The 72,089-nt window shown below is 35.0% G+C and overlaps 4 protein-coding genes and 2 pseudogenes across 4 annotated transcripts in view; 3 read left to right on the top strand and 3 right to left on the bottom strand.

The window, feature by feature from the left end:
• The first annotated feature begins 10,990 nt into the window (after positions 1-10,990).
• On the top strand, positions 10,991-12,316 carry LOC120181927. The gene is made up of 3 exons (XM_039186951.1): positions 10,991-11,428; positions 11,544-11,557; positions 11,716-12,316. Exons 1-3 carry the CDS (start codon positions 10,991-10,993, stop codon positions 12,314-12,316), a joined length of 1,053 nt encoding a protein of 350 aa, XP_039042882.1.
• A 1,395-nt stretch (positions 12,317-13,711) lies between these two features.
• LOC120181926 lies at positions 13,712-14,377 on the bottom strand. The gene has a single exon (XM_039186950.1). The coding sequence runs from the start codon at positions 14,375-14,377 to the stop codon at positions 13,712-13,714; it is 666 nt and encodes a 221-aa protein (XP_039042881.1).
• Positions 14,378-18,202: 3,825 nt separating this feature from the next.
• Positions 18,203-19,517, bottom strand: LOC120181943 (probable rRNA-processing protein EBP2 homolog). Its single transcript, XM_039186969.1, has 2 exons — positions 19,428-19,517; positions 18,203-19,236 (listed from the first exon to the last, which is right to left on the bottom strand). The coding sequence occupies exon 2, from the start codon at positions 19,223-19,225 to the stop codon at positions 18,320-18,322; it is 906 nt and encodes a 301-aa protein (XP_039042900.1). The 5' UTR covers positions 19,226-19,236; positions 19,428-19,517; the 3' UTR covers positions 18,203-18,319.
• A 2,440-nt stretch (positions 19,518-21,957) lies between these two features.
• Positions 21,958-24,492, top strand: LOC120181942 (annotated as a pseudogene).
• Positions 24,493-38,709: 14,217 nt separating this feature from the next.
• LOC120181907 lies at positions 38,710-70,409 on the bottom strand (annotated as a pseudogene).
• A 921-nt stretch (positions 70,410-71,330) lies between these two features.
• LOC120181909 overlaps positions 71,331-72,089 on the top strand; it is an 898-nt gene continuing 139 nt past the window's right edge. The window contains exons 1-3 of the mRNA XM_039186936.1: positions 71,331-71,657; positions 71,731-71,808; positions 71,895-72,035. Coding sequence (XP_039042867.1) covers positions 71,574-71,657; positions 71,731-71,808; positions 71,895-72,035 — 303 coding nt within the window. The 5' untranslated portion in view covers positions 71,331-71,573. The remainder of the gene's footprint in view (positions 71,658-71,730; positions 71,809-71,894; positions 72,036-72,089) is intronic.

Below are 72,089 nucleotides of genomic sequence, written 5' to 3'. Positions count from 1 at the left end.
ATCACCCCCAAACGAATGGGCAAGCTAAAGTGTCCAACTTAGAAATCAAGCAAATCCTCGAGAAGGTGGTGAATCCTTAAAGGAAAGATTGGTCCCCAAAACTCGATGAAGCACTCTGGGCCTACCGGACCGTATTTAAAACACCTTTGGGTGAGTTGTGATGAAGGGAGGCATAGAGCCACAGCGCAGACTAAATCCAATCATGAAGCAAGTTGTGATGAAGGAGATTCTCAAATGGCTTGACGTTGGCGTAATATACCCTATTTCTGATAGTTCTTGTGTGCGTCTCATTCAATGTGTGCCAAAGAAGGGAGGCATGACTGTGGTGACAAGTGAAGAAACGAGTTGATACCTACTCGCACGGTCACCGGGAGGCAGATTTGCATGGACTACCGCAAGCTCAACAAGACCACCAAGAAGGATCACTTCCTTTGCCGTTCATCGATCAAATACTGGATCGACCTGCTGGGAAGGCATTTTATTGTTTCTTGGACGGATACTCGGGGTATAATCAGATTGCCATCGCACCGGAGGACCAAGAGAAGACAACATTCACGTGTCCTTATGGCACGTATACTTTTCGAAGAATGCCTTTTGTACTCTGTAATGCCCAACAACTTTTCAGCGCTGTATGCAAGCCATATTTTCAGACATGGTTGAGGACTTTCTGGAAATTTTTATGGATGATTTTTCAGTTTCTGGAGATGATTTTCAAAAATGCCTCGAAATTTGACGAATGTACTAAAGCAATGCGAGGAGGCCGATCTCGTGCTGAACTGGGAAAAATGCCACTTCATGGTGACCAAGGGAATTGTTCTTGGCCATAAAATTTCTACAAAGGGCATTGAGGTGGACAAAGAAAAATTGAGGTGATTGAGAAGTTACCCCCACCAAATTATGTCAAGGGCATTCGGAGTTTCCTTGGACATACTGGATTTTATCGAAGATTCATCAAGGACTTCTCTATAATATCCAAGCCCTTGTGCACCCTGCTGCAACAGAACCAGCCGTTCTTGTTCGATCATAAGTGACATGGCGCATTCAAAGAGCTGAAGCAAAGACTTACCTCTGAACCGATCGTGGTTCCCTCAGATTGGACGATATCGTTCGAATTGATGTGTGATGCAAGTGATTTTGTCGTGGGAGCTTACTTGGGCAACGTAGAGGTAAAATTTTTCATGTTATATATTATGCTAGCCATACCTTGAATGAGGCACAATTAAACTATACTACCACTGAGAAAGAATTACTTGTCGTGGTATTTGCATTTGACAAGTTTAGGCCATACTGATCACACTGATCACTCAGCTATAAAATATTTAGTGAACAAGAAAGATGCCAAGCCTAGACTTATTAGGTGGATATTACTATTGCATGAATTTGACTTAGAGGTAATAGATAGGAAATGTACTGAGAACCAGGTTGCAGATCATTTATCTAGGCTAGAGAACATTTCAGAATGCCATGACATTTTTTATATTAAAGAAGACTTCACTTATGAGAAAATTTTATATGCCACAGCAATTCTGTGGTACGCTGACCTTGTCAATTTTTTTGTTTGTGGTGTTTTTCCTTATGAACTAAACAGCTATGGCAAGAAAAGTTTCTGCATGATGCCAAGTTCTATTTTTGGGATGAGCCGTACCTGTTCAAGCAATGTGCCGATCAAGTGATTCGACAGTGTGTCCTCGAAGAGGAGCAACGCGATATCTTATATCATTGCCACACCGCAACCTGTGGAGGACATTTTGGAGGTACAAGGACTGTTGTAAAGGTCCTCCAATCAGGCTTCTATTGGCCATCACTATTTAAGGATGCCCATGTATTTTGTAAAGTGTGCGACAGATGCCAGCGCACTGGAAACATTTCCAAACGAAACAAAATGCCGCTGCAAAATATTTTGGAGATAGAACTCTTTGATGTTTGGGGAATTGCTTTCATGAGACCGTTCCCATCTTCTTTTGGAGACTTATACATTTTGCTTGCTATGGATTATGTCTCAAAGTGGGTTGAAGCGATTGCCACACCAAGGAATTACTCTAAGACGGTGCTCAAGTTCCTTCACAAGAATATCTTTACTCGATTTGGAGCACCAAGAGCCATCATATGTGACGAGGGCACCCACTTTGATAACAAGCTAATTGCCAAGGCATTATAAAAGTATAGAGTGCGACATAAGATTGCCACGCATATCACCCCCAAACAAATGGGCAAGCTGAAGTGTCCAACTGAGAAATCAAGCAAATCCTCGAGAAGGTGGTGAATCCTTGAAGGAAAATTGGTCCCCAAAACTCGATGAAGCACTCTGGGCCTACCGGACCCCATTTAAAACACCTTTGGGTGAATTGTGATGAAGGGAGGCATAGAGCCACAGCGCAGACTAAATCCAATCATGAAGCAAGTTGTGATGAAGGAGATTCTAAAATGGCTTGACGTTGGCGAATATACCCTATTTCTGATAATTCTTGGGTGAGTCTCGTTCAATGTGTGCCAAAGAAGGGAGGCATGACCGTGGTGACGAGTGAAGACAACGAGTTGATACCTACTCGCACGGTCACCGGGTGGCGGATTTGCATGGACTACCACAAGCTCAACAAGACCACCAAGAAGGATCACTTCCTTTTGCCGTTCATCGATCAAATACTGGATCGACTTGCTGGCAAGGCATTTTATTATTTCTTGGATGGATACTCGGGGTATAATCAGATTGCCATTGCACCGGAGGACCAAGAGAAGACAACATTCATGTCCTTATGGCACGTATGCTTTTCGAAGAATGCCTTTTGGACTCTGTAATGCCCCAACAACTTTTCAGCGCTGCATGCAAGCCATATTTTCAGACATGGTTGAGGACTTTCTAGAAATTTTTATGGATGATTTTTCAGTTTCTGGAGATGATTTTCAAAAATGCCTCGGCAATTTGACGAAGGTACTAAAGCAATGCGAGGAGGCCGATCTCGTGCTGAACTGGGAAAAATGCCACTTCATGGTGACTGAGGGAATTGTTCTTGGCCATAAAATTTCTACAAAGGGCATTGAGGTGGACAAAGAAAAGATCGAGGTGATTGAGAAGTTACCCCCACCAAATTATGTCAAGGGCATTCGGAGTTTCCTTGGACATACTGGATTTTATTGAAGATTCATCAAGGACTTCTCTATAATATCCAAGCCCTTGTGCACTCTGCTGCAACAGAACTAGCCGTTCGTGTTCGATCATAAATGCCATGGCGCATTCAAAGAGCTGTAGCAAAGACTTACCTCTGCACCGATCGTGGTTCCCTCAGATTGGACGACATCATTCAAATTGATGTGTGATGCAAGTGATTTTGTCGTGGGAGCTGTACTTGGGCAACGTAGAGGTAAAATTTTTCATGTTATATATTATGCTAGCCGTACCTTGAATGAGGCACAATTGAACTATAATACCACTGAGAAAGAATTACTTGTCGTGGTATTTGCATTTGACAAGTTTAGGCCATACTGATCACACTGATCACTCAGCTATAAAATATTTAGTGAACAAGAAAGATGCCAAGCCTAGACTTATTAGGTGGATATTACTATTGCATGAATTTGACTTAGAGGTAATAGATAGGAAAGGTACTGAGAACCAGGTTGCAGATCATTTATCTAGGCTAGAGAACATTTCAGAATGCCATGACATTTTTGATATTAAAGAATAATTCCCTCATGAGAAAATTTTATATGCCACAGCAATTCCGTGGTACGCTGACCTTGTCAATTTTTTTGTTTGTGGTGTTTTTCCTTATGAACTAAACAGCTAGGGCAAGAAGAAGTTTCTGCATGATGCTAAGTTCTATTTTTGGGACGAGTCGTACCTGTTCAAGCAATGTGCCGATCAAATGATTCGACGGTATGTCCCCGAAGAGGAGAAACGCGATATCTTATATCATTGCCACACCGTAACCTGTGGAGGACATTTTGGAGGTGCAAGGACTGCTGCAAAGGTCCTCCAATCAGGCTTCTATTGGCCATCACTATTTAAGGATGCCCATGTATTTTGTAAAGTGTGCGACAGATGCCAGCGCACTGGAAACATTTCCAAACGAAACAAAATGTCGTTGTAAAATATTTTGGAGATAGAACTCTTGATGTTTGGGGAATTGCTTTCATGGGACCGTTCCCATCTTCTTTTGGAGACTTATACATTTTGCTTGATGTGGATTACGTCTCAAAGTGGGTTGAAGCGATTGCCACACCGAGGAATTACTCTAAGACGGTGCTCAAGTTCCTTCACAAGAATATCTTTACTCGATTTGGAGCACCAAGAGCCATCATCAGTGACGAGGGCACCCACTTTGATAACAAGCTAATTGCCAATGCGTTATAAAAGTATGGAGTGCGACATAAGATTGCCACGGCATATCACCCCCAAACGAATGGGCAAGCTGAAGTGTCCAACTGAGAAATCAAGCAAATCCTCGAGAAGGTGGTGAATCCTTGAAGGAAAGATTGGTCCCCAAAACTCGATGAAGCACTCTGGGCCTACCAGACCGCATTTAAAACACCTTTGGGAATATCTCCCTTCAAGATGGTATATGGAAAATCTTACCACCTACTAGTCGAGCTAGAGCATAAGGCATATTGGGCGATAAAGAGGTTAAACTTCGATGCACAAGCAGCTGGGGAGCAACGATTGCTCGATCTGAACGAAATGGAGGAGTTTCGAGCACAAGCATATGAAAATGCCAAGCTTTACAAGGAAAAAACCAAGAAGTGGCATGACAAAATGCTTTTCCCTCGACATTTTCATGTGGGCCAGAAAGTGTTGCTTTTAACTCTAGGCTCAAACTCTTCCCGGGCAAATTAAAGTCACGTTGGTCGGGACCATTCGAAGTCCACCATGTTTACCCGTACGACGCTGTTGATATCAAGAACATGGACGATGGGTCTATCTTTAAAGTCAATGGACAGTGCCTGAAGGCTTACCAAGGAGTCCCACCATTGCGTGACAAGACTGCACTTCTCTTGCATGAAATTGATACTGGCCCAACATCTTAAGGATGCCGTGACATTTTAGTTTTACTCCTGTACATAAATAAATGGTTATTTTGTTACTATTTTTATTCAGTTTCATTTTAGTTTACTATTTTATTTTTCTTTGCAAGGTTAGGGTTCATCCAAATTTTAACCGTACCAGCATTAAATCATGAACAGTCCAGCTCCACACAATTTCAAAAGCGCACACGTCGTACGACCACCGTACCACCACAAGCGTAAAGTCAAGGTACCTTGCATTGCATTGCATGTCATAACATGTAGTTTAATTTTCAATAGTTTTTTTAAGCATTGAGGACAATTCTTCTCTCAAGTTTGGGGGAGGTAGGGTTCTTAAATCATTGCATGATAGTATTAGTAGAATGAATATGCCATGATATTAGTAAGTGGTTGAATGGGTTTTCTGGAATAAATTAATGATGCCCGATGATGATGAACTCTTGATGGATAGGATTGAATGTACATGACTGTTGAGGATTATAGGACCAACTCTAGGACTTGCTTCTTTGAAACCTTTGAATACACGATTGTATATTTTCATACTTAAGGAACTTGAATTTTATTTTATAAGAGAACTCTTGCATGCCTTGGCATAAACGATGAAAACCCCACTTTGTAAAAAAAAGAAAAGAAAAAAAAAGAAAAAAGAAAAAATGAAGCTGTGAATAAATGTTTCGGCATATCTGTAGACGGACACTCCGCTATGCCATGGCTTTTCCTGGAAACTACAAATAAATAAATGGCAACTATGGTATATGAGTGAATGAAAGTAGTCACGGGATGACTCTACCTGACTAGCTCGGGGGTGAAGGTATGCTCCCTTTCACCTAGAGTGTGGGATGGTAGGTGTGATGAGCTGACTCCCCTCGTAGTAGTGTTAAAAAAAGCAAAAAGGAAAAGAAAACAATGTGGGAGTAAAAATTGTAAATGTCGTGAAAAACAAGAAAACTTACGTAGAAAATTTTTAGGTTTGTTAAGCATGGACTGGATACAAACACGCACACACCCACACAAAGAATCTTGCCCTAGGGGACAGTACTTGATTTCTCAAACTAGTCTAACATGTTGAAGCCAAATGTTCTGAGGGCTGAAATTCTATACCATATAACTATTCTGCTTCTGAACTTGCCAGGGTATTTTTATTTTGCTTAATACTATCCATTGCTTGAGGACAAGCAATAACTTAAGTTTGGGGGTGTGATAAATCCGTTAAAAGGTCATATTTGGGACCTTTTCACTTAAGTTATTGATTTTCTAAAAGCCCATTTAGGATCATATAGATGCATTTAGGAGCATATAGTTGCATGTGGTGAAATTTTGTTTGTCGCGGTATTTTATTTTGTAATCAGTGTTGTATTATGGGGAAGGTGTTTTGTTTAATTATGTGTAGGATTTGGGAGCAAGGAAAAGAAAAGGGAAATGCCATGACATAAGGAGACTACTGAGCAAAATGCGATTGCCGCGACATCTCGGACGACATTTCTGGGCAGAAAAAGTCAAAGAATATATTTTTAGTAAGAGCCATCTGTCATGGCATAAAAAGTGCTTTTTGCAATCAGCATTAAAGGGGGGCCAGTTACCATCTTTACACCAACTCTCGCATAAAAGGAATGAACTTTAGGGTGCAAGGGTAATTTTAACACAAAACCCTAGGTTCATTCTCCCCTATAAATAGAAGAAGAAGCCTGACTTTTGAGGGGACTTGGAGAGATTTTTAGACAGCCTCCAAAAGCCTAAAAATTCAGAGAAAAAGTTCTCCGTCAATCCGATTTGCCGTGGCATTCCTCCGTTGACAGGCTAGAAAGAGTGCCGTTCTAGGTGTCCGAGAGGAGCTAGATCGCTAGGACTGTTCGTGGTGTCTGAGGGAAGCTCCGGCTGTGCACGTCGAAGGTTTTTCCTCTTTCCCTTTGCTCTTTGCTTTCGTTATTTATTATTCGGGTTGTAAGGAATGGATTAACTTGCTTTGTGCTTGTTTATTTCAAACCCCACCATGAACTAATCCTATTTGGTGGGAGTTCATTTTGGATATTTAAGTTTTGCTTTAATGAATGATTGTTTTTCTATGTTATTAATTGTTTTTTTATGGATCTTAATGCCTTAAGGTTGTAGGAGCTATGAGAGTAGTCATTCCTTATGAGATTACTAAGTGTTCGAGAGAATATCTAAGTAGCACATCCTTAGTATTCGAGAGAAACTAGGGAGGAACCACATAAGCAAGAGGTTCTAGATAGTAACTAGGTCTAATCCACCTTAGAGATAAGGCTAGGATTTCATTCGACTAAAAGGAGTTGTGCATGAGCGATAGGTTAGATGTTAATGTTGCCGCAAAAAGGTATTGCCGAGACATATCCTGTTATCTGGATAAATAGGGTCCCTGCAATAGCTAACGCCAATCGATTTTGCCAAGGCATCTTCAATCTGTCGAGTCCTTTAACTAGAGATAGCATAAGGCACCCTTAGTAAACTCTGTCGGCAATTAAGACATAGAAGTAAGACCATTCTAAGAAGTAAACTTAGATTTTCCTAAGTGACTCCTATCACTCATTCCCATAGTAGCTTGTTGTGTGAGGAGTCTAAAGTTCTTATAAGCAAATCCAGTATTTACAGTTTATTTTTCCTTTACATTTTTATTTGATCGCACTACACACAATCCATTTTACCACAACATATTCATCTGCTACCACATTGCCATCGTTCCATTTCCATATCATCCATTCATTCTGCCACAGCATCATCATTTATATATATACCATCTCTAACTTTATTTAGGTGACAGAGTAAAGTGTCGTGACAAACTTATTTGATTTCCCCCAATCCCTATGGAGAACGATACTCACTCATCACTTTATTACTTGTTCTATTGTGTATACTTGCACACATATCCGCACCATTTATAGTACTCACAAACAGCGGACAGAACCTTGTTTGCAGAGACTTGATTTCGATCTCTCTCATATACCTGTATGGGTTCATCTCTATAATGTACCTTTGGAATTGTACTCTAGAAGTGGCCTTAGCTATATCTCTAGTGCCCTAGGCAATCCATTATACATGGATTCCAGTACTGCTTCTAGAGGAGATTAGAGTATGCAAAAGTTTGTATTGAAATTTCTGTGGGGTCTGTGATACCAAATGAGGTCTATGTAGTTCTTAAGGATGGATAAATGGTGAGGGTTGGTGTTTTTATCCCATGGTTACCAAGGGCTTGCTTTATTTGTAAAACTTTTGGTCACCTGGCCAGTAGGTGTGTTGCGAGGCAGAATCTTGCACTAAAGCAGGAGGTTCAAGTCTGGAGGAAAAAGGGCACTGCTATTTCTACTCCTTGTGATAAGCAGAAGATGGATTCAGGTTTGAATTTGAGCTCTCCTCATATGAGTTCCATTTTGCCTTTTGGATCCTCAGGTAACGCCATTCTTGTTGTTGATGTTGACTGTTCTAGTCCTGAATTGGTTGTTAGTATGGCTGAGGAAACTTCTGTGTCAGCCTTGTAAGAGGTACACGTTGGCCAAGTTCAGGAGGTTGAAAAATCTAGTACTATCATACAGGACTCTAGTAGGGTGATGTGTGATATTGCTGTGAATTTGGATGTTGTTGTTGTTGATTCTGTTTGTTTGCATAGCTCTATTCTAGCTGAGGAAGTAGTTCATAAAGCTGCTGATGATTTTGATTGTTTGCCTAATTCTACCTTAGTTAAGGAAGTTGCTCATAAAGCTTTACAAGAGGATGTTAGTCCTGATTTTCCCACTCTGCAGGATTCTATGGTCCAAAAAAAAAGGTTAGAGGTAGGAAAAAAGAGAATACTAGCTCATCCAGTAAACTTGATGTGTTGGCTGGTGGAGGTGTTGTTGATGGACAAAGGAAGGCTAGGATGTCTTCTATGGGGGTTACTGTCCTACTCAATAAAATTAAATCTAAGAAGAGAGATTTGGTGGATAAAGCCAAAGGAAGTGTGAATGCGGGGGTTGGGGTTGGAGATAGCCCTGTTGTTAATTGATATTGGTATGCTTTTGAAATGTAAGAGGGATTAATAACCCTCTTAAACAACATAAGGTACTGAGCAGATTGGTTAACCTGGGAGCTGATATTGTGTGTCTTTTAGAAACTAAAATTAGAAGAATCAATGCTGATAAGTTCTATTCTGCTTTTTCTGATGAATGGACTATGATAGATAACTATGCTTATTCTGAGGGAGGTAGAATATAGGTTATGTAGAGGAAACAATGGGCATTCTCTGCCTTGAGGGCTAATGACCAGACTCTAACTATTGTTGGAGTTGTTAATGGCCACAGGACTTTGATCACTGCTGTTTATGGCAGTAACAGTAGGGTTGCCAAGAGAGGGCTTTGGGATCATTTAAAGGATTTGGATAGTGAGGTTGGTTCGTCTCCATGGGTGGTTGGAGGGATTTTAATGTTATCCTTCGAGCTGATGAGAGCTCTGACTTTGAGATTCTCGGTGTTCATAATTCTCCTGATATGGAGGATTTTCAAGGCTGTTTGGAGGACCTGGACCTCTTAGATCACCCATTCTTAGGTTCTTCTTTCACCTGGTCTAATAGGCAGGATGATGGTTTCTTAGCTCGTAAGTTAGGCAGAATTTTGGTCAACCATCCTTGGCTGTCTGTTTACCCTGATTCGTTTGTAGAATTTAAGGCACAGAGTGTTCCTTATCACTGTCCTGGTGTGATTTGGACTCAGAGGGGTGTCTTGGCTAGGAGGCCTAAACCTTTCAAAATTTTCAACTGCTGGCCCTCAAGTGCTGATTTTCTGGGTATTATCAAAGAGTCTTGGATGGAGCAATGTGTGGGAACCCTATGCAAAGGTTATTCCTAAAACTAAAAAGACTAAAGCCTAAATTGAATAATCTCAACAAGGAGCAGTTTTCTGATATTTTAAACAGGGTACTTAGTAAAAGAGCTGACTTGGAAAGAATTCAATTGATCAACCTAAGTCATACTGATCAGAGGAACATTGAGGAGGGGAGGAGGATCCATGCTGAATTGGTTGATTTGGAGGTTGTAGAATCTGAATTCTATAGACAGAGGGCTAAGGTGCATTGGTTAAAAGAATGTGATCTTAACAGTAAGTTTTTTCATCAAAGAATTGAATCAAATAAAAAGAAAAATACTATCAAGGTTTTAGTAACTCAAAATGGACAGTTCTTGGACTCTTTTGATGACATGGCCGATGAGTTGGTGAGCTTCTTCACTAATCTCATTGGTATTGCAGATCCAATGATTAAAAGCCCCCTATGGAGTGTCTGAAGGATTTGTTGAACTTCTCTTTTCCTGATGGTACTGAAGTTATGCTTACTAAGGAGGTGGAGGACAAGGAAATTAAGGAAGCCTTATTCAGACAAGGCAATGGTAAAAGCCCTGGCCCTGATGGGTACTCTTCTTGGTTTTTCAAGGTTGCCTGGGATATGGTGGGTTGTGACTTCTTAGCTGCAATAAGGTTCTTCTTTCTTTCCTCTTCCTTGCTGCCAGCATTTAATGCAACAACTATAGTTTTAGTCCCTAAGGCTCTGAATGCTTGTATGGCCAAGGATTTCAGACCCATTTCTTGTTGCAATGTAGTGTACAAAACCATCACTAGAATCATCACTACTAGATTGTCTCTTATTTTTCCTTGTATGATCTCTCCTAGTCAGACTGCTTTTGTAAAGGGTAGGAACATTGTTGATAATACCTTACTAGCTCAGTAAATAGTCAAAGGTTATTCTAGGAAGAGTCTTTCTCCTAGATGTGCCATTAAGATTGACTTGCAAAAGGCATTTGACTCTGTGGATTGGAATTTTTTTATGGTTGTACTTGAGGCTATTGTTTACCTTTGAAATTATGTTGTTGGATAAGGGCTTGTGTTACTTCATCTTAATTTTTAGTTTCCTTGAATGGTAGTCTTGTGGGTTTCTTTAAGGGAGCTAGGGGGTTAGGCAGGGAGACCCACTATCCCCTTATCTCTTTGTCTTGGTTATGAATGTTCTTTCTTCTTTGTTGGATGCTTCTGCAAAAAAGGGAATTTTTAGATATCACCCTAAGTGTAAGAGGGTTTCTCTTACACATCTATGCTTTGCTGATGACCTTTTGGTGTTCTGCCATGGCTCTTTGGACTCTGTGTTGGGTGTTTTAAGTACTCTAGAGGCTTTCTATGATCTATCTGGTCTTAGGCTTAATGCCCAGAAAACTGAGCTCTTTGCTTGTGGCTTAACTGACCCTGTTCTCCAGCTAATTCAATCTGGTACTGGATTTAAAGTAGGTATGCTTCTTGTTAAGTACCTTGGGGTACCTCTGGTCACTAGAAAGCTTTCTGGTAAGGACTGCTCTGCTCTGTTGACTAAGATTAAAGAGAAACTTGGCAAATGGTCTGATAAGAAGCTGAGCTATGGGGGCAGGCTTCAGCTCATCAAATCTGTCATATTTAGTGTCTTTAGCTACTAGAGTAGGCAACTCATTTTGCCTAAAAGGGTCATAAGAGATGTGGAAAGATTGTGTATGAGATTCTTTTGGAAAGGCTGTGATTCCTCAGCTAGAGATGCCCAGGTCAGCTAGAACCAGATCTGCTCCTTGAAATCTGAGGGAGGTTTGGGGTTGAGAAGTTTGACAAACTGGAGTAAAGCTTGCTGCCTTCTACTTATCAAGAAAATCTTGGCAGGTGATGGTTCTCTCTGGATTGCTTGGATAAATGCCTACTGTTTCAGAACTGTTGATTTATGGAATGTTGAATACAAGGCACATTTTAGCTGGATCATAGCAAGGTTGCTTAAGATGAGGAATGAAGCTGCGAGCCTATTCTGCTCCAATAGTAATTGGGATCAAATCAAAGCCAGCTGGATATGGGATAGGATTCGAATTAGGGGTGAAAAGGTTTGCTGGCATTGCCTTGTATGGTTCCCTGGTCTCGTTCCAAAATTTTCACTGATTACATGGATGGCAATCTTGGATAGATTGCCTACAAATGACAGATTAGCTAGATTTGGTATAGCTACAGATGGTGTTTGTGGACTGTGTAGTTCTGGTCTGGAAACCCGTAATCATATATTCTCTGAGTGTACTTTTGCAAATGAAACTTGGTGTGCTATATTGCTTCTATGTGGCCTTAACCAGACGTCTCTTGGATGGAATGATCTTTTGCAATGGTTGTTGCTGAATCTTAAAGGCAAATCCTTAATGGTGCATATGCTCATGTTGGCCTGGATTGGTTTTATCTATTGTATTTGGGAGGAGCGGAATCGTAGGCAGTTTAGAGGGGTGTATTGCTCGGTTGAAACTATTGTTAGTTGTGTTAAAGAATCTGTGTGAATTAAATTGTATAGGAGCCCCATGAATAGAATTGATATTGTAAATAGGTAATGTATAGATTGGGGACTGATATAGTGTCTTGTTTTTGTTTGTAGCAGCTTGGCTGTATTCTTTTGGATAAATGAAATTCTACTTATCCAAAAAAATAAGTAAATTTGCTTGTAAATCATTTTTTATTATTTTTAATAAACTATCTAATAAATACATCAAAGTTTAAATAGAAAACATAAAAAAATTATTAAACACATAACTAATCACGCAAAACAAGTATGGCTCTTTTTCTAAGAGGGACCAAGTTTGATTTCAACATTTTACAACTTGTAAAAAAAAATAGTAAGTAAAAGAATAATTTAAAAATATCAAATCAGTATCGCTGTTAATTTTGTAATGATCGACAATAAAAAAGAAATAAAATATAACGTTAAGTGTAATATTTTAAAATGAATAATTAGATTAAAATAATAATAGGTAAATGATTAAATAGATAATTTATCATTTTTAATTATGTATGGACTTTATAATTTTGGGCCATAGGCACGAGGAGATCTTGGGCAGGTATCCTTTTGTCCACACTCAACTATTGATTTGACGAAAACATATTATCAATATAAAAAATTACAAAATAATTTAAAATATATAATAATTTGAAATTTTTAATATCTTATTTCATTCCATTTCGGTCCATCCCTAAAAATAAAGTTTTTTTATGATCCTAAACTATTTTCGTTTTCTAGATTTGGCACTTCGAACTTTTATTTTAATTTATTTTGGCACTCTTTGCAACGAACTCATCCATACAATTGAATGGTAATCATGTTCGAATTTACAGTCTTTAAATTATTGTGTGATATTAATAATGTCAATTGAATTTAAAAATAATCAATAAACGTCAGTAATCATAATAATTAAACTAATTTATAAGTTAATGAGTCTGGCTTCATTGGTTTGGTTCTGATGGCAACAACAAACAAAATATGTCTATGTTTAAAACAAGAGGAGTAATTTCACATGGTTATGTATACAAGTAACAAGTGAAAGATCATGCGGCTGAAATTTCCCATCCAATTCATGCCATTTACATACATCTAATACTATCATACAATAAACAGATCAATGGTCTAGAATTTATCCTTAACTTGAACTCTGCAAACCGCTTTCGAACAACACCTTGGCTGTCATTTCCCTTTCGAATCTCCAAATATAATTCAAACCCACCAGCAACTCAGTAATGGCAGCTTCAGTCTTCTGTTTATTCGCAAAGAAAAGTGTTTGTAGAAGCAGAACATTTGTTCTGGGCAACCAATTCTGGTGCTCCAAGCTCCTTTCACTTTGCCATTTGATCATGTTGTGTGCCAATGGCGACAACCAGCTCAATATCCTTCCCACAGCCACTCTCTATTCACCTGCAAGCACCGGATCATTCGCCGTGAACCCAACTCCTTTCAGCCTCGCCCTCAACGATGACCGGATACTGCTCGGAAGCATCGAATAAAGATTATCTATTGCTTCGATGCCAACCAACTTGGGTGACTTTATCATTCTCTCTAACACGATTATTAGATTTGCATAATGTAACGATAATGCCGATGTGCCTAATGTACTCGGAGGAGGCTTTAGGAACTTCGAATTTGACTTGAAAAAAATAATTTTGCGACCACCCTTCAGGGGTCCTGATACGAAGTTGTAAGTGTTCGGGTTTACAGTGGGGTAAACAGTTGCAGAAGCCGAAAGGCTTCGAGGCAAAGACGATGAAAAATAGCCATGGCGGAGCCCGAGGCCAAAAACAAGCTTGACCCTTTGCAGAATAGTGAAAACCGATCTGACCAGCATGGAAGCAACCATGTCAAAGCTTTTGTTCCATAAGGAATTCTCTTTCAAACATTTAACCTCTTGTTTTTGCCATAAGAGCTTTTGCAGTAGATCGATAAGCTTTTGCTCTTTGATCGAATCACAACAGTACTTTCTCAAGCTGTTCTCCGTTATGGACAATTCCTCCATTTGTTTACACGGACATGCAGTAACGGTGATCAGCTTTTTCATCTTCTTGTTCCTAGCTTCCATGTCTTACTCAAAACCCAGCATTGAAAATCGTGAGTCGGCGAACTCGTCAAACCACCGATCGAAACATCGGAGCTTGGTGTCGTGGCACCGGCTGCTTATCCTGGAAACAGACTTGGCTGCCAGCCTGACGTTTTCTGCAATTTCGGCACAGGCTAACCCCAGTAAGAAAGACTCGTCGTCGGAGACGATCTTGGCGATTCCTTCGACCGATATCGATTCGTTTCGGAGGCGAATTATGGTCTCGTCTGAAAGTGAGTTTCATAGATGGAGAAGCTTTGACATGAGGCCGGCGATTTCAAAGGATAAAACTCCAACGTTGGATTTATGTCTTGAAGATTTTGCAGCGTCCAGGGTGTTGGATATGGTTTTTCTCACTTTTGTCAGCCATGTTTCAAGCGCCATTTGAAAGGAAAAATGGATAGAATTGAAAGAAATGATAAACAAGATGACCCTTTTGAAGATATTGTTTTAAGAGAGGATTTGCAGAGATGAAGGTTAATGGAGAGAGTGAAAGCTTTGAAATATTTGCAGATCACTGGATGCTGAATCACTTATACAGATAGCAAAACAGGTCTAATTTTTTCTTTAAATAAATTAAAAAATCAAAGAAGAGCTTTAAGCTTAGAGACCAGAAGGGAGTTAATTTACAGCTACAGGCCTTGAGAGCGCGTGATAAATGGTGCGTCTGAGATTTTGTTTGTCTTTTTCGAGTTTAAACTGCAGTGGCTGTAAAAGAGCGTGGAAGATTAATGTTAAAACTAATGATTATTATTATTAAGAAAATCTAAATGATAAATTATACACGATTTAATTAATTAATTATATTTTGGAGTTTGGAAATATTAAGAATGGACAAAAAGACACGTGATGTTTTGTTTGTTTGTTTCCAGGGATAACTCTTTCGAGGATTGTTGGGAACAGCAGCCTCCCCATTTTTATCATTTAACATATTCACATTTGTCACTCTATCAGTGGCTAAATCCCAACATTTAGATCCATCCAAATTAACCCAAGTTTATTTTAAATTCGATCCATTTTGTCCTCATTAGAAATAATATTAATTTAATCTATCAAGGGATTGTAGATTCGAATATATTTATACTCAATTATTTTAGATTAAAATATAATTATATAATATCAAATAATCGTCTTATTAAACATAATGTTAAGAATTTATAAACAAAAATGTAAATATATGATATCATCGTTAGTAAGACATAAAAATTTAATATGATATAATTTTGTCTATCTTCATGAACAAAAGAAATAACAATTACAAATCGCACAAATACATGAAATTCACTTTGTATTCCAGAACCCGATGTATAAAAAAAAACTCATTCAAAGAACATACAAAAACATCTCGGCAACGGGCACCACAAAAGTCCATGAAATCACAAAAAACATCATATCTCTCCAAAATAATTCACTCTTGTAACTTTAAATTCTAAATAGAAAACAAATTTGATCACCAAGAATTGTTGTCTTAATCGCTAAATAATTTTTTTCTAATTTCAAAACTAAGAGATCTTATAAATAATTGGACCCAAATCATTCAATATAACAAAACTCGATTTTTATTTAAAAAAAATAAAAGTATAAAGGACTTAAAATGAATTTAAACCAAAAAGTTTTAGGACCTTATTCCTTTTACTCATAAGATAGCTGTGCAGTGAACCAAATACTTAGGTGTCGAAAGTGTAGGAATTAGATTTTAGATTGCAAATGTTAATGGGACAATGCATCATTTATTTAATAGACCAATATCTAGCCAGCTCTACGATCCATGGGTTCATGGTCAACTCCGTCTCTTTGACTTTGTATCATATAGTATATAATATATTGTTTAGAGTGAGTCTTTTCTTGTAAATGAAGGGTACATCATCTTTACAGCCTAAAAATCTACATAAAAAGACGTGGATGATAGTACACACAATCGTACATATGTTAATGTTTTTAATTGACATCCGGTTCGATATACTTTTGCCCTCAAGATTGCTTTCACTAGAGAAATGAACTCCTGCTCGAAACATAAGAAGAGAATTCGAGGGCGATTGATGCTCGTCGTTGTAAGATTGGTATGTGTTTAAATCTGAAACGTTCTATATAATTGTGCTTCTGTAATATAAAAATGTAATATATTCAGTTCAGTGAGAGATATGAAAAGAGTGAAAATGATAGCTAGTCGTTCTATTTATACTCTTGCATGTAATTATTGTTTGTGTAATCATATGAACAAAATCAACAATGTATATATAATATTCTCTTCATTTTTCCAGCTTCGTGATTAATTATTTTAATAATATAATTTTTCAAATTCGAATATAGATTCTTTCTTGAAAATTACATTGTGTTTTACCATTGAAAATTTAAACTAAATTATTATATTAATATATAAATACATTGTGTTTTATCATTGGAAGTTCACTATTTATTATATTAATAAACAAAATATAAAAGAAATTGAAATTATTTTAGATTTGAATATTTCTTTGGGGCGAATTTCGCACCTCATATGAATCACTGTTAATACCGGTATGCCCTAGTAACATATCCAGTTTCTTTTTTGTTGATGGTATTGTTACGGGTGATTGATATGCTTTTGCTGTGATTGTTATTAGAATGTTACAATGAAGGTGATGTCTCTTTCTCGCCAAGGAGCTCAAGCTATCTGCATCCTCTCTACAAACGGAACGATTTCAAATGTAACACTTCGTCATCCTACTTCATCCGGCGGTACTCTGACATACTATGTCCATTAACATCTAGCTTTTCCATCTTCTTCCTGTCGTATAATAATCTCGCTTCCGTATTTTCTTGTCCAGGGATGTTTTGAGATCCTTTCCATGTCCAGTTTGTTTATGCCTACTAGCAACGGTGTAACGAAGACCAGATCTTGTGGGATGAGTATTTCATTAGCAGACCCTGATGGTCACGTTCTCGGAGGGGGACTTGCTGGTCCTGTACAGGTGATTAAATGGTTAAAAACTTTACATTAGACACAAGGCTTCCATGTGCGGACGATGTAGAATGCTGCCACCTGACCTGTTGGGCAATAGTGGCATGTGTTCAAGGATTACTGTCATTGTCTAATACTGTCTTTCTCGATCGGTTACAAATGAACAGGTCGTTGTCGGCACTCGGCAGTTTCCTACCAGGTTACCAGCAGGAACAGAACCACAAGAAACAGAGAGCCAAACCTGCAGCAGCAATTGAGTCCTACCTCTTTGCCAACAATGCCTGCAGAGGTTAAGGTGTCCTATGGTGGAGTCATGCCAATTCTCACCTCGCCGGAGGCAGTTTGGGTACTTCGAAGTTTGAACCCTATCCAGGGCTATACAAATTCTGCTATTGACAAGAAGTCATCTTCAACCGAAGATGAATCACAAGGCTATAGTATGTCACAGTAAGGTTTCCAGTTGATAGCATACGTATATGGACAAGCTGTCCAAAACCAATATAACTATCTTCTTACCGAGGAGAAACCGGAAAATAGGTTTAGATCATACAGGTTTCCATCCCCTAATTGTACATCTTGTAAGGTTTAGATAGGATTTCTAATCATTACTCCTTCGCAGTGTATGGTGTATTTTCTCATGCTGTCTTTCTTACATTCCTCTGATTAAGTGCCCTGTATACGAATGATTCAAAGTTCTAAATGATATTTTGATTTATGGAAAAATCAAACTCAGATTGACTAGCCAATGGTAGCTAGTGCAGTGTATGACTTATGTTACTCAAGTCGTTGATCTCGGTTTTTGGTTAATATCGTATTGAATTCCAGCATCAAGATAACAAATTAATGTAGCCATTACACAAACAATGTATAAGAAAACAGCTTAAAGATGCATCAAAAACATAATTAAAGATGAAACAACTTAAAATTTAAACAAATGCATAACAAAATTGCCCTGAAGAAGTGAGAATAAGTCCTACGTAAAATCACCTTTTCCTTTTCTTGTTTCCTGCAACACTGCCTTTATTTAAGGTTCGAAAATCGTTTGTTGTTTCTGCAGTGTTTTGCTTCTTCATACCTTTCCTTCCTCCGAACCCGAACTTTGAATCCCGGAACTCCCTGTTTTTCTTATTCTTATTGTTACCCTTTCCACCACCTTGCTTTGCCTTCCCTCCAGATCGATCACCCGGAGACACACCAGGCCTTTTCTTGCTCGACCTCTCGAATGCTTTACCTTCTCCGAAACCCAAGTCCTTCATACTATCTTTTCCGTCTTTGAAGCCACTCTGCTGCCTTTGCTTCCTCCACTTCTTAACTTCCTCAATCTCTTGTTTCTTCTGCTTAGCTCTTTCTTTCAACTTCTCAGCTTGAACCTCTTTAGCAATCCTCTTGGCTTCTCTTGCTTTCCTCCTCTCTTCGGCCTCTTCAATCTGTCTCTTCTGCGCCAAGAGCTTGCCCTTGACCTTCTGCATATGAGCATCCGTCTTAACCATCTCTGCATAATAGTCCGGTGGCCTAAGGAATGGCAGCCCCATTGACTGAAACTTGTCGAATGCCAGCCTCGTCCCCTCCAACGCCTGCGTGTAGAAAGCAAGCTCTCTCGCTAAGTCATCGTTCACATCCACCTCTTTCACTTGATCGACATCGAGGGAAAGCTTGTGCATCCAGTCGACATTTTCCGGCCAGCTGATGTCTTCGAGTTTCTCGACAAGGCCTTCTTGATTGTATACAGCCGTCTTCGACGGCTCCATCAACTTCACGTCTTCCTGCTCCGATTCTGACTCGGATTCAGACTCTTCTTCCTCACTGTGAGGATCCATTTCATCGTCAACATCATCGTCCGCTGCATTCTCGGGTTGTAAGAAGCTTAAATCTTTGATTCGCAGCCCCATAGCGCACAAATCTGTCATAAAAAACAGGGGCAAAATCAAAACGTCGTAACTCGTAATGATGCAAATAGAATTGGGATTTTTTTCCCAAAGAAACAACAATATTTTTATTCCCATACGAAGCAAATAAAAAATTCAAAATCATATGAGCAACAAAGTCAAACAAAATACTCAGAACTTGGAGCAAAAAGCAACATAAATCTACCTGAAAAAAAAAGATACTTGAAGCACAAAACGAGTTGATTAGAGAAGAAAACACCAGCCGCTTGTTCTCAAAACCCTAGCAGCTCTAAATTCTGAGTCTCGGAAATTTTGAATTCGTTTAATGGTTCCCTTCCTCTTGTAGGTTGGATTCGGCTCTTTTGGTTGGGTGGGCTTTGGGTTTAGAAAATTAGACAGCCTCTATGATCCAATTCAATTTTTAAAAACCCAAAAATTAATTGTTGGGTCCTTCCATCCGTTTATTGTCAAATTAGAGGTTAAATATCAATTTTAATTTTAATAAATAATCGGTTAGTTATTAAATCTTAGATTTGATTTCTATTTTGATATTAATATTTAAAATGTTTTAATATAAGTATTGAATTATTATATTGGGTCAAATCGATTACTTTTCATCTACGTTTGGATATGATTCTATTTTTTTTAAGAATCAACCCCAATTTTAAGAAAAGTAATCTTATAAAATTAATTTAATATCTCATCAAATTTGAATCTTATTTAGAACCCAAAGAGTGGACTTGTTTTATTTACCGCTTTCCATTAGATTTGTCAAGGTTGTAAATGAGATAAGATGTACATGAGCAACTCGAGATCGATTCGGTTAAAGTTCAGTCAATTTTTGAATTAAATGGATTTGATTCGAGCTTGAGGTCGATTCGATTTCTTAACGAACGGAAGTGAGCTATTTAATACCCGACTCGAAAAGCTAGCAAATAACTCAAAAAATAATATATTAAATTTTTAGATTTTTTAAATTAAATTATTAATAATATTAACATTTATATTTGTTATTTTTTAACTATATATATATAGGACTTTCAGGTACTTAAGGTTCATGTTTGAGTTCGAGTTCAAGTTTTTGAGCTTCAATCGAGCTAAGGCTAAAAATATTTCAAATTTAAATTTTTTTAAACTCGAATCAAACTTCAATTTTTTTTATTTTAAATTGAACTTAAAACTTTAAACTCGCCGAACTTTAAAATCAAGTCAAACTTGAACTTTTATTAAGCTATAAGTTTTCAAATCAGAAATAGACTCAATTCTTTTGGGCATGGTTTCAGAATCGGACCGGTTAGTGAACCGGTCATGCTATCGGTTTACTAGTTTAATCGGTCGAATCGATCCGACCGATCGGAAGAATCGAACGACGTCATAATTATTTAAAAAATTAAACAAAAATACTAAAAATATTTAATAAAAAATAATTTTTTATATCACAAGTCATATTCAAAGCAAATCATAACATATATAAGTTAAAAACCATAAAATCAAGTGAAACAAAATTATTCAAATTAACTACAACATAATATTTAAGGTAAAACATATTAAATAATAAATATAATTATAAAACTATAATTAAAAAATAAATTTTGGGTTAAAAAAATATAATAAAATGATATTGTTTGGTTTAATTTTTTTTAAACAATCCCACATAGCTAAGAAACATAGAAGAGCATCCCAAAAGTCTAAAGAGAAAAATATGAGAACAAAACAATCTCACATTGCTAAGAAACATAGAAGCGCATCACAACTAACTTCTATAAATAATAGAGGTAATTTGGCATTCAAAATCATGGAGCCTCAATCAAGCTCGAATTTTAGGCTTCAATCGAGCTTCTAAATTTTTTGTGAGTTCAAGCCTTTTTGAGTTCAAGTTTCAATATTATATTTCGAGTTTGAGTTGAACTTGATAATTTTTAACTTGTGAGTTTGAGTTGAGTTGAGCTTACTTTTAAAGTTTTCAAGTTCGAGTCGAGCTCAGCAATACTCGAGTTCGACTTGGCTCGTTTAACAAACGACGTTGTTTGGTTTAATTTTTTTTTAAAAAAACAAAAATCCCGGTTTTTCCATATTTTTTTCGGTTTTCTATATTTTTCGGTTTTTTCCAGTTTTCAGCCGGTCCGGTTCGAACGGTTCAACGGTTCTGACCGGTTTACTAATACGGTTCAACCGATTTAGATTGAACCAGATTAAACAACGATTCCCGATTAAACCGACCGGTCTAATTTTCAAAACAGAGCTTTTGGGGCCTCTTTATCCCCTTTTTTCCTATTTTTCAAACTTAAATAACGTAGAGATTAAGGCAGTCCAAAGTACTATTTAATATAATGAAATATCAGATCCAGTGGTTGGATTTTCACCATACAAAAAGGAATTTGATCAAACAAAAAACATGTGCATATATAAACACATTAATTAATGATTCTTCCACCCTTGATAATGAAAAACCACGTGGAAAAAAGTACTTTTGGTTCACCATCCTCACTTTGCGCAACACAAAGGACAAAAGACATATAATTTTAGAAACAAAGTGCGTAAAAATATAAAATAATGATTTGATGAATGGTTTGACATCAGAACTAAAATCATAGGCACAGACCCTCTCATTTCCTCTTAATTTCTGCATATATACCCCTTCGTTTCTGTCCTTCTTCAGCCATGTCTTCACTTTCCACCACCACCTTTAACTGACACCAATACACCACCTTATCATATATATATATAACTCTCCCATGGCTTCCACTATCTCTCTGCCTCCAACTGACCCTTCATCTTCTTCCACGGAAGAACCAGCTGCCAAAGCTCTCAACAAACGATACCAAGGCCTCGTCACGGTTCGAACCAAGGCCACCAAGGGCAAGGGAGCTTGGTACTGGGCTCACCTCGAACCGATCCTCGTTCGGAACCCGGAGAGCAGCATCCCCAAAGCCGTTAACTCAGGTGTTCCCTCTGTGACGCCGTTTTCTCCGCCTCGAACCCGTCACGGACCGCTTCCGAGCACTTGAAACGTGGCACCTGCCCCAATTTTAGCTCCGGTCTGGAACCCTGTTCGTCGTTGTCTCCGTTGCCTATTTCTTCGTTGGCTTCCCCTTCTTCTGTTTCGTATCATCATAATCATCGAAAGCGAAGTCCACCGGCGGCGGCTATCTCTGTTTTACATAACCAAGTTAGTAATAATGGTAACGATGCTAATAATAATAATAGTAATAGCAACTCGTTGGCTATAGTCGAGTCCACTCGTTTTCTGGGTTACTCTAGCCATAGTAATAACAACAACAATGCTGGGTTGAATCAGCATCATTTGGTCTTATCTGGTGGAAGAGAAGATTTGGGTGCCTTGGCAATGTTGGAAGATAGTGTTAAGAAGCTTAAGAGTCCTAAAATTTCTCCAGGACCAGCTTTAAGCAAGGGTCATATAGATTCTGCACTTGATTTATTAGTTGAGTGGTTCTATGAGTCTTGTGGCTCGGTTTCCTTTTCTAGCCTCAAGCATCCAAAGTTTGGGCTTTCCTTAACCAGATTGGGATGCCGGCTATTTCGAGAAGGGACCTTTCGGGCGCTCGGCTCGATAATAAGTTCCACGCGGCGAAGAGCGAATCCGAGGCTAGAATTAGGGATGCAATGTACTTCCAAGTTGCTTCTGATGGGTGGAAAGGTAAAAGTTGTTGTGGTTGCAGTAGTTATACTAGTACTACTAGCAGCTCTGGTTGTGTGGAGAATTTTGTTAAATTTAGTGTTAATCTTCCAAATGGGAGCAGCTTGTACCAGAAGGTGGTCTTTATCGGTGAATTGGTCACTTCCAAGCAGGCTGAGGAGGTCTTGTGGGAGACGGTAATGGGGATATCCGGAAGTGGTATTCAGAAATGTGTAGGGATGGTTTCGGATCATAAGGTGAAGGCGTTGAGGAATTTGGACAACCAGAATCATTGGATGGTTAATGTATCTTGTCAGCTTCAAGGTTTTATTAGTTTGATAAAGGACTTTAGCAAAGAGCTTCCCCTTTTCAGGACCGTCATCGAGAATTCCTTAAAGATAGCGAGTTTTGTTAACAATAACTTGCAAGATAGAAGCAGGTTTCAAAAGTATAGTATGCAGGAGCTTGAGTTTGCTGGGTTGATACGTGTTCCTTTAAACAAATGTCACTGTAGCAGTAATATTGCACATGTTTTTGCAATGATGGAGGACATATTGAGCTGTTCGCAAGTGCTTCAGATGGTCGTATTGGATGATTCTTACAAGGGGATCTGTATTGAAGATCACGTCGCAAGGGAATTTACCGGGATTGTCCAAAATGAAGGGTTTTGGAATGATTTAGGAGCAGTTTATGCGCTGGTGAAGTTGATCAAAGGTATGGCTCATGAGATTGAGATGGAAAGGCCATTGATTGGGCAATGCCTCCCTCTTTGGGAGGAGTTGAGGGTCAAAGTGAAGGAATGGTGTACCAAGTTCAACGTTGCTGAAGCTTCCGTTGAGAAAATTGTTGAAAAGAGATTTAGAAAGAACTACCACCCTGCATGGTCAGCTGCATTTATACTTGATCCACTTTACTTGATACGGGATACCAGCGGAAAATACCTTCCACCCTTCAAGTTTTTGACTCATGAGCAGGAGAAGGATGTTGATGAGCTCATCACTCGTTTGGTTACCAAGGAAGAAGCACATGTTGCACTGATGGAGCTCATGAAATGGAGATCAGAAGGGTTAGAGCCACTATATGCCCAAGCTGTTCAGGTTAAATAGCGAGACTCCGTGACTGGAAAAATGAAAATTGCTAACCCGCAGAGCAGTAGGCTGGTTTGGGAAACATGTCTCAGCGAATACAAATCATTAGGAAAGGTTGCAGTGAGGCTTATCTTCCTGCACGCAACATCAAGCGGGTTTAAACATAACTGGTCTTTGATGAAGTGGATTAGTGTCCACCGACACTCACGGATGGGCCTTGAAAGAGCCCAGAAGATGATATTCTTTGCAGCTCATTCAAAACTTGGCAGGAGGGATTTCTCCAATGAGGAAGAAAAGGATGCAGATATCTTCATGATCAGCCGTGAGGATGACGTCCTCAATGCAGCTTTTGCAGATGCTCCATAAGTGTAATGATTTTCTTTTAACTCTTGTAGAATTAAACTTTAGGATTTGATCGAATTCTTTCTTTATTGTCTTTTCTTTGTCCATCTTTACTTCTGTTTTAATCTTAAACCAGGAAACATGTAGATAGTGATGTAGTAGCCAGAGAATGCTTGTTAGAATTTCATAATTGCATGATCAGAATGAAATATCACATTATTGCTCACCCATACTTTCTTTTTCTTTTGTCCACAGTGTGAAGGCATATTAAACGCATCCATACTTTTTTGATTGCATGTTTTATTTGTAAACTATAAATTGTTACGGAATGAGTTTATCCGAGGCACGTGCATGTCTTTTTCCTCTCATCATTCAATACTTGGACAGTTACCATCCCTAGTGTTGAGCATATTCTGGAAGCTGCCAACTCAGCAAAATTGGTTATCCAGCTCAGCAAGATTAGTTACTAGACTTAACAAACTTAACAAACTCAGCTGAGCTGCTAATGCTAATTCTGTTACTATATAAATACAGTGTAGTGTATTATGAACGATGAATGAAAAAAAAAAGTTTTTTGGTTTACTTCTTCTCTATTCTTTCAATATGGTATCTTTCGCCATTGGTCTTGGAGGCTTCTTCCCTCCGTTGCTTCTCTGGTAGTCGCTGCAAAGTGTTCTTCTTCCTTCACTGGTGTTTCATCCATGGCTGCTGACGAGGGTGTGCATAGCCTTGATCTTGGAGAGTCATCGAGGCACAGTCAATTTTTCACTAACAAGAAAGTCAACATTGTGCTCAATGAAATGAATTACCTGTTGTGGAAACAACAAGTTCTTTTAACAGTAAGAAGCCATCGTCTAGAACGGTTACTCGCTGGAGAACTTAAACCTCCGCCGGCGCAAGTTCAGTCCGATGATGGCACACTGAAAGTCAATGAAGAGTATGAGATTTTTGTAGCACAGGACAGTGCCTTAGCCTCATGGCTGTTGTCAACAATCAGTGATCACATTTTGCCTCAGTTTGTCGGTGCAGAAATAGCCACGGATGTGTGGTCAACGGTTCTCAAGTTTTTTGCCAACCGATCCACAACGACGGTGATGAGCCTTCACTGCAAATTAAGGACGATTAAAAAAGGTGATGAGAGTATGTGATCGTATCTTACACAGATCAAAGAGGTTTGTGATGCACTAGCTACGTGTGGCAGTGCAGTTTCAGATTTGGAACAAATAGCCACTATATTAAATGGCTTACCGTTTGATTATCAGCCGTTTATGGCGGTTATAACAGCGAGTAAAGAAGCTTTCTCTCTTGATGGAGTAAAGTTTGTGCTAGTTGATGCAGAAGCACAACTTAAGAGTTACCAGCTTCAATCTCAAGTTTCCATGAGTGCAAATGTTGCTCGTATGCAGAACAACAATCAAAGTCATGGTCAGTACAACCGACCTTATAGTTCGAGTGGAAGATCTGGTGCACGATCAGGCGCTCATGGTCGAGGACGTACTAGGCTTCAATGCCAACTATGTGGCAAGACAGGTCACTCAGTGGACAGATGTTGGCATCGCTTTGATCAGAATTTTCCAGGAGTGCTAGCTCAAAAAGACGAATCTACTGCTATAGATGTTAACTCGTATGAGGTAACTAATTCATATAGTAACAATGTGCATCCTCAGGTTCATGTGGTCTCTCCAACATCAGACAGATGGATTGTAGACTCGGGAGCCACGCATCATGTCACCCCCGAGGCTTCCAAAGTAATCGATGGCTCGGACTACACTGGTCTAGGTAAGCTGATCGTGGGTAATGGTCAAGCCTTAAACATTAGTAAAACTGGAACTGTGGTTCTCAATGCTAAGAATCGAGCTTTGTTTCTTCATAACTTACTGCATGTTCCATCAGTTACTAAAAACTTACTTTCTGTCTCAAAGTTTGCTAGAGACAATGGTGTCTACTTTGAGTTTCATGCAAAGGAGTGTCTTGTTAAAGATGAAGAAACGGATACTGTTCTGTTGCAAGGATAAGAGAATGGTGGTTTGTATCAATTTGTTGCCACAGTTGATGATCAGCATAGCAGTGCAAATGATTTAGAAGCAAATGTAGTTAATAAAGCTTCAAGTGATGTGAAGAGTTCTTATGTCTTATGGCACATGAGACTTGGGCATCCAGCTCATGCCTCACTTGTAAAAGCTTGTAAACACATTGGAATTGTTTTTCCTACTACTGCGGATATTGTAAATGGTGATATGTGTGTTGCGTGTTAAATGGGAAAAAGCCATAAGATTCCTTTCAATGAATCCTCTACGGTTTACACAAATCCTTTCCATCTTGTATTCTCAGATCTATGGGGGCCCTCGCACATTGTTTCAAACAGTTTTTACTATTATGTTTCGTTTGTTGATGCACACACGAGATATTGCTGGGTATACTTATTGAAAACCAAGAATCAAGCCTTACAGGCTTATCAATCGTTTCATGAAATGGTGAAAACACAGTTTGGTACTGTGATTAAAGAAGTGCAAACGGACTGGGGAGGTGAGTATCGTCCTATATCTTCACTATTGACAAAGCTGGGTGTTCATCATCGGTTGTCTTTCCCACATACTTCAGAATAGAACGGAGTGGTAGAAAGGAAACACCGCCACATCATTGAATTGGCACTTGTCTTGATGGCTCAAGCATCCTTACCGTTTAGATTTTGGTCATATGCAGTCACACTGCAGTTCATCTAATCAATCGCCTTCCCACACGAGTTCTGCAAGGAAAGTCACCGTTTAAGGAGCTGTATAACAAATTACCAGATTATAGTTTTTTAAGAGTATTCGGGTGTAGGTGCTTTCCTCATCTTCGAGCGTATCAAAGCCATAAACTCTGTTTTAGATCACAACTGTGCACCTTCCTTGGATATAGCACACAACATAAAGGATATCAGTGCATGGCGGCTGATGGGAGGATTTACATCTCGAGGCATGTCATTTTTTATGAACAGTTTTTTCTTTTGCAGGTAAACAAGATGTTCAACACAGTGATCACGATTCTACAAAATTGGCCATACAGCTGCCTGTGGTTAATGGAGCAGGTAGAGTTATCATGAGAGTAGGCGTGCCACGTGAAAATCAAGGACAACCACCCATTGTGCATGTGCTACCTAACACGATGTTCCCAGATATGGGACAGCAAACGCCTAGTGCTAGTCCTACCATCAACTCAACTTCAGACAATGTGGGGCACTCGAATGAAGCTGACCAAGAAATTACCAATCAATTACCTAATGACACTAGTCTAACTCAAGGTGAGTTGCAAGGTATGATGCAGAACACGAGTGATGAAGCACAGTCAACTGCTCCCGTTGCTCGACACCCTATGATGACTAGGAGAAAATGTGGGATATTCAAGCCAAAGTTATATTCCATAGCACATGTCGAGGCTGAGAAGGAACCAAGCTCAATCTATGAGGCGTTACAGTTCCCTCAGTGGAAGACAGCAGTTAATGAGGAGTATGAAGCACTAGAGAGGAACAACACGTGGTCTCTTGTTAATTTGCCTAAAGGGCGATCTATAGTGGGGTGCAAGTGGATTTTTCGCGTAAAGAAGAATGCTGATGGATCGGTGCAGAGATACAAGGCCAGACTTGTAGCCAAAGGATTCACACAAGTTCCTGGACAGGATTTTCAGAAACTTTCAGCCCGGTGGTTAAAGCCTCTACCATTAATGTCATGTTAGCACTTGCAATCCAGAACAAATGGGAGATAAGGCAAGTTGATGTGAATAATGCCTTTTTGAATGGTGAGCTTCACGAGGATGTGTTTATGCAGCAGCCTCAAGGCTTTGAGAAGGTTGCTCCAGATGGTTTACAGTTGGTCTGTAAGCTACATAAAGCTTTGTATGGTCTTCGCCAAGCCCCGCGTACCTGGTTTGCAAAATTGAGGAATTATGTGGTCAGCATCGGTTTTAAGAGCTCGCAAGCTGACAACTCACTTTTTATTAAGCAAGAAGAAGGGCGAGTGATGTACATTCTGGTGTATGTTGATGATATAATCATCACTGGCTGCTCGAAGGATGAGATTGAGAAGGTAGTTGTCTTGCTAAGCAAGAAGTTTTTCCTCAAAGACCTTGGTTAGTTGAACTACTTTCTTGGCATTGAAGTTAAGCATACAGGTGGTGTTATCTTCCTTAGCCAAAAGAAATACATCATGGAGTTGCTAACCAATATGCAAATGGATACAGCTACTTCAACTCCTACACCTATGATTTCTTCACTGAAGCTTTTCAAAGATTCAGGTGATGAGTTGAGTGATGCAAAAGAGTATCGAAGCCTGGTGGGATCACTCTTGTATGTGTGTCATACAAGGTCGGATATTGAATTTAGTGTAAACAAGTTGGCTCAATTCATGCATGCACCCCGGGAACAACACTTTGCAGCAGCGAAACGAGTTTTACGGTATCTCCGAGGAACTCTTGATTATGGTCTGGTGTTCTCTCCGAGTAAAGAGATGGTTCAGCTTATAGCTTTTTCAGATGCTGATTGGGGAGGTAGTATAGATGACCGACGCTCAATATCCGGGTGCTGTGTGTATTTAGGTGGGAATCTTGTTATGTGGAGTTCAAGAAAACAAAAAAATGTATCAAGATCCACCACTGAAGCAGAGTATCGAAGCTTAGCTGACGTTACATCGGATGTAACTTGGTTGGATGTGTTGTTAGCAGATATGGGTATTCGAGTACAAGCCTTGCCTGTTGTTTGGTGCGATAACTCAAGTGCAATTGCAATGAGTGAAAATCCTGTGTATCATTCAAAAACCAAACACGTTGAACTTGATGTTCATTTCGTTAGGGAAAAGGTTGCAGCTGGGAAGTTGAAGGTCAATTATGTGCCCACTGAGCGTCAGGTAGCTGATGGACTAACCAAGGCTCTGGCAAAAGACAGGTTTATTGAGTTTCGGCAAAGGCTGGGAGTTTTGTCATTTGAAAGCTTGGAACAGCAGGTAGGATGTTGAAGAATTGAAGCAGCAGGGAGGATGTTGAGCATATTCTGGAAGCTGCCAACTCAGCAAAATTGGTTATCCAGCTCAGCAAGATTAGTTACTAGACTTAACAAACTCAGCTGAGCTGCTAATGCTAATTCTGTTACTATATAAATACAGTGTAGTGTATTATGAACGATGAATGAAAAAAAAAAGTTTTTTGGTTTACTTCTTCTCTATTCTTTCAATACCTAGTTTCATGGAAGAAGCTTTATCTGGAAAAAGAAGAGGTGAGAATTAGGTAGACTATATGAAGATTGTACAATTTAAAAAAAAAATCCCATAAGAAAAATTTTAGCATTAGTTAAAACAAATGAATGACTTGGTATTATATTTTGTCTTCATACTCGATCCGCTCCTAAGGGTGCATCTCTTATTCTGAATGTTCGACCAAGTGAAGTTAATGGTGACTTCAACTAGTTGTATGTTTATATATGGTTTGTCTATGTTTTTGTTGGATTCATTTTATGCCTTGTTATGCACATTGGCTGCGGCCAAAATAGAGTCGATGGAAAAGGTCATGAACTTTCAAGTTCTCGTAAGCCGAAGTGAAATTTGTACAAGGATGACTTAACTAGATTCATATTGTTCCGACAGATCAGTAAGATTCTTTGAAGGATGCTGATCCATTTTATTACCTCTATCTGGAAAACTTAGTATGCCAGTGCCTGGTATAGGAACTAGTAAGAACAGGACCCAATTTGGTGTCTCCATTGTTGTAATGTCGTCATTTCTAATATTGTTTTCCTTCCATATTTTCCCTTTGTGTAATTTAACTCGGGGATCATGTTGTATATCTAATCCGGAAAAGATAAGGAATCACATGGAACCAACTCTTGCTTGGAGAAAATTCATCGATTACGGGAATTAATGTCTGTATATTGACTGTTTGTTGATGGGAATAAGCCACTAGAATGAGTTTGGACTATTCTTACTGCAATAAGAGGCCTTGAAATGCAAATAGAATTTGTCAAGAAACTTACAAGTATTATAGTTGGTGTATATGCCTTTGCTCGGATCAGTTGAGCTTGTGATGAATCAGATTTTAGTTTCCACCCAAAAGGGTCAACCTCGGATGAACTTGGGAGCGTATCTTCATTGCTGGAGGGCACTTCTTGCCAATATGACTAGGGCTGTCTGGTTTTGCCAATGTGTGAACCCCGCTACTAGGGGTGGATGTCTGTCTCGTCTAGTCAAGGAAAAGTAAGAAGCAACGGTCTTTTTCCTCCTCCTCCTTCGTTTCTCTATCAGATCTCTTATTTCTTTTGGATGGCTTAATCCCATCATTACTGGTAGCTTGTCTTTCAAACATTCCAATTATGGTGACATTCTTACTTTCTGGCTGGGCCCTTTTCTTTTTATCTTCAAACTGATTAATATCGAAGCTTTTGCAGGGTTATCGATATATCCGCTACAAAGTTTTGAGCAAAGAAGAAGCAAAGAGGCCTGTTGGTCTTGGGAGGCACACAATGGCTGATAGGGATATCGCAACGAACTTAACCTGATTTTGTAGGCTCTATGTTTCTGTGAGCTCTGTTGATTAACTCTGCAGGTGAGTGGTATTCATATGGTTTCATATATCAAAAGTTTGTTTACTATTTTGGTTGTCATGGGCATGTATCCATGCATATGATACAATCAACTATGAATTTTATTTGGGACAATATTTTACTAGAAGATGAAAATGTCAAAAATTTCAAATTTAACCCGTTCGTAAAAATACATATTATGCGTATAAAAAATATGGTAGGTTTGCTCCACAGTAAACATATGTTTTTCCCTTGTTTATTTTGACAAAAGACAATAGGTGAAAAGGTACATCGAGAATATATAGAAATTAGAAACATGGAAGAACTTATAAAATTTGAGGGGCGAAAATATATTTTCAATAGATAATATAAATAAAATATCCAAAATATATAGAAATTTAAGAGAAATAAATAAATAAATTACAAATAATTTTTCAATACAAATTTCTAGTTTTGATAAAAAAAATTAATAGAAGCATAATTGTATATGAAATTCATATTACAAACAATATTTGTCTTGATAAATCTAAAATTCAAATTTTAATGTACTTTTTTCTTAATTTTTAAGATAATTGGGTTAAACTTAAAATACCAATTTAATTAAATTTTTATTGTATTTCTTTTGTCATTACTTTCTTTTGTTAACAATTTAAATATGCTAATAAAAATGATTTAAATATGATAATAATAACGGACTGTTGTCAATTATTTTGTTATTATTGAAATGTTAATGTTAACTATTTTTTTATCAGGTCATTAAAAATATATAAAAAAAATTAATTTGTATCGTTAATTATTTTATTCCTATTAAAATGCTAACGATAATTATTATATCTTTCTTATATCATCAAAAAAATATTAAAAAGTTTAAAAAGAATTGATGTTGGAATTTTTTTATTTATTAATATGAGGTAAGTATAAAATGTAATAGTTGCTCAAAGAACACTTTTAATTATTTAACATTGAACGCTTATATTTCTGACATTCATGATGCTTAAACTTGAGATCTCAAGAAATAACAAAACGGTGTTAACTTAATGACATCGTTAATGTTCTCTTACATTTAGAACAATTTTATAAAATAAAATTTTAAAAATAAAAAAGTATTTAATAAAAATTTAAGAAGTAGAATGATTAAACTTATTCTATCTTTTTAAAATATCATGAAATCTCTAATTAATATTAGTCCAAAACCTACCAATCCCCCAACTACATTTACCTACTAATAATGATGGTTCATACCCTCATTACAAACAAAATAATTTTTATTCTCCTAGTTTAATGATTACACTTTCTTTTTGCACCCTTCAAAAATGATTTTATATTTTTATTTAAAGTAAATTATAAATTCCTCACTAAACATAATATTATTTTCTATTTTACTTATTATTCTTTTAGTTTTTTCAATTTAATCACTAAACTTTAAAAATTAAATATTTTTAATTACTCTACCGAGTACTCCCTAACCCTCTGTGATGATATGGTATTTTTTTTTATTAATTTTTGAATTAATTAGTATTTAGAGTTTGCTTCATCCTAACAGCTACCACAACTGATCCAACTCCTCTCAAACGTGCTGCTTGTGGCTAACACCACAGCTTCCACGGTCGTGATCCATATGACTCAGCACCCACAACAGCACCGCTATTGTAGAATATCATCCTCACCGTCGTCACTATTCACCACCACCACGGGCAAGCCAACATCTCTGATTAAACTCGAACCACATCTTTTTTTCACCATTTTCTAACCCATGTTTTCTTCTGCTATTGTCTCCAGAAAACAACCGTCGGAGCTTGAAATACTTGATATTAAGACTTTTATTAGTATTGCAGCTAGTTATCTTGGTAGTGATATCGTGTGCGAGGGATATGACACAATCTTGTTGTTCCTCTTCTTGTCTTTCCTTCTCCTTTATTTCTTTCTTCAGTTTTATTTTCGTGGTCTTCAAGTTTCTTAAAAGAATCAAAGGAGCTTATATAAAATGAGAAATCATATAATCACCGTCGGAATCTGCATTTTAGTCACAACAGCAAGGAAAATATTTTTTTGCCAATTTTGTGTTTGAAAACACCCATTGCTAATAATGTTTCAGTTGTTTGAATGATAAAGAAAATGTGAAAACATGACAGTTTTTGCTGACCACCGAGAAAGGGTGGCTTCCACCGTTCTTCCACCGCCATATTTGGAGAAAATGCAACCCATTGTTCAGCTCGAGAAACCAACAGTGACCCAGATTAAGTAAAACAAGTATAGATTAAAATGGTAAAACTTTCCCTCGTCAGAACAAAAGATGAACCATTTTAACCGGAGGGAAAGAGAGGAAAAGACAACAATGGAATTATCATGTTCTTCTTCTTCTTCTTCCCTTATAGGGAGATAAGAAGTTGTTAGATAGAGTAGAAATTTGTTCATTAGTATAAATTTTGTTTCAACCATTTTAAGTTTAAGAACAGTAGTCGATTACAAACCCAAAGAAAAGAGGCGGTGGCTGGAAATTTTATGAGTTTTCGAATATACCTTTCATTTGTTATTGACGTATAAAAATTAAAAAAAATCTTTTAATTTAACCACGTCATAAGGCCGTTACCGAGTTCACAGTGACTAAAAAACCAAATATATAAAATTAATTATTAAATTTATTTTTTTAAAAGTATAGTGAATTAAATTTGAAAGAGATTAAAATATTCAGTTACTAAATTTATAATTTACCCTTTTATTTAAAATATCAAAAGACAGTTTTTCCACATTGGTTCACGTTGCATGGGCCAAAGCCCTTTTTACCGTCACCTGTTAGGTTAAAAACTTCAAAAAGCTTTGATTTCTCGCTTCTGCCGGTTTTTACTGTACCTAATTTGTAATTCCTGCCTACACACCAAATTTTTTCCCCCACCAAATTTTTTCTGGTATAATCGCTTCTTTTTTATTTATTAATCAATTAATTTGAATTAGATATCATATAGGCGATGACGACTACCCCTAACTTTTTTTATAATATAATCATCGATTTTTGATTTATTAATCGATTAACCCGAATTGAATATCGTAAAGATGAGTACGAACTCCAAACTTTAACCCCAACTTTTTTAACACAAAAGAAAGGTATGTTTTTTAATAATAATAAAAAGAAAGGTTTGAGATTGAGTAATATTTATTGGAAATTTAATCTATTTTTATAAGAATCTCCTAACTATAATGATATGCATTTTGTGTGGAATAATTAAATAGGCTAAGCGTTTACCTCGAAAAACCAAACTAGGCCAAATTGGCTCATTACAGCACCCGCATAAATAATTTAGCCATTAGGACATCCAAACATTTAATTTGGGATCAACAGTAAATTGAACAGTTTCATGAGATATAATTTTTAATGGTTGTGTTAGGTAGGCCCCACAGTCTAATTAAAAAAATTCTTGAGGGACTCGTCACGCCCAATAAAAAATAATATTTTTTTGTAATTTTTAAAAGAAAATTAAAAAAATAATATTTTATTCTGAAATTTAAGCAATGTCGGTAGTAACGATACTACCTTGTGAGTATCGATACTTCCATTACCTTTGGTATCAGTAGCCCTTTGGGTATCGGTACCATTTTTGCATTCTAGAATTTGAGCATTTTTTGTAGTATCGATACTACCTTGTTAGTATCGATATTTCCATTTCCTTTGGTATCGGTACCCTTTGGGTATCGATACCATTTTTGCATTCTGGAATTTGAGCAATGCGGGTAGTATCGATACTACCTTGTGAGTATTGATACTTCCATTACTTTTGGTATCGATACCATATTAATAGTATTGGTACTATGTATGAGGTATTGATATTGTCAAAACAATATCGATAGTACGTGTACAAAAATGTATTTTGTGCTCAATTCCAAGTAAAATGAACTTTGAATTATTTTTAAAACTTTGAAAACCTTGAACAAATTCAATTCAAGTCCAAAAACATTATGCCTTAATTGTTATATCAAAATATAGTTCAACATTTTGTAACGTTTATTTTAAAGTCCAGCGTGATATTTTGGAAGATGTAGATAATGTTTTCTGTTATGACCTTCACCTCTGGAGTGGCTACAAAGTTTTGGTTGATCTGGCTCTCTTTGAGGATCATCCATATCGGTATGAATTCGGCAAGATTCAGGTGGACCCCTTAACTTTCTACGCAATCGAGGATTTGGCAACCATTTCTAAAAAATTGTGCATATAGGCCAGTATGCTTTATTTGGGAGGTACTTGAAGTCACAACTATAAATGTTGCGCATAGTGTGCAAGCTATAACAGTTATCAGCATATAAGTATGGGTCAACATTGATGTGCATACATGCAGCAACAGGGTGAATGCATGGGAACCTAAAAGCTTGAAATCGACCACAATCACACGATCTTCTATTCAAATTACCAGTGTATGTTATAGAATTACCTCCCTCATATGGTCGAACTAGAGCTTAGACAACGAAATCAGAATCAAGTCTGGCAAAATGTTGGACAAACATTGATGTCGCATGTGTTTGATTCTTTTGCATTGTCTTCTCTAAATCTGGAGCCCAATTTCTCCCATCACTGATCATGGCATCAATTTGTGCACTTTTGTCTGTCCATACTTTACCCAACCTAAAGTAAGTCTCCCTAACAATACTTACTATCGGGAGATGGCAAGTCCCTTTCAGCATTGAGTTGATACATTCAGCAAGGTTGGTAGTCATATGACCGTAACGTCGACCCTCAACATCATATGCTTGTGACCATATCCCCCTTGGTATTTCAGCTGCGAACTCATACACATCATCTCTGTATCTTCTCAAATTTTCAAGTCGTGCATGGAAGTTTGGTTGGAGTAAAGCATACCCTAAGAAACAATAACTTAAATGTTATTAAAAAAACACTAATGAAGCAGAAATAATTAATGACAAATGTTAAGGTATTTACCCATGTTGATAATCTCCTTTTTGATCTTTTTTTGCTTAAACATCTACATTGTATTCGACGCGATATGACATATACAATATGCAGGATATCCGTGAGGTGGTGTCCATCTATTTTCGGGTCTATCAATTGTGCTTAACAACCCATACGACCGATATGAGATAATGCAAACCCCTTCTTGAGTGACAACATGGGAATGCAAGTTGGAGAGAAAAAAATTCCAAGTTTCCTTCAATTCATTTTTAACAATGGCGAAAGCAATGGGGAAAATATTCTTGTCTCCATCTTGTGCAACGGCTATCATCAAGATGTGTTTGTAGAGCCCATACAGAAAAGAGTCATCGACTTGAATCATTTGTTTGCAAAATCTAAACCCTTCGATAGCTGCCTTAAACGCCTAGAACAAGCCACCAAAAATTCTTTTCCCGAGGATAACGTCTCCCTCAAGCGTGACTGCAGGATGAGTATAGTACCTAACAATGGTTCCAATGATGAAAAATTATATTGCTTGCAGCAGACATGGTAGCTCATTATATGACTGATCCCAATCACCATACAACAAGGTCATTGCTTTCCGTTTAGCCATCCATGCCTTGTAATATGTCGGAATATAACCAAATGTATTCCGAATGGATACCACTAACATAGAAACGTGCATTCTTGGATTTTTTTTTCTACCAATAGCTTCACATAAGAGCATACGACATCCGAATCTAAATGTATGTGGTCTTGTGTCAAGGAGGACATTGTGCATGCGTGCTCTACATTGAACCTTGTGACTTCCCACAACATCTTCCATTGTAGGTATGATGCTTGTATCCTCCATTTACAGCCAACATCATGGTGTATACACCTTACGAAATAAGTTTTTTTTATCTGACTCCACGACATAAAATTGAAGATGAGCTTTCATACAATACTCCTTGATTGCTAGTTGTGCATCTTTTTTGTTTCAAACTAAGATTCAATAGCCAACTCAAATGATCGCTCGTCTGAAGAACCCCAGTGGGCAGCACATAACTCTGGCATATCAAATATTTCAGGATTCCGCATAGCATTGTAGTTAATGTCATGCATTGCAACTGCATGATGATACAGAGGCAAATCATGGTGAGGCATTTGAAGTTGAGGGTTTGTCCTTGCCCAAACATTTGGAGTAGTATACAATCATTGACATCGTGAAACAGCTGTCTCTCATACATCCACCTCAACATCCAAACCTTGTCCCTCTGAAAAAGCCTCAATAATATCGGACTCATCAACTAATGTTATGTCGTCATCGTCTACCAACGGAACAATGTCTTCATCATCCTCGCTAAATTCAATAAGACTTTCACTGAACCGTCCAACAAGGTTCTCATCATCATAACTTCCATGTGCTTGAGAGGGTCCTGCTTCTTTTATTCTTCGAGCTAGTACTGATGAAGTCTGAATATCAGTTGCATTCGTCGTTTCGACGTATATCTCCACCTTATTATTATCTGATGATTGATGAAGTCCAACTATAACAGCAACATCGTCATCATCATCAAGCTGAACTTTTCCATAAGTCATTGGAATTGAAGAGATCAGGTGTCGATAACTTAAGAGAAAATAACCTCAGTGACCGAAAATGCCTTATAATATACGATTTTAACCAACTTTTTTTGGATTTGCCAAAATGACCAACAAAATCGCAACGCGAACTCTAATTTTTCAACTCAGTTTCCAAATTCGCAACGCGATTGTAAGATTCGCAATGAGATTTTGAAAAATGTGTTGCGAGAGTTTGAAAAACGTGTTGTTGCGATAGTGAAAAAGTGTTGCGATATTGAAAAATCCAAAATAAGTTTACATTTTAACTATTCCAAATTCACGTGGAGTTTGAAACAATAAAGAATGTGTTGCGATAGTGTAAAAGATTCCCAAGTGTTTGCAATGCTTAATCCCACATAGTATTGGAAACACTATTGTGAATGGGTATTTAAGGCTTAGATTTCCCACTTCCTTGTTGAGTGGAAGAGAACAAGGGGGACTCTCGCGCACCGCCGCCGTCCCGTCTCGGGTCGGGTTGGGTCGTGGTCGTGGTCATTTTGTTGGTCATTTTGGAAAATCGAAAAAAAGTTGGTCAAAATCGTATATTATAAGGCATTTTCGGTCACTGAGGTTATTTTCTCATAACTTAAACATGAAATAGAAGCTTCAACTTTTCTCCCAATTTTTTGCTTCATTTGGCGATGTGATACATCTACAGGGAACATCATATTGATCGATCTGTCTGACTTAAACACAACACCAACATCAGTTTGTAGAATTTCGCCATTATAATGGACAAATGTGAAGAATTTGTTGTTCATTGTTTGAAATGTTTTTTGTTAGATGAAAGGAGTTTTTTTGCGTGGGAGATTAAAGAAGAAATGAGTGTCTAAAGTAAGAGATTGAAGATGATGTGCACAACTTTAAGGGAAGACATAATTTTTTTCGTTCGAACTCGTTACACCGACGTGACGAGTTCCATTGAATTTTTTTATAAAAAAATCGACTGTTTAACAACGGTCAAAAATTTGAAAATTATATCCGTTGAAACTCGTCACGAATAAAATATTATTTTTAAATTATATTTTTAAAAAATTAAAAAATATATATATATTATTCTTTTATTGGGTCTCGTCTCGTCACGTCGGTGTGACGAGTCCCTCAAGAATTTTTTTTAATAAGGCTATGGGGCCCCCTGACACGGCTATTAAAAAAATTATATCTGGCGTGACGAGTTCCATGGAGACTATTTAATTTGTCGTAGATCTCAAATTAAATGTTTAGATGCCCTAATGGGCTAAATTATTTATGCGGGTTCCATAATGGGCCAATTTGCCCACCAAACTACCCATTTGCCCAAAACTCCAAGACACGAAATGAATTAAGCAAAACGCCACCTGTGACCCACTGCCAAAGGCCAGAAGAATTGATCATTAGGGCCTGCAAAAACTGAACCATAGGTTCATCAAAAGCAAATAATCTTCGACTTACTGCCTCACTGACAAAGTAAACGGACTGTACAACAAAATCTAAACAGAAAGACCAACCTACTAGATCATTTGTCTTGATATTCATCCAAAATTTAGTTGTGCACTAGATGCCTCCATCAGCCCATTTCGGATCTGCTCACTGATATCCCTAACATGACCAGGTCCATGGGGAATAAACACGGTTGTGTTCTTTGAGGAATTGTCGAGGTCCTTGATCGTGTAGAAGTACTGTGTGATCATGATGAGATCCATCACCTCCTTGCCTGAGGTGCCTTCCACCTTGTGAGAGAAGTCCAATATGTTATCCCTCAACCCATCTGTGATTGCCTGACGCTGCCTGGCCACACCAACTCCGCCTAAGTACTTGGATTCGGATTCGGCTTCGTCTTCTTCTCTTTTAACTTGGATAATCTTCTCAGCTTCACCTTTGTACACACTCGCAAGCTTAAGTCTTCGAGCTGTAAAGACAAAATCATTGTCAAGTTGTCTTTTTTCAACTTCAGATGAATGGCTCATGGTCGTTGATTTACTTGGCAACTGTTCTAGTTTGTATCACTTGCATGATTCTCAGAAACTGGAATTTAATTAGCCACGTTTAACAAAGTTTAAAGTAAAAAAGAACCTTTTTTGTATTTTACCTGCATTTATCTCGTTCATTGCCGAGCGAACAGCAGGATCAGGAATAATGTCAACCATCAATATGTGCTCGATGCTATATCCATAATCTCCCATCACCTGATGTATGATTTCAGATTATGTACTTGCAGAAAGCCTTATAAAAGATGGAAAAATAATCGCCATAGTGCAATTAGATAGAAAGTAGTCATAGTTTATCTAGAAACATTCGAAATCTCATATTTCACAAATCAAAATGTTTGCTCCCCTTCCTGACTTGCTCCTTAGGCATTTGTATTCTGGGAAATGCAAGCTAGGAGAATACACCCACAGAACCACTATGTAAAGCTGAGTATGCCAGTATTTCATTAACTATCTAACATCTAGTTTTCGACACACACAAGTTGGCCACTGACATATTACTGAATCTTTTGTTCAAAGAGATCATCCAAATTCATTCTAGGAACTAGAGCTCGAACCACTACCCTCTAGAAATGAAATGTTTAGTACTCAGAAATCAAACGAAAGGGGGGAGAGGTCGAAGGATAACTTATAAATGAATAGCATCAATACTTATAGGCTGACATGCAAACAGAAGTGCAAAGAAAATTACCATCAAAAACATAAGCCCGGATTTGTTCTTCGGGATTCTGCAGCTCATAAAATGCATCATCAGCATGTGCCTTAACCACTTTGTGTTGAATCGAGCAAAGCAATTGCACAAACACATTGTCCTACAAAATGTAACATCTTCATTATCTACGTGTTCTCTTTGTTTAACTTTATGCATAGAAATTGGATACTATTAACATATTGCTATTTGTTTATTTATTGTACTAACTAATCATAATTCATAAACCCTTAAAATCAAAAGATAAATTTACCCTTAAAAGGAAACCAGTGATTTGGAGCTCCAATCTGTTAATATAAAAGTCGAAGTCATAGCTCATTATGTTCATATATGATATAAGAATAAATAGAAAGTATAAACACTTTTATAACATAACACAGTGAAGGCAAAGCTTGATTTGTTTATTCATCATGTTCAGCCTTTTATAGGAAAACTTTGAAACTAAAAATATCTCAAACAATAAGAAAAATAAGAACTAAATGATTTCCTAAATCTGAACTAACAAAGATTACATAATCTTCTAAAACGAATAGAAAATTAAAATTCAATCAACAATCCCTTCTTTAAACTGAAGTTTGAAAAACTGTTGGTTTAAGGATTATTCATAGTATGAACACCAATCATCTTCCTTAACTTCTAAAATGCTGCTAGTTTCAAAGGCTTGGTTAGAATGTTGGTCATCTGGTCTTCACTCTTACAGTAGATGGAATTAATAACAGCTTCATTTGTAAAATCTCTTAAGAAATGAAACCGAACATCTATGTGTTTGCTTCTCCCATGTAAAAAAGGATTTTTAGAGAGGTTGATAGCAGAATTATTGTCACAATAAATTATTGTAGCACCCTCTTGCTTAAAATGAAGTGTAACACCCCCACCCCGTACCCGACCCAGTTACGAGTCTGAGGTGTCACATTGACTTTTCAAACTTTGACTCTTGACCAAAATTCAAAGAAAATTTAAAACTTTCATTAAAATAAAATCGATTTATCTACATAAATTAACCAAAATCGATCAGTGCATATTCAACTCAATCACTTAGTACATGCCAACTATATTCAAATTAACCAAACACATTTAAATCATCTATTTTCTGATCTGAAATTTTGTAAGGGAGATGCTGACCTATTTTTCTCTTCTTTGTTTCTCTTCTCGCTTCTGTAACCTACGTGTGAAACAATCACACGCTAAGTATATGACTTAGTGAGACAAATAAACATGTAATGTAAACTATAACTTGTAATCATGCATGAACTATTACTGTTATCACTCATACCCTTATTCATGTAACAAATCCCTATAACACATATGCAATATATAATTACATGTAAGAACATATATACACCTATACTCATCATTTCCATCATTAGCCTCATTTCATTATCAATATCATTATTATTTATCTCACTTCGTACATATCCTCTTATACCACACATTTTAACCAACATTTTACTCATTTAATCATACAATCCACATATCATCATATAAATCATATAATACAATTCATAGCACAAAAACATACAAGTCACATGTAATATGTTTGTTGTTATTTCTTTATTAGCCCATGTACACATGTGAGAACTATAGATATGTGAGTCTATAGAGATTGTGCACAAATGTTGTCACCACAGCTCGTATAAATACACCGAAGTGCCACGTAGAATTGCACCGAAGTGCCACGTAGAATTGCACCGAAGTACCGCGTAAAATTGTACCGAAGTGCCATATAAAATGTCCCTAAGGACCACGTAGAAAATTCCTTAAGAATCATATACATATACAAAGGATCAAGTATGTGTCTCAAAAGACATCACACATGTTCCAAGGAATACATATATGTCCCGAAGGACCGCGTAGACCCTCGACTCTTGGCATGCCAACTATACCCTTAGCTCGCATGACACATAACATGGGCATTATTATTTATGTCATTTCATATTCACACATTCATAACATTTATCTCTTATCGCATATCTGATCTCTTATAATCATGTAATCACATAGCTCGTGTCATTTCTTGTGAAATCATACATATCATGTAAGAAATATCAGACATGTTCACACAAATCACTTCCATATAATTCACATGATTTATTATCTCGTAGATCATATCACATTTTCATACAATTTCACAAATCCTTGTCATATATGGATATCACATTTGTACTTAATCACATAGATAATGTTATATAGCACTAAAATCCCACAGTTCCTATTTCGTAGCTTATATATTGTTCTTATATCTTTTTATAGACATATAAACAGCTAGATCATAATTCCCCAATTTATTGTACATAATCATATCATCATTTATATTCATAACACCTAGCTCATATTTTGTTCTCTTATGCTTATATAGATCCTATAACATATATTGTAGCATACTAACATATATCACTTATATAAATTCATTTATATATAAATTTCTTATATTCTCTTAATTCAAGTTCACATTACTCTTATAACCTTTTCCTATGACTTCATAGATCTTTACCATGTAATTTCTATATCATAGCTCATCTAAGCACATTAATCTTTCTCATACAGCTTATCTATCATATGATTATCATTATTTATGTACAGATCTCCTAATTGATATTATATTTTCATATTGTCCTATAAATCAATGCTAGTTAGTTTATCTCACTTTTCATTTAATACTATAAGTAAATTATAATAGTTCCCATAAACTTGACTCATGTAATTTATGTTTTGCTATTATATCTTTATCTAAACATATATTTACATGTTCATGATCACTTAACTTTTTTTCTTTCTATGGTTATCACATACAATATTTACTATTATACATGATTCGCGACCTTATAACTTATTTCACATATAGTTACATATTTCGTTTCCATATAACCCATATCATATAAATTTACACCTCATAACATATAATATGAACAAAACATATACACATAATACAAACTTAATCATGATTCTATTCATGCAAACATAAAATATTGGAAACAGACTTATCACAAGTCTAATTTCCATATAATAATATGCACAATCTAATAATATGCACTCACCTTGGCCTCACTAAGTTCCAATCCACTTTTATGATTTCCTCTCTTTCGATCGAATCTTAACTTGATAATCGTTCTGGAACTTGTTCATGTTCTATATCTACATAATCATACATTGATATACTCTAATCTATCCTTTCTTATACCAAAAGAAATGTCTATTTCAATTTCCCCTTGAAGTGCATCGATGCATTCAACAGTGTACCGATGCATCCCTTAACATGTGCATCGATGCACTCCTTATGTATCGATGCATTAATTGCATTCGATGTTTCCATTTTTAAGGAGTGCATCGATGCACTTCCTGTGCATCGATACATACTGAACAATTTCTAGAAATTTACCCTTGATGCATTGGTGCACATTGAATGTGCATCGATGCACAAAGCCCATAATTCATTTTTAAGCCTGAAAATCACTCAAATCAACTCAAATGCTTTATCTTTCATCCCCTTTCTTATTCTTAACTTACATACTCATATTCAAACTCATTTTTATTCATTAATCACCTCTTTAACATCAAAGTCCTATTCTCCATATGTAATTCAAGAATTACACTAAATTTTCAACATGTTCCAAATTCAATTCTATTGCTTCTAACTTCTTAATTGGACCCTTAACAAGTCAAATTTGGTCTGGAAATCCCGTAAATGACTTTCCACTAAGATCTCATTTATTCACTTCCTTCCTTTAACCCTTCCTAACTCCTTTATCTTTTGATTTTAAGATAACTTAAGCTTTCCTTAAGCTTAGTTATCATCTAATAATCAAAACTCAATCTTAAATTTAACCAAAAACTCAATAATCAAAAAACTCACCTTTGGCTCTTGGTTTTTACGCGTGAAGGAAGAAGAAATATGAAGGGAATTCTGGAAACCACTTTGTTTCCTCTTCCCTTCCACGTGTTAATTATATAATCATATTTAAATATTTTCCTTGCAAATGACCCTTTTGCCCTTTAATTCCCTTAATAATTACTAGCAAATTTCAGGAAATATTTCCAGGTAAATCATTGAACTATTCAATTCTTCTACTTTAGTCACCAAGTTTTGAAACTTTACAATTTGCTCACTAACCTAACATTGAGGATGTTACATGAAGATCTTCAAGTATTTTCCTTATTCAAACGTCTTGACAAGCACATTTTGTTGCAACTACAAACTCAGTTTCGGTTGTTGACAAAGTAACAATTGGTTTCTTCTTTGAACATCGTGAGATAGCTGATGAATTCATCATGAATACATAATTAGAAGTACTCTTTATATCGTCAAGATCACCTGCATAATCACTATCAGTGAAACCAAATAAATCTGATTTTTCACATTTCTTGTAGAACAACCCATATTCAATGGTTCCTTACAAGTATCAAAAAATCATTCAGCAGCCTGAAGATGTATTTCTCTAGGACACTCCATATATCTATTAAGACGACTTATTGCATAAATTATATCCAGTCTTGTGGTTGTCAAGTATATCAAACTCCCAACAATTTGCTTGTACATAGTGTTGTTAATCTTTTTTCCTTTAGAATCTTTCATTAGCTTAAAACCTGCTTCAGCTGCTGTGCTAAAAATATTGCAATTATGCATTTGAAATATGTCTAAAATGTCTTGCACGTATTTCTTTTGATAAATGAAAATTCCAGTAATAGATTGTATCACTTCAAAACCAAAAAAATAATGTAACATTCCAAGTTCAGTCATATCAAACGCAACCATCATGGAATTTTTAAATTCATCAAACATGGCAACGACACTCCTAGTAAATATAAGATTGTTGAACTATGTTTTATAATATTTTGATATAAAAAATTAAGGCAAAATGTTTTTGGACTTGATTGAATTTGTTCAAAGTTTTCAAAAATAATTCAAAGTCCATTAAACTAGAATTTGAGCACAAAATAGTTTTCTGGATACATAGTATTGATATTGTTCTTACAGTATCGATACTACGTAAATAGTACCAATATTGTTCATGTGGTATTGACACCAAAGGTAAGAGAAGTATCGATACTCTCTATCTAGTATCGATACTACCAATTATTTTCCAAATTGCTTAAATTCCAGAATGCAAAATAGGAATCGATACTCAAGGGGTATCGATACTATTTTACGCAGTGGTATCGATACCATGAAGCATAGTATTGATACTGGTAAAGCCCAACAGTCTTTAACGGTTAGTTTATTTAAGTATTACAAAGGTAGTATCGATACTCATTAAAGGATTATCGATATTCCATGTCCTGTGTAATTTTATTTTGAAGAAACCCCAATGGCTCCAAAACATCCTCAACGGCTACAAACGACCACAAACTCATTCCAACATATAAAAACAAGTTGATGACACTTGAAGAATGTTACAACACCTATCCAAGCAATCAAACACAAGAGAATAGCTTTTCATTCTTATTTTCCTTTATCTTGTAAATATTAGTGTTTTAGTGAGCTTAATATTTTAAAGATTTTCCTTTAAGAGGTTTTCTTGTTTACATATTTTATTCATTTTGTAAAGGGAATTGGTTCTAGCTTAACCTTTGAAAAGCTAGGGAGTTGTAAAAGTTATCTCTTTGTCCTGAAAAAGAAAGAACAAATTAGTGAATTTGTTAGAAAATCCTAAGTGAGGAGTTTAAGTAGTGGATGCAGACTTGGTTGAGAAGTCATGTAATACCCCAAATATCAGGTCAGAGACTATATTGAAAAGATTTGAAATTTGAAGACTTATTCGAATAAATGGTAAAAGATAATAAATGGTTTAAAATAGTGTTTTGGATTAAATTGTAGCAATAGATGAATATAGAGGGTATTTTAGTCTTTTAAGGATAAATGAATTTAAAATTTATCCTTATTAGGGTTTTTAGAAAGAAAAGGGGAAAGTAGAAACAAACAGAGTTATCTCTTCTCATCTTCTTCTTCTCGTGCAAGGACTACCTTCCATAGCCCATAGGTAAACCTCAATTTAATCACTTTTTCCTTTCGATTATGGGTTATTGTTACTTCCTTAAGTGATATGTAAGCTTTGAATAGGATTAAGAACATATTAGAAAAAGTAGTGTGATCCTTAGAACTGAATGTTCTTGGAAGATTTTAGATGTTTTAAGACAGTAAATGAAGGAAAGTTAGTATGAATAGGTAAAGAAGAGTTTAATAGTATTGTATGGTGTAATTATAACTAAATTTGACTCCATTTATGTAATAATCGGGTTGAAAATTGGAAAAAAACTAGGCAAAGGTATCGGTACTGATAGAACAATACCGATACTATAGGCTAAAATGGGATAAATTAGTTGTGTAGTATCTATACTGATTGAATCAGTATCGATACCGACAAGGTAGTATCGATACCATGGTAAGCGTATCAATACCAGACAACATCGAATCTAAAATTGGTATCGATACCGAAAGGGGGTATCAGTACTATAGTATAGAAGTATCGGTACCAGGGTTAGTATTGATACTATTGAGCTTGGAACGACTAATTAGGTTGAAATTGTTCTAGAAAATATAATAATATGTACTAACAATTAATATTTAAGTATAATTGTTTAAGTATAATGTTTAAGTATAATTGAGCTTGAGTAATGTTTAAGTATAATTGTTAGGAAATATACTAACAATTAATATTGTATGTGTCTTTATAGATGCTTGAGTAGATCGAAATCAAGCTCCCGAGTCAAGCAAAACAAAAGGCAAAGGCAAAGTACCTGATTAATCAACTTTGCGTTTTGGATATAATAGCAAGGCAATTCAGGTGAGTACATTATTGTAATTATTTGAGATGAAGAAGATTTATATTGATTCAAATTAGAATGTTTAAATTAATGTATGTTTTATACTATTGACTACGCTATTTATTATATGTATGGAAAGAATATTATGAATGAGTTTTAGAGTATGAACTGCTCTAAACCGAATACATAAATAAAATGCATGAAATGATGCATTAAGGCATGAAAGAATGCCATAAATAAAATGCATAAAAGAATGCATTAAGGCATGAAAGGATTCCATAAATAAAATGCATCAAAAGATGCATTAAGACATGAAAAGATGCCATAAATAAAATGCATGAAATGATGCATTAAGGCATGAAATGATGCATTAAGGCATGAAAGGATGTCGTAAATAAAATGCATGAAATGATGACATAAATTAAATGCATGAAAGGATGCATTAAGGCATGAAAGTATGTCGTAAATAAAAGCATGAAAGGATGCATTAAGGCATGAATGGATGCCGTAAATAAAATGCATGAAATGATACATTAAGGCATAAAAGGATGCATTAAGGCATGAAAGGATGCCATAAATAAAATGCATGAAAGGATGCATTAAGGCATGAAAGGATGCATTAAGGCATGAAAGGATGCCATAAATAAAATGCATGAAATGATGCATTAAGGAATGAAATGATGCCATAAATAAAATACATGAAAGGATGTATTAAGGCATGAAAGGATGCCATAAATAAAATGCATGAAATGATGTATTAAGGCGTGAAAAGATACCATAAATAAAATGCATGAAATGATTTTTAAGGCATGAAAGGATGTCATAAATAAAATGCATGAAATGATGCATTATGGCATAAAATGATGTCATAAATAAAATGAAATTTAACGAATAATTACTACTGAAAAATGAAAAGAAAAATGTATAAGAAAGAAAGGTATGTTGGGCATACTAAGGATGTTTATATAATAATTATAAAATAAGTTTGGTTTCAATAATAGGGACTTATTTAAATCCTTATAGATGATGTGAATTAGTTCAAAAACTAAGAAATTCATAATACGCTTATGAATTTTCGTATTGGTAGTGGGTGTGCAACCCATGTAAATTATAGAAATGTTTGGGGAATGATTGTTTTGGCACTACAGTGTAAACTATAGAATTTATAAGGAAATTAAATAGTTAATTGATAATATATCTAATTATTAGAGTATGATCTGTTTAAAAGAAAAAGATTAATGGTCTAGTTGTGCATTTGGTAGAAAAGTGTCAATCATGCAAGTTAGATGAAAGGCTAAATGCCATTGGGATAAAAGACTAAAGGAATTATAATGTAGTTTGATATAAATGGTGCATAAGTGGTATGAAAGGATGCTATATATATATATAATGTATATAATGTACATCAATGCATAATTAGTAAGATGGATGTCATAAAGGAAAAAAAATTAAACAGTACATAATGGGCGTGAAATGATGCCCAAAATGAAAATACAAAATGGTGTGTTAACAGTATTTAAGGTGCCACCCATGATGATTATAGAAGATACATGATCAATTGGCACTGTGGTGCAATGCATGTATAGTAATTTCTCATTTAATGTAAAAAAGGCAAATAAAGAATAATGGGGAAAAATATACATAAGGATAAGTATGCTAGGTCTACTAAGAATAATTCTGATAATTGTATGAATGAATTATGGTTTAACTGAGAAAGGTTTATCGGTTACTTATGGTTTATGAAATTTAATTCCTCATTCAATAGTCATAAAATACTTATATATAAATTGTGCTATCTTTATAGTATTATGTCTCACTAAGTAAATACTTAACTTGTGTTGTTTCCACGCGTAGGTAAAAGCGGAGACAAATTAAATAAGGAATGTAGAAGTAGCAATAGATATCATCTGTTAAGGTTGACTCTCATCAGTAACGGTATGACAATCATGTTTATTTTGAACAATTGTTGGCATGTAATCAAATTTTTAAAGAAAAATGCTCTATAAGGTATATAAAGTGGACATTTTGGTAGTATATTTCAATGATTGTTTTATCATTGTGCTAAAATGTTTTAATTTAAATTTTGAAACAAACTTTTAAAGGTTTTCAAAAGACAAAACATGTTTTAAAAGTAAGGTAACATCCAAATATCGTATACGGAAAGTATACGAGAGATGGGTTTTACATTTATTGGTATCATAGCCACAAGTTTAGTCGATTCTCGACCGAAATCGAATGCATTTTAATGTAAAAAGGATTACATGTTATTAAGATTATCAAAGTTACTGATATGGCGTGAATTAGAGGGCGATTGATGTCACTCCTTATTAGTTTTATTGTTATTCTTATGTATGTCCTAATAGATATCAGAAACTAAGGAAAAAGGTAAGAAAGTATATGATATTGAAAAGATGGTCGAAATCAAAATCGACACAAGAGAATCCGATATGATTTTAGTATCATGTCGTAGAAGGGTAGAAGCTGATACGGATTTTCCTCCATTCTGTTGAAGGAATGCTCTAGCGTTTAACAATGTTTCAGCATTGGAGGAATCTATTAAAAAGTTTAAATTTTTTATAAGAGTAAATATGGTTACTGGTGTAATTTTGCCTTAACTGTTATGAGGTTATTGTTACAAAGTTGCCAAGTTTTCTTATTTAATGATGTGGATAATTAGACTTTTATAGTTAAGTGAGAAAATATTTCAATTGCTCGAGAATATTTTAAATGGATCTGGAAAGTTATATGGATTTCCTCAAGAAGGAAATGAAAGATTTTTAAAAGAAAAGTATTCTATTTAAATAAATCTAGAGTGAGATGATAGTAGTAAACCCTAGTGGATCATGGTGCAAAGATGAGTTGGACATGTAGTAAACATTTAATAAAGATTCATGGGGATATGTTCCCGGTGGATCTCATTTGATGATTTAAAATCATATTGAAAATAAGTTGTTTGTCTCCAAAGACGATTAATTCAGAAAGATGCAGAGGGTATGGAAATTATAGTTTTAGTAAGAAAGTAAAATCCTCACTCAAGGTGATATCGATAATGATTGTGAAGGAAAATGATGTCAGAAAGTTATATATATATATATATATAGCTTTTATGGTTAATGTGATAGATACTCAGGTAATTAATGTAGAAATTGTTTGATAATTTCACAAAAACAAATTGGAAATTTATAGATGTCTTTTCAATTAAATTGATTGAGTTACCTCCATATCGAAAGGTGGAATTCAAGGTTAATGGTTATTAAGGTATTGAACATGTTTATATGATTTAGTATTAAATGACTTAAGTAAGTCAAGAGAATTAGAGGCTCAATTATAAGAGTTGATTGATCAAAGTTTTATCAACTCGAGTATTTTATCTTGGGAAGTATGTTTGTTATTAGCGAAAAGAAAGATAAATATATGTGGTTATACATAGATTTTGACAGTTAAATAAAAACTCTTCGAGAGAAGAAATTGTTTGCCAAAATATGAAATTGTTTGCCAAAATATTCAAATGTGAAACTTTGGTTAGAAGAGATGGTTTCTTGTGGCCATGTTGTTTCAGTATAAGGTATAAGAGTATATCTTAAGAAAAACTCAAGTTGTAGTAAATTGGAAACTCCCAAAGAATGATCCTGAAGTTCTGATTTCTTTGGGGCTTACTGTTTACTATCGAAGGTTAGTGAAAAACTTTTCGACGTTAGCTTTGTTGCTAACCAAGTTTTAAGGGAAAATATGTCTTTTTGTAGCACAAAAAAGGGTCAAGAGAGTTTTGAAATACTAAAGAGAATTGTAATAGAGATACCAGCGTTTATACAACTTGAGTTGGGTAAAGATTATGTGGTTTTTACTAATGCATATAGCAACGGTTTAGGAAGTGTGCTTATACACAAAAGTAAGGTTGTGACCTATGCCTCAATAAAGTTAAAAACTCACAATAGGAATTATATGCACATGATTTAGAGTCGGCCGTAGTCGAGTACCTTAAAAGATTTGATGTCATTAATTGTATAGTGAGCATTGCTATAGTTGTGATAATTACAAAAGTCTTATGTTGATCTAAAGAGAAAAGTGATTGAGTAACAAGAAAGTGATAAAGTTTTCTGAAAGCATCGTTTTGGAAGTAAGTATTGTGATTGGGATTGAGTTTGAGAATTATTGAACCTTGATAGATTTTATCAGTTAGCTTTTGTCTTTTGAAGTGTACAATACCTATAATGTTTTCATGTGTCATTCCTTATTAATGACCAATCAAATCCATTGCATGTTCTTACGTTGGGGAAAAATAGAGATTCGATTAAAATTGAATTATGAAAAAGAACCAATACAGATCTGGATTAGAGAAATCCAGAAATCGCATAACCAGAACGATTCCTATAGTTGAAGTATTATGGTAAACGCATAAAGTCTTTAAATTTGAGGACTAATTTTTTTAGGGGGGAGAATTGTAATACCCCAAATATCATGTCAAAGACTATATTGAAATGATTTGAAATTTGAAGACTTATTTGAATAAAAGGTAAAAGATAATAAATGATTTAAAATAGTGTTTTTGATTAAATTGTAGCAATAGATGAATATAGAGGGTATTTCAGTCTTTTAAGGAGAAATGAATTTAAAATTTATCCTTATTAGGGATTTTAGAAAGAAAAGGGGAAAGTAGAAACAAAGAGAGTTATCTCTTCTACTCTTCTTCTTCCCGTCAAGGACCACCCTCCATAGCCCAAAGGTAAACTTCAATTTAATCACTTTTTCCTTTCAATTATAGGCTTTTGTTACTACCTTAATTGATATGTAAGCTAAAGGGAGGGTTAAATAGGATTAAAACAAAGGTATGGATGAAATATTAGATATTTAAGAAAATAGGTTTTGAAATGATATGTTAAAATATGAGTGTTTATGGATGTTTAATGGTAGATTTCACTTGTAAAAGAGGTAAATGAGAGATTTGAAACATTGGATAGGATTAAGAATGTTGAAAACATTTTGATATTTCGATATAACAAATTAAGTTAAATGAATTTTAAGATTTTTCAAATGATTTTCTAAGTATATTCGATAGAATTATTCGAATATCAAAACATTACTCCAAATCTTTCAAAGATCATTTTTAATCCTTACTCAAAGCGCAAAATTAAGTTTTAATCTTAAAACAATTTCAAAATAATTTTACAAAGTATTTCGAACCATTTCAAAGCCAAAAATTCCAGATTGCTCAGAGGGAACCGATTCCCCCCCAAGGGGGTACCGATTCCCCCCTTGTATAACGGTCGAAATATTTGAATTTTACACTTAGGGAACCGATTCCCCATAGGGGGTACCGATTCCCCCCACGCTCCAAACTGTTTTATTAATTGTTTTCACACTAAAACGGCTATATTATTTTCTCTAATCATCCTCAACGTTCAGAAGTGATTCAAGGTGTATTTAAGCAAGCTTAGAAGCCATTTATCAATAACAAGAAACATCAAGCAATTAGAATCAAGAGATAATCAAAGAGAAAGCATCAAACCTCAAGTTTGAGCATTTCAAGCCTATTTTTCATTCAATATTCATTTTGCTTTCAAGAACACTTATTGTGCTCAATTGTATTTATTCTTGAGTGTTCTTTCTTTATTCTAGAATTGTGCAAACATATTTGCCTTGTGATTTTTCTTGTAAGTTTGCAAATTTGTATTTCTCTTTGAGAAAAGAGTGTTCTCAAGAATTGGGGTATATTCTTGAGGGAGTTGTAAGGTTATCTCTTTGGCCTCAAAAGAAAGAACTAATTAGTGAATTTGTTGGAAAATCCTTAGTGTGGATAGCTAAGGTAGTGGACGTAGACTTTGGTTGATAAAGTCGAACCACTCTAAATCGCTGTGCAATTTCTTTCAATTTTCTGCAAAAGCTTCCACCAAAATTTTTATTGCCAATTCACCCCCCTCTTGGCCGATTCAGTCAATCGATTAACTCAACAATTGACATCAGAGCCTCACTCATTTGAAGGTTTAATCGTCTCTTGAGTCGATCCGGGAAGAGTTAAATCGATAAAGATGGCGTCTACTTCCGGTTCATTCTCCATGGAAGAATCCAGACCTATTGACGTGCCTCCACACTTCAATGGAACAAATTATCATCATTGGAAGAGGTGTATGATGATATTCATCAAAGCATTTGATATGGAAGCTTGGATGATAATCAAGAAAGGATATTCCTCTCCTACTAAGAAGGCAAAGAAGTGGAGTGTTCAATAACGGAAGGAAGCTCAACAAAACTCAAAGGCTATGCACATGTTGTGTTGTGCAATTGATCCTAATGTATATAAAGGAGTTTCTTCTTGTTCAAGTGCCAAGGAAATGTGGGATAAGGTTGAGGAGATCTATAGAGACAAGGAAGAAGAAGAACCAATAAAAGTGATGTCTCTATTAGCTCTCACAGAGGTATCTTCTAACTCAAATATATCAAATTCAAAATCTTTTAATGAGTTACAAGATGCTTATGATAAATTATTTTCGGAGTTTGAGACCATGAACTCTAAATACAATAAATTGATTTCTAAATTTATTGCTAAAAATGATATTCTTTTGAAAGCTGAAACAGACTTGGAAAATCAAAATGAAATGTTGAGAAAGGAGTTAGAGCTTTCAAAAATAAAATCTGAAAACTTTGAAAAAGAAATTTTCAAATTAAACAAACTTCTTCTAGAAATGAAAATGGATTTTGAAAATCAAAATGAAATCTTGAAGAAGGATTTAGAACTCTCAAAAATGAAATTTGAAAGTATTGAAAAAGAAAATTTCAATTTGAAAGATAAGCTTGAATGTTTAAAAAGAGAAAAAGAGATCATTCTAAATAATTCATCTAGTTCAATAATGACAATATGTTCACATTGTCATTATCATGGTCATAAGGAACATACTTGTCTTTTAAAGAAAGGAAAATGATTTAAAATTAGACAAGTATGGGTTCCAAAAGGAACAAGAGGCATTGAAACTAATGTTCAAGGATCCAAAACAATTTGGATACCAAAATCTACTTAAATGTCTCTTGTAGGTGTATGAGAGCAATTGTGATAAAGATGATGATATTTAAGATGCTCTAAGCCACACATAAAAATGGAATGGGTAACCTCTAAACTTAATGTTTTTATTATTTGGTTGCTCATTTAGTTTATGCATGCATGAGGTTTTAAAATGTTGAATTATGTTTTATCTCATGTATGTTGAAAAATATTGTATGATGAACATGGTAATTTTTGGTAATGTTTTATAAACTCTAGTTCATCATATTAATTTTTGGTCAAAATTGTTTTTAAAAAGTAATTGATATCTCTTTAACAATTGATATCGATTTTTCAAGAACTTTGGTTTTGCAAAATTTTGACCTGAAATTTTTTCTTAATGTTTATGCATAGATTTTTTGTTTAAATATTATAAAGTTTTAATGCATAATATTTTCAAAAACTTTATGCATGTTCTCTTAATCTCTATAATCAACATTGCATAATGTTTTATATGTAAATGGGTTAAAAGCATAATCTTTTGAAAAATAAATTTGATAAAAGATACAATGTTTTATTTTAAATGATTGCAAAATTGATTAACACTGCATCTATTTTCGATTATGCTTGTTGGTCATAAAATAGGGATATATATATACATGATGCATTTAGATTTTATTAATATGACTATTTTGTGCCTAGTTGCTAGGGATGAGCATGATGATTTGTTATGGCATAGGAGACTAGGACATGCTAGTATGAGTGTTTTTGCAATGGTTAATTCAAGGAGACCTAGTAAGAGGGTTGCCTAAGCTTAAATTTGATAATAATAAAATCTGTGATGCTTGTGCTAAAGGAAAACAAAAGCGAGTTTCTTTTAAATCCATTAATGATGTATCAACTAGTAGAGTTTTACAATTGATCCAATTAGATCTTTTTGGGCCAACTAGAACTACTAGCTTGGGTGGAAAACAATATGCATTTGTCTTGGTAGATGACTATTCTAGATACTTGGGTTCTATTTTTAAGTACTAAAGATGAAGCATTAGAACAATTCATCACGTTTTCAAAAGTAATCCAAAATGAAAAAGGTTACTCTATAACTAGTGTTAGGAGTGATCATGGAACTGAATTTGAAAATCTTGGATTTACTGAATTTTGTAACTCTAACGGTATTAGCCATAATATTTCAGCACCTAGAACCCCTCAACAAAATGGAGTTGTTGAGAGGAAAAATCGAACTTTAGAAGAAATGGCTAGAACCATGCTTCGTAAAAATAATTTACCAAAATATTTTTGGGCGGAAGCCACAAATACCGCTTGTTATATTGTAAATCGAATAATGATTAGGCCAATTTTAAAGAAAACTCCAAATGAAATTTTCAAAAATAAAAAGCCTAACATTAGTTATTTTCATCCTTTTGGATATAAATGTTTTGTTTTAAACAACGGTAAAGAAAATCTTGGCAAATTTGATGCTAAAAGTGATGAAGGAATTTTTCCAGGTTATTCCTTAAATTCTAAAGCTTATCATGTATTTAATAAAAGAACTTTAGTTGTAGAAGAGTCTATACATGTTGTTTTCGATGATAATCCCCTTCCGAGGAAGGATTCATGTGTGAATGATGATGTAGGTGTTATAAATACAAATGGCGTTAGACATGACGTTGGAGAACCATCATCAAAGGAAGAAACGAAAAATGAGGAAACTCATGATCCTCTTGAGAATCCAACCATTGAAGAAAGGGAAGTATCTTATCCAAGAGAGTACAACTATGTCAAGGATGGTGAAATTATAGGTGACCCATCCAAAGGGGTAACTACTCGATCTTCTCTTAGAAATATTTGTAATTATGTTGCATTTATCTCATGCATAGAGCCTAAGAATATTAAAGAAGCATTAAATGATGAACATTGGATTATGGCTATGTAAGAAGAGTTAGATCAATTTGAGAGAAGTAATGTATGGCCATTAGTTGAAAGGCCTAAAATAAATCTACTGTAGGTACTAGATGGGTATTTAGGAATAAGCTTGATGAGAATGGTAATATAGTGAGAAACAAGGCTATACTTGTGGCTCAAGGGTATACTCAAGAAGAGGGCATAGACTATGATGAAACATACGCTCCCGTAGCTAGGATGGAAGCAATTAGAATGTTACTAGCATTTGCATGTTTTCATGAATTTAAATTGTATCAAATGAATGTTAAAAGTGCATTTTTAAATGGTTTTATAAAGGAATAAGTGTATGTGGAACAACCTCTAGGTTTTGAATATTCAAAATTTCCAGACCATGTTCTTAAATTGACAAAAGCTCTTTATGGCTTAAAACAAGCTCCTAGAGCTTGGTATGAAAGATTGTCAAATTTTTTAATTGAAAAAGGTTTTTCAAAAGGGAAGGTTAACACTACATTGTTTCTAAAGCATAAAGGTAAAGATTTATTAGTAGTTCAAATTTATGTTGATGATATAATATTTGGTTCTACTAATGATGAACTTTGCCAAGAATTTTCTAAGCTAATGAAAAGTGAATTCAAAATGAGCATGATGGGGGAGCTCTCATTTTTCTTGGGACTCCAAATCAAGCAAAGAAAAGATGGCATCTTCATCAATCAAGCTAAGTACGTCAAAGATATGCTCAAGAAGTTTGGACTGGAAAATGGGAAACCTCATGACACTCCAATGAGCTCTTCAACAAAGCTTGACTTAGATGAAGGAGGTAAATGTGTAGATGTTAAATTATATAGGTCAATGATTGGATCTCTACTTTATCTAACTGCAAGTAGACCGGATATTATGTTTAGTGTTTGCTTATGTGCTAGATTTCAATCATGTCCTAAGGAATCACATTTACTAGCTGTTAAGAGAATCTTTAGATACCTTAAAGACACTCCTAGTTTAGGACTTTGGTATCCTAGAGACTCTAGCTTTAGCTTGCATGCTTTTTCTGATGCGGATTATGGAGGATGCAAATTAGATAGGAAAAGCACCTCCGTTACTTGTCAATTCCTTGGAAATATGCTAATTTCTTGGTTTTCAAAGAAACAAAATTGTGTTGCATTATCTACCACTGAAGCCGAATACATTTCAGCTGGTAGTTGTTGTGCACAAGTTTTATGGATGAAACAACAACTTTTTAATTATGGAATTGAAGTAGGTACCATTCCTATCAAATGTGACAATACTAGTGCTATTTGTCTCACTAAAAATCCCATCCAACACTCTAGAACTAAGCACATTGAAATAAGATATCACTTCATTAGAGACCATGTCACTAAGGAAGATGTAGTTCTAGAATTTGTTGATACTTTGCACCAATTAGCGGATATCTTTACAAAACCTTTAGACAAGGAACGATTTTGGACACTTAGGAGAGAATTAGGTTTGACCAATCTATCTTCACTGAGTGTTTAAAATAATTTTAGCACTTTTAATAATAAATGAAAAATGCTTATAATAGTAATTTTTGATTGCATTCATTGCTATTAGTTAGGAGGAGTTTATGATTCTTGATGAAAATTTAATTTTATGTTCAAATATCATTTAAAGATTAATTGAATTGTTTGAACATGATTAATTTTCAATATATGAGTTGCCAATACCACTAGAGGAAATTAATTTAGCATTTTGGATGTTTAAAATCGGATTTTAGCATTTTGGTGTAGAGGGAATTGATCCCCCCTTGAAGGAACCGATTCCCCCTTTGAAGGGGAACCGATTCCCCCCACAGGGGAATCGATACCCCCCTGGGGTTCTGGTTTTATCGGGCATAACCCTTGGTTTTGGCTCAAAACTCTCTTCTCTTCCGCCGTTTCTCACCCTCTAAGCATTCAAATCTCCATTTTTGCCTCAAATCAACGTTTTTAATCGGAATTCACTTCAAATATCATCCTCTAAACCTGTTGGAATCATAAAAAACGTGCAAACTTTATCTAATCTCACTCAAATCCGAAATCATTAAAGGTATTTTTCCAAAACTTCTTTTTATCAATTTATGAACATAGAACTAGTTTTAATTAGTTCTAGGTTGAATTTTTAATCGGGCATTGATTATTTAGTGATTAGAAACTAGATATTACAACTAATTTCATCAAAAACACAAGATGTTTTCAAAATTTTCTAAATTTTTGAAATAAAAAAATTATTAATTTTCAAATTATTGTGTTTTGATTAAATTATGTTGTTATTATGAAAACTATACATATATTGTTTCTCAAAACCATATTTTTTAAAAGTTTTTCAAAAACTTTGCCCATTAGGATTGATTTAGAGAACCTTGAAATATTGAGGACTCAATTGAGTTTTGGGATTGATTTAATTGCATACATGTGTTTTCTAAATTGCAGGTTATCAATTCTATTCCGATTTCCTAAACCATGTCCAATCCTAAACGTGCTAGGTCTTCATCTAGTCGTTCACACCGTCAACCAAATCCACCTCCAAACCCTCCACCTATTCCAATTTCTAATCCTAATCCTATTGATCCTAATTTGACTATCCAAAATTCGTGTTTCAATCATCCTGGTCCTAGAAATCATCGTTTTTGGTATTATCAATATTTTGACTCTTACAAAATCCGGGAAAACGTATTCCTTCTCGTCAAGCTATGTTAGCTATCAATTTTAAATATCTTCCTCTTTTACAAGAGTGGAAATTTGATAAACTCTTTGACCTTGAACCCATCGTTTACCATTAACTTGTTCGTATTTTCTATTCTAATGTCGTTTGTGTTAAAAACCAAACTGAAACCGAAACCATAGGAATTCGTTCCTACCTTCTAGGACAATTCTTAAATATTGACTCGGCTTACATAGTCAATACATTCGGATTAGATAATGATGGTATTTCAAATGAAAAATGGGTTTTAGGATCTCGTTATAAAAGAAGGGATAGTGCAAGTGTCCTAGACCTTCATGAACGTTTTCTTCATCTAATGATTTCTTGGTGGTTTCGACCATCCGGAGGTCGTTATTCTACTCTTAGAGCCTTAGATCTTTGGTGGTTATATTGTTTCGAAAACAATATTAAAATCAACCTACCTCATATTATTTTTGCTGAAATTGTTGAAACCGTAAATCTTGTTCCTAACAAAAAACTCTGTTCATCTCTTGTTTACGGTTGCATTTTGAGTAATCTGTTTTCCAAAGCTGGGCTTAGAGTCGGTCTAGATGTCGTTTTTCCCCTTAAGAAATAAATTAACCTTCTTTCCTTAACGAGAGCGGGATGGATTAAGGATAAGGAAACCGGTGAATGGGTTCGATCTTCTGCAAATACTCCGGGAGCTAGTTCTTCACAAGCTCCACCCGAAGCTGACGAAGATCTCGAGCTTGAGCAATTAATGCGAGACATCGATGAAGCCGAATATGAGCCTGAGTAGCCCGAGGAGCAGCCCGAAGAGCAAGCACAACAAATGCATCCAATGCCTCCATATTTCCAATCCTTTATGGAGACATTCGATTTTCGATACGCTACTATGGATTCGCGCTTTACTTCTATAGAGTCCCATTTATCCACAATGGGAGCTCAACAATTAGAAATTCTTCGGGAAATGCGTGCAAATAATGAAGCAACCAACGCATGTATTAATGACCTCACTAACGAAATGGCCGCTATGTGAGCTCGTTTTCCTTCTCCTGATCCGGATATGTGATTCAATGTTTTTGCTTTGAACTCCAAACTTATTGTTTTAACATTTTGAATATTTTGGAATGTTTGAATTTGTGGATTGATTGACTTTGAATTTGTTTGGATTTATGAATGGTTAGAAATTATCTATTTGGTGTGATTAAATTTATTCATTATTGCATCATTTACTTCATGATTAGATATATGACCAATTTTGCCATTTCACATTAATTATGAATATTTTATTATGAAACTAATGGCTAACGTTTCTCTTGCTTGTGATCTTAGCAGCTTATATTATATATAATCAATTGGCTAAATGATTTCAAAACCTTGTTTAAATTCTTTAAAATGTCTTTTTGATTTAACAAAAAGGGGGAGAAGTGTTAAAGTGTTTTTAAATGATAAATGGGAGAAGTTTTTAAAGTAAGGGGGAGTAGTTTCAAAACTTGATTTCAAAATCTTAAAATTACTAAGATGTTTTGTTATATCAAAAAGGGGGAGATTGTTGAAAACATTTTGATATTTCGATATAACAAATTAAGTTAAATGAATTTTAAGATTTTTCAAATGATTTTCTAAGTATATTCGATAGAATTATTCGAATATCAAAACATTACTCCAAATCTTTCAAAGATCATTTTTAATCCTTACTCAAAGCGCAAAATTAAGTTTTAATCTTAAAACAATTTCAAAATAATTTTACAAAGTATTTCGAACCATTTCAAAGCCAAAAATTCCAGATTGCTCAGAGGGAACCGATTCCCCCCCAAGGGGGTACCGATTCCCCCTTGAATGGTTTGGCTCCGAGATTTCCAGTATGCTCAGAGGGAATCGATTCCCCCCGTGGGTACCGATTCCCCCCTTGTATAACGGTCGAAATATTTGAATTTTACACTTAGGGAACCGATTCCCCATAGGGGGTACCGATTCCCCCCACGCTCCAAACTGTTTTATTAATTGTTTTCACACTAAAACGGCTATATTATTTTCTCTAATCATCCTCAACGTTCAGAAGTGATTCAAGGTGTATTTAAGCAAGCTTAGAAGCCATTGATCAATAACAAGAAACATTAAGCAATTAGAATCAAGAGATAATCAAAGAGAAAGCATCAAACCTCAAGTTTGAGCATTTCAAGCCTATTTTTCATTCAATATTCATTTTGCTTTCAAGAACACTTATTGTGCTCAATTGTATTTATTCTTGAGTGTTCTTTCTTTATTCTAGAATTGTGCAAACATATTTGCCTTGTGAGGTTTTTCTTGTAAGTTTGCAAATTTGTATTTCTCTTTGAGAAAAGAGTGTTCTCAAGAATTGGGGTATATTCTTGAGGGAGTTGTAAGGTTATCTCTTTGGCCTCAAAAGAAAGAACAAATTAGTGAATTTGTTGGAAAATCCTTAGTGTGGATAGCTAAGGTAGTGGACGTAGACTTTGGTTGATAAAGTCGAACCACTCTAAATCGCTGTGCAATTTCTTTCAATTTTCTGCAAAAGCTTCCACCAAAATTTTTATTGCCATTCACCCCCCTCTTGGCCGATTCAGTCAATCGATTAACTCAACAAAGAACATATTAGAAAAAGTAGTGTGATTCTTAGAACTAAATGTTCTTGGAAAATTTTAGATGTTTTAAGAGACTAAATGAAGGAAAGTTAGTATGAATAGGTAAAGAAGAGTTTAATAGTATTTTTATGGTGTAATTATAACGAAATTTGACCCCATTTATGTAATAATCAGGTTGAAAACTGAAAAAAAAACTAGACAAGGGTATCGATACTGATAGAACAGTACATATACTATAGGTTAAAATAGGATGAATTAGTTGTGTAGTATCGATACTGATTCAATCAGTATCGATACCGACGAGGTAGTATCAATACCATGGTAAGGCATCAATACCAAGCAACATCGAATTTAAAATTGGTATTGATATCGGAAGGGGTATCGGTACCATAGTATATAAGTATTAGTACCAGGGTAGTAGTATCGATACTATTGAGCTTGGAACGACCAATTAGGTTGAAATTGTTATAGAAAATATAATAATATGTACTCTTGAGTAATGTTTAAGTATAATTGCTAGGAAATATACTAACAATTAATATTGTATGTGTCTTTATGGATGATTGAGTAGATCGAAATCAAGCTCCCGAGTCAAGCAAAACAAAAGGCAAAGGCAAAGTACCTGATTAATCAATTTTGCATTTTGGATATAATAGCGAGGCAATTCAGGTGAGTGCATTATTGTAATTATTTGAGATAAAGAAGATTTATATAGATTCAAATTAGAACATTTAAATTATTGTATGTTCTATAGTATTGACTACGTTATTTATTATATGTATGCAAAGAATATTATGAATGAGTTTTAGAGTATGAACTGCTCTAAACCAAATACATGCATTAAGGCATGAAAGGATGACATAAATAAAATGCTTGAAATGATGCATTAAGGCATGAAAGGATGCCACAAATAAAATGCATGAAATGATGCATTAAGGCATGAAAGGATGTCATAAATAAAATACATGAAATGATGCATTATGGAATGAAAGGATGCCATAAATAAAATGCATGAAAAAGATGCATTAAGGCATGAAAGCATGCCATAAATAAAATGCATGAAATGATGCATTAAGGAATGAAAGGATGTCATAAATAAAATACATGAAATGATGCATTAAGGCATGAAATGATGCCATAAATAAAATGAATGAAAGAATGAATTAAGGCATGAAAGGATGTCGTAAATAAATGCATGAAATGATGCATTAAGGCATGAAAGGATGCCATAAATAAAATGCATGAAATGATACATTAAGGTATGAAAGGGTGTCATAAATAAAATGCATGAAAGGATGCATTAAGGTATGAAAGGATGACATAAATAAAATGCATGAAAGTATGCATTAAGGCGTGAAAGGATGCCATAAATAAAATGCATAAAAGGATGCATTAAGGCATGAAAGGATGCAATAAATAAAATGAATGAAAGGATGCATTAAGGCATGAAAGGATTCCATAAATAAAAGCATGAAATGATGCATTAAGGTATGAAAGGATGCCATAAATAAAAATTCATGAAATGATGCATTAAGGCATGAAAGGATGCCATAAATAAAATGCATGAAATGATGCATTAAGGCATGAAATGATATCATAAATAAAATGAAATTTAAATAATAGTTACTACTGAAAAATGAAAACAAAAATGTATAAGAAAGAAATGTATGTTAGGCATACTAAGGATGTTTATGATAAGAATTATAAAAGAAGTTTTGTTTCAATAATAGGGACTTATTTAATCCTTATAGATGATGTGAATTAGTTCAAAAACTAATAAATTCATAATAAGCTTATGAATTTTCGTATTTGTAGTGGGTATGCAACCCATGTAAATTATAGAAATGTTTGGGGAATGATTGTTTTGGAACTACATGTGTAAACTATAGAATTTATAATGAAATTAAATAATTAATTGATAATATGTCTAATTATTAGAGTAGGATCTATTTAAAAGTAAAAGATTAATGGTCTAGCTGTGCATTTGGCAGAAATATGTCAATCATACAAGTTAGATGAAAGGCTAAATGCCTTTGAGATAAAAGACTAAAGGAATTATAATGTATTTTGATATAAATGGTGCATAAGTGGTATGAAATGATGTATATATATATATATATATATATATATATATATATATATATATATATATATATATATATATATATATACTTAAAATGTGCATCAATGCATAATTAGTAAGATGGATGTCATAAAGGAAAAAAAATTAAACTGTACATAATGGGCGTAAAAGGATGTCCCAAAATGAAAATACAAAATGGTGTGTTAACAGTATTTAAGGTGCCACCCATGATGATTATAAAAGATACATGATCAATTGGCACTGATGTGTAATGCATGTATAGTAATTTATCATGTAATGTAAAAATGGCAAATAAAGAATAATGGGGGGAAATATACAGAATGATAAGTATGTTGGGTCTACTAAGAATAATTCTGATAATTGTATGAAAGAATTATGGTTTAACTGAGAAAGGCTTATCGGTTCCTTATGGTTTATGAAATTTAATTCCTCTTTCAATAGTCATAAAAATACTTATGTATAAATTTTGTTATCTTTATAGTATTATGTCTCACTAAGTAAATACTTAACGTGTGTTGTTTTCAGGCGTAGGTAAAAGTGGAGACAAATTAAATAAGGAGTGCAGCAGTAGCAGTAGATATCATCTGTTAAGGTTGACTCTCATCAATAACGGTAGGACAATCATGTTTATTCTGAACAATTGTTACAATCTGAACCACTATAAATCCTTGTGCAAATTATTTCATCTTTGTACTTCTTACTCCCTAAACTCAAAAAGTCAATTTACCTCTCTTGCCAGTTATTCGGTTGATCAATTTGAGCTTTATCAAATCCTAACAATTAGTATCAGAGCTTGACTCATTAGAAGGTCTAACAACCTTGAGACGATCCTTGAAGAAGCTTTATCCATTTTCGACACAACTGAGAAGATGACTTCCACCTCCGACTCGTTCTACATGAAAGTCCATGAACTCCAAATACAAGAAAATGATTTCAAAACTTAAAGTTGAAAACAATTTCCTTTTGAAAGAAAAAGTTGATTTTGAAAAACAAAATGAAATTATTTAGAGCTTTCAAAAATGAAAATTGAAAAAAAAATTGAAAAAGAAAGTTTTTATTTAAAAGTTAAGCTTGAATGCTTAACAAAAGAAAATGAAATTATTTTAAATAATTCATCTAATTTTATAATGAAAAAAATGCTCATATTGTCATTATCATGGTCACAAGGAATATACTTGTCCTATAAAGAAAGGAAAATGTTTCAAAATTAGACAAGTATGGGTTCCTAAGGGAACGAGGGCTATTGAAACTAACGTTCAAGGATCCAAAGTAATTTGGATACCAAAATCCACATAAATGTCTCTTGTAGGTGTGTGAGAGAAATGGTGATGAAAGTGAAGATATTCAAATACTCTAACCACACTTGATATGGAATGGGTAACCTCTAAGCTTATTTTGATTATCTTGCATAATTGGTTGCTCATTTAGTTTAAGCATGCATGAGTTTTGATTTTAAATAATTTTATATTTTCTATCTCATGTATGTTAAAAAGTGTTGTGATGAACATTTTCTAAAGTTTTAATGATTTTTCATAAATGTTTGTTCATCATAATGAATTTTGGTCAAAATTCATTTTAATACTTAATTTTTACAAATTTTAATTTTTGACCTTAATTTAAATGTTTATGCATGTGATTTATTAAAAATGATCTCTCTAACAATTGATATCAATTTTTCAAATGCAAAACATTATTGGATAGCTTTACGCACATGCACTTAAATACAAAAAATTGGTATTTCATAAAGTATATTAGACTTGGATATATTGAATTTAATATGTTACTAACATGTTTGTTAATCTTTGTTGAAATTCAATGTCTTTTAAGTGTCAAGCTTTTAAAGTCAAATTTTTGTTTGGAATGCTTTTATTGAGGGGGAGCTTTGATTTTTCAAATGATTTTATGCAAAAAATTTACCACTTACTCTCCATTGTTATTTTTGAACTTTAAAGTTGAATTATTTTTTTTATATAACAAAAAGGGGGAGAAATATGAGTTTGAAAAATTCGATTTCAAGAATGAAAAAGGGAGAGCTTTAATATTTTCCAAATATTTATCTTTTTCATGAAATATTTTATTATGGGGGAGTTTTGTCAAAACAATTTTTCAAATGTTTTGTTATATAAAAAAAGGGGGAGATTGTTGAATTATATTTTATAATATTTTAATATAAAAAATTAAGGCAAAATGTTTTTGGACTTGATTGAATTTGTTCAAAGTTTTCAAAAATAATTCAAAGTCCATTAAACTAGAATTTGAGCACAAAATAGTTTTCTTGGTATATAGTACTGATATTGTTCTTACAGTATCGATATTGTTCATGTGATACTGATACCAAAGGTAAGAGAAGCATCGATACTCTCTAGGTAGTATCGATACTACCAGTTATTTTTCAAATTGCTAAATTCCAGAAAGCAAAATAGGAATCGATACTCAAGAGGTACCGATACTACTTTACATAGTGGTATCGATACCATGAAGCATAATATTGATACTGGTTAAGCCCAACGGTCTTTTACGGCTAGTTTATTTAAGTATTACAAAGGTAGTATCGATACTCCATGTCCTGGGCAGTTTTATTTTGAAGAAACCCCAATGGCTCCAAAATAACCCCAATGGCTCCAAAATATCCCCAACGGCTAGAAACGGCAACAAACTCATTCCAACATATAAAAACAAATTGAGGACACTTGAAGAATGTTACAACATCTATCCAAGCAATCAAACACAATAGAAGAGCTTTTCATTCTTATTTTCCTTTCTCTTGTAAATATTATTGTTTTAGTGAGCTTATTTTTGTGAACACCTTCATTTAATATTTTTTCTTGTTTACATCTTTTATTCCTTTTGTAAAGGGGATTGGTTCTAGCTTAGCCTTTGAAAAACTAGGGAGTTGTAAATGTTATCTCTTTGTCTTGGAAAAGAAAGAACAAATTAGTGGATTTGTTAGAAAATTCTAAGTGAAGAGCTTAGTTAGTGGATGTAGGCTTGGTTGAGAAGTTTAACCACTATAAATTCTTGTGCAAATTATTTCATCTTTATACTCCTTACTCCCTAAACTCAAAAAGCCAATTCACTCCCTCTTGGTAAATTATTCGGTTGATCAATTTGAGCTTCATCGAATCCTAACAAAGATCATCAACATAGAGGTAAATAATAATAATCTTACCTCCTTCACCAACCTTGATAAAAAAAGGTATGCTCGTATGGATATTTTTGGAAACCTTTCTTTAAAAAATAAGCTTCGATGCGACTATACCAAGCCATCGGAGCTTGTTTTAATCCGTATAATGTTTTTTTAATCTATACACCTTGTTCTAATTTTCATGTTTCACATGTCTACGAGGTTGATCAACAAACAATTGTTCTTTCAAATCACCATGTAGAAACGCCGGTTTCACATCCAATTTGAAGATAGTCCATGAATTTTGGGCAGCAAGAGAAATCACCAACCTGATTGTATCATGCCGAGCAACATAAGCAAAAACATTTTTCTAGTTGATGCCAAACTATTGCTTATAGCCTTTAGCAACTAAGCGTGCTTTGTACTTGTCAACCTCGTCATTCTCTTTCAACTTTGTCTTATACACCCACATCACACCAATGGTTTTTGTCCATGTGGAAGATATGTCAATTCTCATGTGTTGTTTCTTTCAATAGAAATGATTTTATCAGTCATGGTCTTCCGCCATTTTGAGTCTTTGACAACATCATCAAAGACCGTAGGATCACTGTCTGAAAATAGATAAAAATGAGTGAGGATATCTTCGCTTTGATCAAATCCTTGTACCTCATAATCATCCATCCATATAGGTCGCCTTTGAATTCGTTGAGGTCGATCATCTCCTGTGACAGAGGATGTAGATCGTTGAGTGTCTACTGATTGTTGCACATTTTTTAAAGGTTGTGCATTTTCCAATGGTTATTGCTCTTATTCTCCATTTTCACCATCAAAATCTGCAAGGATTTGACCTTGGTTATTGGTTTCATCACCAAACCAAAATTGTTCTTCATCAAAAAAAACACTTCATGGCTAATGACAATTTTCTTGGTGATAGGATTGTACAATTTGTACGCTTTTGATTGTTCATTAACACCAAGAAAAACACATTTTTCAGCTTTGTCTTCAATTTTAGTCCTCTTTTGATCTAGAATGTGCGTACATGCAACGCAACCAAGTATTATGAAATGCTCAACACTCGATTGTTTTCTGCTTCATGCTTCTTCAGGCATCATATTTTGAACAGTTACGATAGGACTTCTGTTCAACACATGAATACTCCAATTGATAGCTTCGGGCCAAAAACTTTTTGGAATACTCTGGTTCGCACTATGTTTAAAATTGTATGGTTTTTCTTCTCTAAAACACCATTTTGCTGCAGGGTGTAGACTGTTGTAAGTTGGTTTTGAATTCCATGTGATAGGTATGGCTCATATATTAGTTGAATGACAGATGCTTTTGAATTCCATGTGTTAGGTATGGCTCATATTCCATGTATAAGTTGGCGATACGGTACGGGGCTATTTTGGTAATTGTATCGGGGTTGCTTTTATATTATGTAATTGTAACCTAGTTGTGTTATTGTTTTGTGAATAATAAGAAAACAGTCGCTCATCGCTCCCGAAGACGTAGGCACATGGCCAAACAACATTAAATCTTGTGTTCTTTATTTGCTTTATTGCTTTTTTATTTCCTGTGTTACTTAGCTTGATTTCTCAACACCATGCTCCTCACAAAAACTAACAAATTCTTGTGAGTTGTATTTTCTACCACGATCGCTACGAAGAGCCCTAATAGGCATTCTTGCTTCCTTTTTAACAAGCGCCTTAAAGCTTTTGAAAGCTAAAAAACTTAAGACTTGTACTACAAAAAATATACCCAAGTTTTCCAACTATAATCCTCAGTAAATGTTATAAAATAACATTTACCACCATTTGATGTCGGATTGATAGGCTCGCATATATTGTAATGAACCAGTTCCAGTACCTTTTTCGCTCTCCTTGACTTTCCTTCAAGAAAGTGGTCTCGATGATGTTTGCCAACAACACATTCTTCACAAACTTGAGAATGACTTCCAATTTTAGAAAGACCATTTACCATGTTTTTTCTGTTGTAGCATTTTTAGACCACTAAAATTTAGGTGTATGTATCAAAAATGTACATCCATGCTTCATTTTTAATTCTTGTTGAAAAACATAATGAAGCAGCGTTGTTGAGATATAGCGGGAACATTCGGTTTGTTGTCATGTTTACTTAAGCAATTAAGCCCAAACTTTCATCTTGAATACGAAAAACTTCATCTTCGATAAAAAAAATATCATATCCCTTCTCTTGAAGCTGACTGACTAAGTATATTAGTTTTCAAATCAAGAACAAAGAAAACATTGGAAATAACCTCAGTAGTATTCTCCTTGGTGTGAATCTTCACATTGCCTTTACCCAAGACAGAAACTTTAGAATTGTCTCCAAATGAAACAGTGCTTCAGAATGCTTCATCTAATTCAGAAAACATCATCTTATCTCCACACATATGATTGTTGCAGCCTGTGCCTAAATACTATAGATTTTGATGAATTTATTCCTTCACATGACATACCATCAAGAGAGAAATTTATTCTTTCTTTTCTTTTTCTGCAAAATTTAATTTCGCACCACAATTTCTGTTAACATTAGTTCTACAATCTAATTTGTAATGATCATACCTGTGACATCTGTAACATTCAATATTTGACTTGTCTACAGACTTTTGCTTGTAACCATTTGAATAGTTATTGTCACAACCTTTTGTTTTTTCTTTGGAATGAGTAGAATAATCATCATTTGTGTTGTAGTGCTCCTTCTTGTCCTTTCACCTTGGTTTCTCACCTCCAAGACCTTTTGGATTGGATATTGCCTTCAACGCTTGTTCCTCTTTGTCTTGTGGACAATTTTTTGTTTATGAACCAGCAAAGAGCTTTGCAATTCATCAAGTGTAAGAGAATCGATATCTCTTGATTCTTCTATAGAACATACAACAAAATTAAATTTTGATGTCATTGATCTAAGGAGCTTCTCAATAATGGTTATATCCTCCATTTTTTCTCCATGAATTCTCATATTGTTGGCGATCACCATCGTTCTTGATAAGAAATCAGTAACTGACTCGCTAGCTTCATCCTTAAATTTTTGAATTCAATTCGAAGGCCTTGTAGTTGCACGCGCTTTGCCTTGGCATTCCCTTGATGTTTTTATTCATTGAATCCCATATTTGTTTGAATGTATCTTTGCAAAGAATAGTCTCCAAAGTTGTTCAATCAATGGCTTGAAATATATAGTTTTTGGCTTTGAGATCCTTCAATTTCAATGCTTCTAGTTCTTCCTTCCGTGTAATTGTCATTGCAACTCCTTCCTCTGGTTCTTTTATTCCAGATTCAACAACATGCAATACTCCTTAGACCTCAAGAAGTTCTCCATTAGCATGCTCCAATGGTAATAGTGACCATCAAAACGAGGAATTACATACTGGACAAAATTTTCTGTTGACATTAACCTGGCTCGATACCACTGATATAAGAATAATAGAAGGAATAAACACTTTAATAGCAGAACACAGTGAAGGAAAAGTTTGATCTGTTTTTTCATCATGTTCAACCTTTTATAGGAAAAGTGAGACTAAAAATATCTCAAACAATCAGAAAAATAGGAACTAAATGATTTCCTAAATCTGAACTAACAAAGATTACATAATCTTCTAAAACAAACACAAAATCACAAATAACAGAAAATTAAAATTCAGTCAACAATATAATCACTCTTAAATGGCAACCAGTGATTTGGAGCTGGAATCTGTTCATATAAAAGTCGAAGCCATAGCTCATTCTGTTCATGTAATCACTCTTAAATGGCAAGGTTCAACAGATTTGGAGCTCGAATCACAACAACTGCCTACCATTCTCCAATGTCTAGGCTATGCCTTCGAACCAAAAACATGAAGAAGAAAGAAAGAGAAAATCATGAAATTCAAAAATCCTTTCCACACACGTAAAATCTATTAATTTTTCTTCGCCTACAGCAAATAAAACTGTTAACGATATTGTAGAATCTCACCAAAAACACGAAAACTGATCAAACACAGATTCATGATTAATCGAATTCAATTATGCTAGCTAGGCATATTCATATAGAGTAGAAGGAATAATGCGTGTAATAGTATTACCTGAGAATAAGTAATTTTACCTTAGTGTTGGTAGAAAGGATGCCGGCGAGATATTGACAGGCGAAATGGTTAAATATGTGGAGACCAGGCTCCGCCAACTTCTGGAAACGGCCACATCGCTCCACCACGCCGATATTCGCCTGTTCAGCACAGGTGCAAAATACGCAAGACGTATTCCCCATTGTTTGTTCTCTTGATCGTAAAAGACTGAAACATATCAAATAAAGACGAGGTTGTTATTTACCGCCACGTGTGAATACAGTCCTTTTATATGCATTCTACCTGCGGTGAAATTCAAGTTTTATATTTAAGGTAAACTATGATATTCATCACTCGACTTTGACTGTATTCTTATTTTGATCATTAAATTTTAAAAGAAAATAATTTAAAAATTAAACTTTTGAGTTATTGTATTTTCTTTTCATTCAAATGTTAAATAAAAAATAATAGTGTGTTGTGTCTTATTTTATGCTAATGTTTACTGTATTTTGTTCATATAAAATTCACATGTCGGCCATGCTATTTTTTCTTTTTTTATTTCTCACAAAGATGAAACTCTTAAAAGTACATCTATGTATCACGTTGACACCATTATTCTTCGATGCTTTCTTCGACCAGTAAAGATATTAAAAAATATATTGTCTCATATCACTTTATTAGTTTAATATTTTTAAAAATCATTTTAAAATTCATAAATTTAATTCAAAATCCATGAAATCCCAAATCATTTTGATATATAATTTATATGAAAATGATCAACGTGGAATTAAAATATACAATTCATATCTTTTTCTTCTCTTCCTTATTATTATAATTTAAAAATAGTATTTTATCATCGGAAAATCAAATGAAATCCTCGAAATAGATAAATTTAGAACCTACAATGTGACCTATCCCTTATATTGTAGTTGGCTTACATAAATTTTGATATTAATGTATACCTAAAAAGTTTAGATATCAATATGGAAAAAGTGTATAAGTTTAGGGCTTATATTGTGATTTATCCGGAAGTTGGCTCAGACAATATGTTGACCCGCGCCGGACACCAGACTTCTTTTGTCTTCTAGTCGTATATTTTCTTTATCCTTTTCAAAATCATTGCTTCCCCTTTTCTTTCTTTCTTTTCTTATTTTCTAAAAAGACAAAAACCTATCACTTCTCTTAACGGATCGCCAGCGCCGGTTCTGACGCTGTCTCTTTCTCCAGTCAACTCGAGCACCCATACCTTCCCTCGTCGTCCCTTTCTTCCTACGTTTTCGTTCTTTTCCGAAAATCCTACGACACCCCGTTGCAAAAGGAGCAAAAGATAATTAGAAATTGCAGAATCGGAGAGAAAATTCAAAGAAATGGAAGCTGATTCCTTGCAAACATCCCTGACATGGCTTCACGGTGTTCTACAAGGTAAAATAGGTCATGGATTGGATACCAGGGCACCTTGCAAACATCCCTGACATGGCTTCACGGTGTTCTACAAGGTAAAATAGGTCATGGATTGGATACCAGGTCCTTGAAGGGCTGCGCGTTGTCCATGCTGAAAAGAGTTTTATGCGATTTGATTTAGTCGTTCCAAATGGTGTCTCAGTATGAAATTTCATTCTCAAGTCTCTACTAGAATTCTGGGTTTTCTCTATTTCCATTAAATTTATGACAATTTCTTTGATTTATAGGATGTTGATGGAAATTGGCATGTTGGAGCTTTAGCGTCGTTGCTCGACCTGCTCGGAGGCGTTGCCATTTTCTCGGTTGCCAATCGTATAATCAGTTCAGTCGATTTCAACGTTTCGTATTATCGAACAGCTAAGATTCAAGTTAAGAATTTTTGTTTAATTTGTGTGTGTGTGTTTAGTAAATTTGAAGGTGTT

The sequence above is a fragment of the Hibiscus syriacus genome, unplaced genomic scaffold (assembly GCF_006381635.1).
Source record: "Hibiscus syriacus cultivar Baekdansim isolate YM2019G1 unplaced genomic scaffold, ASM638163v2 tig00112609_pilon, whole genome shotgun sequence".
NCBI classification, from domain to species: Eukaryota; Viridiplantae; Streptophyta; class Magnoliopsida; order Malvales; family Malvaceae; genus Hibiscus; species Hibiscus syriacus.
Note: the sequence above shows the minus strand (reverse complement) of the source record. Positions and strands in the feature narration are given on the sequence as shown.

Excerpts from the sequence above, each read along its gene's own strand:
- LOC120181927 (XM_039186951.1), top strand. The coding sequence starts at position 10,991 with ATGAATGTTCTTTCTTCTTTGTTGGATGCTTCTGCAAAAAAGGGAATT.
- LOC120181926 (XM_039186950.1), bottom strand. The coding sequence starts at position 14,377 with ATGGAAGCTAGGAACAAGAAGATGAAAAAGCTGATCACCGTTACTGCA.
- LOC120181943 (XM_039186969.1), bottom strand. The coding sequence starts at position 19,225 with ATGGGGCTGCGAATCAAAGATTTAAGCTTCTTACAACCCGAGAATGCA.